Source organism: Morus notabilis, unplaced genomic scaffold (assembly GCF_000414095.1).
Source record: "Morus notabilis unplaced genomic scaffold, ASM41409v2 Scaffold248, whole genome shotgun sequence".
In the NCBI taxonomy this organism is placed as follows: Eukaryota; Viridiplantae; Streptophyta; class Magnoliopsida; order Rosales; family Moraceae; genus Morus; species Morus notabilis.
Window position 1 is genome coordinate 121,986 of NW_010374042.1, and position 70,446 is coordinate 192,431.

At 34.0% G+C, this 70,446-nt stretch overlaps 4 protein-coding genes across 4 annotated transcripts; 3 read left to right on the top strand and 1 right to left on the bottom strand.

The window, feature by feature from the left end:
* The first annotated feature begins 11,391 nt into the window (after positions 1-11,391).
* Positions 11,392-13,622, top strand: LOC21404316 (pentatricopeptide repeat-containing protein At2g46050, mitochondrial). Its single transcript, XM_010114638.2, has one exon. The coding sequence runs from the start codon at positions 11,410-11,412 to the stop codon at positions 13,459-13,461; it is 2,052 nt and encodes a 683-aa protein (XP_010112940.1). The 5' UTR covers positions 11,392-11,409; the 3' UTR covers positions 13,462-13,622.
* A 7,067-nt stretch (positions 13,623-20,689) lies between these two features.
* LOC21404317 (calmodulin-binding receptor-like cytoplasmic kinase 2) lies at positions 20,690-24,241 on the top strand. Its single transcript, XM_010114639.2, has 6 exons — positions 20,690-21,083; positions 21,825-22,069; positions 22,177-22,345; positions 22,454-22,543; positions 22,656-22,957; positions 23,467-24,241. Exons 1-6 carry the CDS (start codon positions 20,840-20,842, stop codon positions 23,728-23,730), a joined length of 1,314 nt encoding a protein of 437 aa, XP_010112941.1. The 5' UTR covers positions 20,690-20,839; the 3' UTR covers positions 23,731-24,241.
* A 6,790-nt stretch (positions 24,242-31,031) lies between these two features.
* On the bottom strand, positions 31,032-38,663 carry LOC21404318. The gene is made up of 14 exons (XM_010114640.2): positions 38,420-38,663; positions 37,690-37,748; positions 37,203-37,317; positions 36,537-36,646; positions 36,257-36,325; positions 35,189-35,794; positions 34,119-34,654; positions 33,383-33,447; positions 33,169-33,248; positions 32,650-32,754; positions 32,292-32,431; positions 32,063-32,194; positions 31,662-31,814; positions 31,032-31,585 (listed from the first exon to the last, which is right to left on the bottom strand). Exons 1-14 carry the CDS (start codon positions 38,604-38,606, stop codon positions 31,447-31,449), a joined length of 2,496 nt encoding a protein of 831 aa, XP_010112942.1. The 5' UTR covers positions 38,607-38,663; the 3' UTR covers positions 31,032-31,446.
* A 16,746-nt stretch (positions 38,664-55,409) lies between these two features.
* On the top strand, positions 55,410-65,660 carry LOC21404319 (syntaxin-71). Its single transcript, XM_024176452.1, has 8 exons — positions 55,410-55,568; positions 56,693-56,818; positions 57,307-57,475; positions 57,684-57,769; positions 65,018-65,086; positions 65,205-65,249; positions 65,384-65,446; positions 65,580-65,660. The coding sequence occupies exons 1-8, from the start codon at positions 55,410-55,412 to the stop codon at positions 65,658-65,660; spliced, it is 798 nt and encodes a 265-aa protein (XP_024032220.1).
* The last annotated feature ends 4,786 nt before the right edge of the window (positions 65,661-70,446 follow it).

A 70,446-nucleotide genomic window follows, 5' to 3' on the forward strand; every position in this document is an offset into this window, starting at 1 on the left:
TCCCACTCAAGAACTTAAAAAAATGCTGTCATTTTTTCTTTTATTTTTTCGCTATATTCACAATTTGACACGCAGATCTTATTAACATGATATATTATTATTTAAATGAAAAATGTGATAATAAAATTTATGTGTCAAATAATAAATTTAGAGAGTAATAAAGAGAATGACAAAAAGAACAATGCTAGTATTTTTTACCTAACAAATCTGCTCTTCCTTTTTCTTTTTTTTTTTCTTTTTTTTTTTTTTCTAACTTAGATGTGAGGTTTCTCTTTTTTTTAGCATAACGAAACCAAAACTTTTCCTTGAAAAAAAAAAAAAAAAAAGCACACTGAAGATCCATAACCATTTTTTCTCGGCCCTGGCAAGCTTAAATCTTAATGATGTTAAGTGAGATTTTTTGCTAATCATGTTAAATGTAAGATTTGAAGCTTAGGATCAAATATCACAAACCAGTAACGGCTCACTATTTTTGGGATTGCATAATAATAAATCCATGAACATAAACAACCTTCTAGTCATGCATTTTTAGTGGCGGCGGAGCTATGTTTGATTCAGAGGGGGCACCTGCCCCCGCCCCCACTTGCTCAACCGGATTTCATGCAAATATACAATTTAAGATTTTATCTTCGTAACAGATTTAATACAATATTCTATGAATCCATTAATATAAAAATTATTCATAATTATTTGGTTAGGATCGATCTAAACCAGCCCATTATGTCTATGATGCAACATGCCAACTATTAAACAACTTATTAGAAACACAAGACAGCCAATCAAAAATGTCACGAAATCCCCCGCTCTTCGATGAAACTGCGCAAAGAGTTAAACAAACTTTACAACGTTACAAAGAACTTCAGGACATTATAGCTATCCTTGGGTTGAACGAATTATCCGAAGAAGATTGCTTAATCGTAGCAAGAGCACGAAAATTGAGCGTTTCCTGTCACAACTTTTTTTTTGTAGCAGAAGTATTTACCGGTTCCCCAGGGAAATATGTTGGTGAATATTTGATTCTTTTTTCAACTTATAATTGATTCACAACAATTCTTTCATTTTTCATGAAAATTAAAAGAAATACGGATTTGTGTTGTCATTAATCATTTGAAGATAGTATTTTAGTACGTATACGTATAGAGTTTTATTCTTCATCCTCCTGCTGGGGGCCCGCTATGCCAAAAGCGAGAGAAATCCCATCCCCCTCTTTCCTTTTTTACGATCCGAGGTGTGAAGTGGGAGAGAGGATTTCATAATTGGGGTTTTGAATAAGGCGACCCTTTCATTTTTTTCTTTTTCATATTCAAAAGGTAATAAGAATGAGAGGTGTTAAGCTTTTTATCATCCTGGCGTCAGAGCTATTTTTCCGCAGGACCTCTATTTCGTCCCTATTGTAAATTTCAATTTGCAATTTTTGTGTCAAAACTTTAGAAAAGTTTCAAATATACTCCAAAATTAGACTTTTGAATTTTCATATATTTATATTTCAAATTTTAAGTACCATATAACCCAAAAATAAAGCACTTATATAGATTCATAATTTTGTGAGCCATAAACTTTAAAAGTGAATTAACTTGGATTAAAATAGTTATATTGTTGTTTTAGTTAAACTTTTGGTTTTATTACGCCCTCTTTAAAAAAAAATTATGACTCTACCACTGATTTTTACTACCACTAATTTCGTCTAAAGTCGTGCAAACTTACTTGCAACCAAGATACCAATATACTGTTGAGATTTGAAAATTTACTCTGATTGCTGTCTAATTATTTGATGATTTGTACATTAGTTGTCAATTAGATATCATTCGGTTGATTGAAGAAATTTAGGAAACTCTTAGCCTAATTAGGGGAAATTATCATTAATTGATACCTTTTATTTTTTAGGAATGATCCCTATTTATAACTGTGTACAATTTTATTGTAAATTATCAGTGAATTGAATGAAAATTATACTCTTGATTCATAAACATAGGTGAATTACCGAATCACGTTAAATTTTGTGTTAGTTTCTTTTATCTTTTGTTTTCTCTTATTTATTATAATTTTTAATTTGATATCAGAGCCGGCAACTATGCTGAAATTCGCTGCCAAACCACCGTGTCTGAAGAGCTGCGCTTCCGAACCCAACCAATAAATCCAACGGTCTTGACGAACTCAGTCAACGAACCCAAATGTTCACAAGAGTAGCGCCGTCTTCTATCCTTTTATTGTTCTTTCGTTTATTTGCTCCTTATTCATACAAAGGAAGCCTAAAATTTCCTTTTATTCTTCTCCACGTGTGTTCATTTAGAGAAAAACAAAAGGAAAAAAAATGCAAAGAAGGAAAAAAAAGATAATAGAAAAGAGAAGAAGGGAACGTGTAGAAGAAGAAAGAAAATAAAAAAAGAAAAAACTAATTGATTGAATAGAAAAAGGAATTGTATTGAGGAGGAAAAAAAAAGAAAAAAACTTTAAAAAAAAAAAAAGATAATTAAAAAAATTGTTGTGAGGTTTGAAATTTATTTTTTAGAAAATTGAAACTTGTGTTGTGAAGCTTATATTAGTGTGAACCTAGTATGTGAAGCTTTTAAAATTGAAATTTGTGCTGTGAAGCTCATGTTGATGTGAGCCTGGCATGTGAAGATCAATATGCTGTGAAACTCATGTAAATTTGAGTTTGATGTGTGAGATTTTCAAAGTTGTTCTTGAAGATTAAAGAAAGTTAAACCTCATTGAAGATCTGCCCAGAGCTTTGTTTCCAAGTTGGTGCTTTGGAATCTGATGATTGTTTCTGAATTTAGAAAAAAATTAGCATCAACTTGAGTTGGTATGTTGGAGTCCGATGATTGTTTCCAAATTTAGAGGATTTGTTTCCTCATTGAAGCTTTATTTCAAAGTTGGTATGCACCAACTTGAAGGAAAATATTGAGATTTGTTAATTATTTTGATTGCTTTATAATTATTTGATGATTTGTACATTAGTTGTTAATTAGATGTCATTAGGTTGATTGAAGAAATTTAGGAAACTTACCCTAATTGGAGGAAATTATCATTAATTGATACCTTTTATTTTTTGGAAATGATTCCTATTTATATATGTGTACAACCTCATTGTAAATTTATCAGTGAATGGAATGAAAATCATACTCATAATCTATGGACGTAGACGAATTGCAGACTCATATTAAATTTTGTGTTCTTTTTTTCTATCTTTTGTTTTCTCTTATTTATTATTATTTTTAAGTTATACTTCTTATAGACAAATGAAAAAGAAAAAAATACCAATATAAATTTTTAGTATTTCGACTGGTTCTTAAGCACTACCATGCCATGCTTATATTTTTTTTTTCAGTGACTGCGCAAGTCGCTTCTTTTCCTAAATTATCTAAATACATGTACTATTCCCATCTCAAAAAAGGGACGAAATGACCCTTCTACCCAAAGTAGTTTTTTTACATTTATTTTTATGCTTTTATGTTTTCTATATCAATGAAAAATGACATTATAAGGATAAAGAGTAATGTTCTCAGAGAATACCGGGGAAGACGATGTATATCACTTGGTGACTCGAGGTCTCGTTCAGTTCATTAATTCGAGTTTTTAGTTTGAGTTGAGATGTGATGTTATGTGAGAGCTTTAAATTGTAACAGAAAAAATTAAATGTGATTTTTTATGAGAATTTTTAACTATAATAAAATTAAAATTGAAAACTTATATCAGTAAAATAAATAAAACGTCACTCACAGAATGATCATATCTGCGTTGATGTGATTGTTTTGAGCACAAGATTTTACATACTACACACTCAGGACGCATTAAAAGATAGAAAGTTAAAGGTGAGAAGGTGAAACAGAAAGCTCAAGGCTTCTTTTCCGTTCTTGACAAAAAATAAATAATAAAAATAAAAAACCTCAATTGTTTTCCCGGCTAAAACTAATAAGTGGTCATATGGTCAACTTAAATTACTCTCTTATAAAAAAAATGATGAATAAGAAAAATTGATATTGATTAGGGAAATTCCAAGTTGTTAAACCTGTTTTTTTTTTTTTCCTAGCAAATATCATAATTTAAAATAGTAAAAGCATGGAGTATATTTTAAAATTTCAATGTGTTGTGTTCTAATTTTATGCTTATCTTCTTGCTCTTTTCAAACTTTATGTTCTTTATTTTTATTAGAACCCCAAATTATATTATTTTCTTCATTCTCCCAAAAAATTATGGATTGAAATGTAAATTTAAGAATAAAAAAATATTTTGGCCCCATTCATTTCATCGATTCGAGTTTAAAATTCGAGTTTTGCTACAATAAAAAGCTCTCAGAAACAGTCATATCTAACTTTTTTTACTACAGTAAAAAGCTCTCACATAAAGTCACATCTCAACTCGAATTAAAAACTCGAATCAGCGAACTAAACGGGTAACTTCTTAACTTTTAAAATATATATTTTGGCCCTTTTATTTTTAAAATTATATTTTAATCCTTTAATTTTTAAAAATTATACTTTGACCTATTAACTTTTTGAAAAATTACATTCTAACTCAATCTTTTAAAAACCTTGCATATATGCTCGTGGTAAGTAATCGATTTATTAGGTAAATCAATCATTTACAAGTTATTCTTGCAATCCTTTAGTTACAAGCCAAGAATTTAGTTTATTTAGTAAATAACAATTTTATTTGGTAAATCATTTTTTACCCATTAAAGCATGGTAATGTACTCGGTAAATCCATTATTTATCAATTAAAAGCACGATAAATAATGAATTTACTCGATAAATACTTATTTACAACCTAAAAAAAGTGATTCTGGTATATAAAAGATTTACTAATTAGGTATGGGTAGATGCTTTATTTTCCAGTCAATAGTTATAGCTTATGTGGTAAATAAAGTAAATTCTTTATTTACCAGCCAATAGGTATATTTTTATAAATTTTTAAAAATATAGATCAAACTGTAATTTTTAAAAAATTAAGGGTCAAATTGTAATTTTCTAAAAATGGGATAGAATTGTAATTTAAAAAACTGAATTATCAAATTGTAACTTTAGAAAAGGGATAATAAAATGGAAAGATTTATGGTAGGGCAAGCCTTTTTTCCTACGGGTAGGGCAAGAGATTAGAGCTCCCAGATTGCAATCCGATGGCAGAAATTGAAGTGTCATACTCGTACATATTATTACCTTGCAGCACACTCCTAGAGGGCAGAAGTAAGGTCTCGTTCATTTCACCAATTTGAGTTTTTAATTTTAGGTTTTTATAATAAAAAGCTCTCAAAAAATATCACATCTAACTTTTTTTGCTGCAATAAAAACCTCTCAACAAATGTCACATCTCAACTCGAATTGTTGTTTGGTTGGGGGATTCGTGTCTCGATTCGAATCATGGTTCATGGTTCGCTATAGTGTTTTCTCTCACAAAAAATACACGTAATTCAAAAATGATTTTAATCTCATGATTCTAATCCATGAACCAAACGTCTCCTTGTTTTTGACATACTGCTCCTCGAACTATATTTTCATTTTTTAAAATGGAAAATTGCTAAACAATATACTTACTTTTGTGTCTTTTTTTAAAAGTTCTTTTGTAGATATGTATATCTTTCTAGACAGCCCAATCCGCCGCCGTGAACATATCAGATTCGATATAGTGGCTGCAAAGGAGTTGTTGCATGTTAACCACCAAAGGGGATGGGATTCGATTTTCTCTGAGGTGCAGCATCAACAAGTTTGAGTCTAAATACACCGTACCAGAAATATGCTCTGGGACTAGGTTTCAGCAATTGGTTTTCTGAACAAAGAAATTGTCACTTGAGTATTCCAGATGAAATATTCTGGAAAATGCTTCATTTTCAATAAACGACGAAAGAGCGCATTGATGATGATGATGATAATAATAATAATGATGATGATAATAATAATAACTTCTTATTCTGTAGCATAATCATTTTAATCATTGTTTATTACAACAGATTACTTGTTATATATATCAGTCTTTATATTTTTGTAAGATTTTCAACTATGATATTCATTTTATATGGGAATATCATGAAATTTTGAGTTTAGTTTATTTTTTAATTTTTTTTTTCATAATTTTAATACAGATTTAACGGTTGATAAATAAAAAACACTGATGCTCTTAAAAAAGAATAAATATCAGAGAAAGTCTTTAAAAACAAAAGCTTGATAAAATTTAGAAAGTGAAACTGATATTAAAAGGACATGAAAAAAAAAAAAACATCTAAAGACTCAAAACAATATCTTTTACCTTTTTAAAAAGAAGAATGATTTTTTTAGTTGAGGTGCGAAACGGTTCGCACGTTTTTCACCCCAGAATGAGCGACGTAATTTTTTTGCAAATGACAAAGTACATATTTCCTAAAGGCTAAACCGATTCTCAATGAACTCTTCTTCTTATATGATTTTTCACCCCAGAACTCTTCGTCTTGAGAGTCTGTCTCCACAGTTCTAACTTACGGTTAACTCCTTCTCTATGTTCCTGAACTAAAACTATATTGTCTGCAAAAAGCATACACCAAGGAACTCTATCTTAGATTTCTCTTGTCAGCTTATCCACCACGATGGTGAAAAGATAAGGACTAAGAGCAGATCCTTGATGAAGGCCGATCTGAATGGGAAACTCTGCCGTGTAGCCTTCAGTAGTTTTCACACTCGTGACCACCCCATTGTACATGTCCTTAATTACCTTGATATAGCTCACATGCACTCCTCTCTTTTCTAGCACCCACCATAAAACTTCTCTCGGCACCCTATCATATGCATTTTCTAAATCTATAAAGACCATATGTAGGTCTGTCTTTACTTCTCTGTACTTTTCCATCTGCATCCTAAGAAGAAAAATGGCTTCTGTGGTTGATCTGCCTGGAATGAAGCTAAATTGGTTACCTGAGATGGTAGTTGTGGCCCTTAATCTCCTTTCGATAACTCTCTCTCAAAGTTTCAGCACATCTCATTTTTTCTTGAAGATGGGGACAAGAATACTTTTCCTCCATGCATCAGGCATATGCTTCTTCCTTAGTATCTCATTAAAAAGCTTAGTAAGCCACACAATTTCAGCATCTCTAAATGCCATCCAAACCTCTATTGGAATTTCATCTGGCTCACATGCCTTCCCCTTTTTCATCTTCTGTAGTGCAGTTTTAACTTCTGAGACTCTGATTCCTCTTGTATACATCACATTAGGTTCTCCTTGTGACCTAAGATTGTCAAACTCTATCGCATGAGCATCATTATAAAGCTTCTCAAAGTAACTCCTCCACTTTTCCCTAATGTCTATCTTTTGTCAGAATCTGATCCGTATCATCCTTTACACACCTCACTTGATTTAGGTCCCGACACTTTCTTTCTCTTATCCTAGCTAGTTTATATATATCATTCTCTCCTTCTCTAGTCCCAAGAGTACTATATTCCTCATCTAAGTAAGTAGAACGAGTCTTACCAACTGCTCACTTAGCTTCTTTCTTCGCTTCTTTATACTTATTAAAAGTTTCAATTGTTGGGAATGGTGTCCTAGAAGCATGAGATGTAATAAGATATTTATTATTTATTTAATAAAATAGTTTATTCATTATTTTATGTGCATATATTTATGAATATTTTGTGAATATCAATGAAAATTCCATGATTATTTATGTAACCTTAAACACTGTATATAAGTGTTATATACGAGAGGATAATGTTTAAGGATAATAATCAAAAAGCAATGTTCATAATGAATTTAATTAAAGTTCAGAATCTTTAATTAAAACATTATTAATACATGTCATTCCCATTTGTTTATCTTAGTCCTTCTGTAGCAAAGCTTAATGCTCACATCTAATATCACTAACCTATGTTGGGTGGCTAGTACTTCTCCAGGAATTACTTTAGAATTCTTACATAGAGAACGTTCTCTATACCTTGTAAGAAAATAAACTATCTGGCTCAATGTGACGACCCTAACTTTTGATTGTCGTCCTATGCTCATACTTAACATTTCTTAATCTTTACCATTTACTAGTTATAACTTCTAAAAATTTCAGGCCATTTTTTTTCCATGTACGTTAAAATGCGGAATGTTATTACACGAGATGGAATCCATTCCTTCTTAAGAAAGAAGTAGATAAATAATTCTCTTGAGGGTTGATTCGGTACTTGGACCAGTAGGAGCTCCGATTCATGAATGTGTTTTATGAATCATTGTCCATTAGAGAATATTTTTTTGCAAATGACAAAGTACATATTTCCTAAAGGCTAAACCGATTCTCAATGAACTCTTCTTCTTATATGATTTTTCACTCCAGAACTCTTCGTCTTGAGAGTCTGTCTCCACAGTTCTAACTTACGGTTAACTCCTTCTCTATGTTCCTGAACTAAAACTATATTGTCTGCAAAAAGCATACACCAAGGAACTCTATCTTAGATTTCTCTTGTCAGCTTATCCACCACGATGGTGAAAAGATAAGGACTAAGAGCAGATCCTTGATGAAGGCCGATCTGAATGGGAAACTCTGCCGTGTAGCCTTCAGTAGTTTTCACACTCGTGACCACCCCATTGTACATGTCCTTAATTACCTTGATATAGCTCACATGCACTCCTCTCTTTTCTAGCACCCACCATAAAACTTCTCTCGGCACCCTATCATATGCATTTTCTAAATCTATAAAGACCATATGTAGGTCTGTCTTTACTTCTCTGTACTTTTCCATCTGCATCCTAAGAAGAAAAATGGCTTCTGTGGTTGATCTGCCTGGAATGAAGCTAAATTGGTTACCTGAGATGGTAGTTGTGGCCCTTAATCTCCTTTCGATAACTCTCTCTCAAAGTTTCAGCACATCTCATTTTTTCTTGAAGATGGGGACAAGAATACTTTTCCTCCATGCATCAGGCATATGCTTCTTCCTTAGTATCTCATTAAAAAGCTTAGTAAGCCACACAATTTCAGCATCTCTAAATGCCATCCAAACCTCTATTGGAATTTCATCTGGCTCACATGCCTTCCCCTTTTTCATCTTCTGTAGTGCAGTTTTAACTTCTGAGACTCTGATTCCTCTTGTATACATCACATTAGGTTCTCCTTGTGACCTAAGATTGTCAAACTCTATCGCATGAGCATCATTATAAAGCTTCTCAAAGTAACTCCTCCACTTTTCCCTAATGTCTATCTTTTGTCAGAATCTGATCCGTATCATCCTTTACACACCTCACTTGATTTAGGTCCCGACACTTCCTTTCTCTTATCCTGGCTAGTTTATATATATCCTTCTCTCCTTCTCTAGTCTCAAGAGTACTATATTCCTCATCTAAGTAAGTAGAACGAGTCTTACCAACTGCTCGCTTAGCTTCTTTCTTCGCTTCTTTATACTTATTAAAAGTTTCAATATCCTTATGTTCTGGTAAATCTCTATATAAATTCCTCTTGGTCCTAATAGCCTTTTGAACTTCCTCACCCCACGACTAGGTTTCTTTCCTAGGTGGGCCTTTACTTCTAGATTCCCCTACTACCTCCTTTGCCACTTTTCTAATGCAGCTGGCCATGGCATCCCACATAGTATTTGCATTACCTATATATGACCAAGTAGCCTCATCTAACAACTTCTCTTTAAAGGCTAATTGCTTTATTCCCTTCAAATGCCACCAACGAGTTTGTGGGAGGTGGTTTATCTTAGTCCTTCTGTAGCAAAGCTTAATGCTCACATCTAATATCACTAACCTATGTTGGGTGGCTAGTACTTCTCCAGGAATTACTTTAGAATTCTTACATAGAGAACGTTCTCTATACCTTGTAAGAAAATAAACTATCTGGCTCAATGTGACGACCCTAACTTTTGATTGTCGTCCTATGCTCATACTTAACATTTCTTAATCTTTACCATTTACTAGTTATAACTTCTAAAAATTTCAGGCCATTTTTTTTCCATGTACGTTAAAATGCTGTAGCATTTAGCTAACATTCTGTTTTCAGCCATTCCTAAAATGCTGTAGCATTTTGACAACATTCTATTACACTAGTCATCAAATACATAAAACACTATTTTATTTTACATATAAAGTTTAGCAGCGTTTCCAAAACACATGATGCGTCCACAACCCACTTGCCCACATTCCGCTGCTACACCCTCTCTGCATGCCCAGCATCAAGTTTTAGGGAGCCGGTGCCTTACCCGTGCTTCCTATAACACGAAAAAACTTAATGAGCTTTTGCTCAGTAAGTATCAATAGGTCATAACAGATGCAATAATTATGCATACCCATAAATGCATTCATATCATATAACCTAGTACAAAATTATGGTTTTCAAGTTAAACCAGATGCTCATGGTTTTCAAGAGTTATGGATGAGACGAGATACCCAGGTGTGAGGCATTTCGTGCAGGTGTGAGAACAATTTTTTTAATAATGATAAAATGAGAACAATTTCATACTACCCAATGAAATAATTCAGAATTTCATCAAAAATAATAATAAAAAAAAGAAGATGAAATAATTTAGACAGAGGAAGGGAGAGAGAGATGGCTCTTGAAACGAGGCTGGGTACGGAAGAAAGATTGAATGGGTTGAAAATCTACAGTACTGGATTTAAGGTGATGTTTGGTAGAGGGATTCGTCCCTGATTCGAATCATGATTCGTGATTTGTTACAGTATTTTCTCTCACAAAAAATACACGTAAATCAAAAATAATTCTAATCCATGAACCTAACGGACTCTAAGGAGACGTTTGGTTCATGGATTAGAATCATGAGATTAAAATCATTTTTGATTTACGTGTATTTTTTGTGAGAGAAAACACTGTAGCAAACCATGAACCGTGATTTGAATCGGGACACGAATCCCCCAACCAAACAACCCCTAAGTTTTAGTGGAAGTGGAGGTGCTATGGACTCGTTTATTTTGTGATTAATTTAAATCGAGAGATAATATTTTTTAAAAAAATTTAATTATAATAAAAAAAATAAATATGACATTTTTTAAATATTTTAAACTGTAAAAACTTAAAATTAAAAACTCAAATAATTAGGTTTTAGTTTTGATGCGGTAGGGTCCGTATTACTCTTTATTGAACTGCAATGCTGACCAATGAAAAGCGTAGTCAATCAACATTTTACTTATCTTATAAGCCTGTTTAATTCACTGATTTGATTTTTTAATTTAAATTGAGATGTTATTTTATATAAGAGCTTTTTACTGTACTAAAATTTAAATTTTAAATTTGAATCGATAAAATAAATAAAATATATAAATATTGCCCAATAAAATTAGTAGAACCCCAAAACTTTTGTTGTTAGTATTTATAAATGTTTGTGCTATTTATTTTATTTTTATGGAAAGTCGAGTTTGTTTCCCTCCAACTCCCTTGACTTAATGCTATTTACTTTATGCGCATTTACGCCAAAATCAAAATGTTGCTCTCTACTGTCGTCTCTCAGCTATTCCATGCTATCTCAACGCCGTTCATCTTCAATCTCCTCCGTCCATTTCAAACGACTGTTAGCTTTCCCGCTTTTCCGTCCATTTTCCACTAAAACAATCACAAATGGCTCAAAAGAAGCCGACCCATCTCATCAATCAGTCACAACTCGTCCTCTGAGTCGTCTTAGAGCCTTAATTCCCGTTCACGAGTCGGCCCACTTCCATAACTCTCACTTGGCTCATTCCCTTTGCTCCAAAGCCCTCAAAATCTCGGCGAAAATGGGTTTTCTCTCTGAAGGAAAACAATTACATGGGCACTTGTTAAAGTTCGGATTGTACATTGATATGTTTTTGCAGAACCAGATTTTGAATTTTTACGTTAGATGCAAGGAACTTAGTGATGGACATAAGGTGCTCGGCGAAATGACTGTTAGAAATGTGGTAGCGTGGAATGCAGTAATATGTGGAGTTGTGGATGACAGAAGTTACTTCAAGTCCAGTTTCTCTCTCGGTTTTTCGTATTTTAAGAGAATGTTGCGAGAGACGGTGCATCCAGATGAGATAACGTTGAATGTTTTGCTCCGCGCGTGCATTGCGTTGAACGATGTGGAGGTTGCTTTACAATTGCACTGTTTTGTTTTGAAGTTGGGCTTTGCTTCCAACTGTTTTGTTTCTGCGGCTGTCGTTGAGCTGTATGAAAAATGTGGTTTAGTTGAAGACGCAAGGTGTGCTTTTGACATTGTTGTGTACAGAGATTTGGTTCTGTGGAATGTGATGGTGTATTGCTATGCTTCAAATTGTTTGGTCTGGGAAGCTATTCGGGTATTTGAATTCATGCGATTGGAAGGCGTTGAGGGGGATGACTTCACATTTTGTAGCCTGCTAAGTTTGTGTGGTAGTTCGGGATCATATGAACTTGGAAAGCAGATTCATGGCATCATTATTAAACATTCATTTGATATAGATGTTATAGTTGCAAGTTCACTCATTGACATGTATTCAAAGAACGAAAACATAGGCGCTGCTCACAAGGTTTTCGATATGATGTCCATTAAGAACGTTGTATCTTGGAACACCATAATTGTGGGGTATGGACAACACGGAGAAGGCAAAGGGGCTATCAAACTGTTTGGAAAAATGCTCCGATGTGGTTTCTCTCCAGATAATTTGACTATGGCTAGCGTTGTGAGCTCATGTGGCAAGGTAGGGTTAAGTAGTGCACTTATGCAAGTTCATGCATGTGCAATCAAATTTGGGTTTAAGTCGTTTCTTTCAACTGTTAATGCACTGATAAATGCATACTCCAAGTGTGGCAGCATTGTTAGTGCTTTTCAGTGTTTTAGTTTGGTAACTGAGCCTGACCTGTTTACATGGACTTCAATTATCTGTGCCTATGCATTCCATGGCCTTGCTGAAGGGGCTATAGAGTATTTCGAGAAAATGTTAACTTGTGGCATAAAGCCTGATAGAATCACCTTTCTTGGTGTCCTTTCTGCCTGTAGCCATAGAGGGCTAATAGATAAAGGTCTTCGGTACTTTGAGATGATGACTAAGAATTATCAAATTTTACCAGAGCCAGAACATTACACCTCTCTCATTGACCTTGTCGGACGAGCTGGTCTTCTCGAGGAGGCTTTCACTATTTTGAGTGCAATTCCAACTGAAGCTGGGCCAAACACATTCGGAGCCTTCCTTGGGGCATGTAAAAGGCATGGGGATTTGCGATTAACAGAATGGGCTGCAGAAAAGCTTTTTACATTAGAACCTAGTGTTGCCGTGAATTATACTATCATGTCTAACGCATATTCACATGAAGGTCGTTGGCTTGATGTGGCAAGAATCCGTAAAATGATGCGGAGCAACTGTAGTCTTAAATCTCCAGGTTGTAGCTGGGTGGAGATTTGTGGTGATGTTCATACATTTGTGTCGAGTGATCAGTCTCACCCAAAAGCTGTAGAGGTGTATGATATGCTAGGATTGTTATTTCGTGATGGTTTTGGAAAATTCACAAATTCTTGTGGAAGAATATACCCTTTAACTTCTCTGCTTGAACTGGAGTTCTTCTCGGTTTTCTAAGTTCTAATTGATAAATCTCTCCTAAGTTGAAGATTGACGTAGTTCTCATATTGGCTTTGTCACTATTGTAAGTTAAATACAAGCCTTTAGGAGACATGGAATTGGATAAGGACTGAAACAAAAACCATCCTACTTCAAACACATACATGATAAAGCCTGTGAATGGCCTGAAAAGGCTTTATTTATTTTCAGGATGTCAACTCTCCTTATTACCATATCTTAAATTTGAGCCCAGTTACTGGGCATTTCATTTGAAATCAGAACCCTCAGAGAACTGAAACTCGGCTCTAGGACTCTTTTCTGATTCAAGTGGGATTGTTCTTATTATTTGAGGCTGCAAACTTCATCAACCAAGTGCGAACCGGATCCGATCATAAGGAATCTGATTCTCAATCTTAATCTGCCTTTACGTGTACTAAGGTGAAATTCTCAATCTAGTGCTGCACAGCATAAAAGGTTCAATATACATGGAAAATTGCTTCATTTCTTTCCTTTTTCACTTGCAGCTTTATTTTTTGTGGACAATTAAGAACTCTATAAAAAAACCAAATTCCCTCTTACTATTCTTAAAATCAGCTAAATTCACTAATGTGTTATTGATCTCTGTTTTTAGCCTGCATGGGATCTATTGTCAATTTTTTATTTTTTTAAGGTAAAGGATTTCCCTTTCTTTGTTGTCAAGTGGAAGTTGACTTGAAGAAATTCCTTAAAACTCCGGCAATATCCAACCAACTTCAGAGCTCTGCCAAAACCTTCACCAAACTGTCGTACGACTAAATCTAATCATTTTGATTTGGATGTTGACAATGTGTTTCCTAACCGCAGGATACAGTTTGATTAACTTGTAATAAAAGAGTCTGCCATGCCATGCTCTTCTTTTGAAAAGAGAGTTTATATTGTTGGTCGTAGGTCTAATCTGAGATATACAACCAACCACTTCAATCTTCATTTCTGCCCATTGAAGTATTTGCCACATTATTTCATCGTAGCTCTGAACATTTCTTTCTTTTTTTTTTGTTTTTGTTTTTGTTTTTTTGTTTTCTCATTAAAGGGTGAAAATGGATCTATTAAAATTTGAGCTGATTTTATCGTGTAGTGTCCAACAACAAAAAATTTGAGTAATACGGTTTTTTTTTTTTATTAGGTTGACTGCCATCGTCCAACATCTGAAAAGGTGTTAACGTAAAGGAGCTTCTTATGATTGATGGCATTTATTAAGAAGCAATATAATTAGACTACGAATTTGATTTACGTTTCATGTTTGATGATTAAATCGCACTTTGATTTAAATTCAAGAATTTTCTTATTAGTTTGTCATGTTTCTTCTTTCTCTTCCCTTTTTTTTTTTTTTTTTAATTTCGTGATTGAGTAGAAAATTAGACTGAGATCTTCGTCCCTGTAGTACCTCAAGGCCAAGGGACTATTCTTATTGAAAATTAGAACATAAGTACTTGCTTCACGTAGATAAAAGACATATTTTGGATTTATGTCAGTATTTATTTGCTTAATCACTAGTGTTGGAGCGATTTTCTGTCCTCAGCCCCAAATCAACTATAACGTATAGACTTTTTACTTTCAAGAATATTTTTCATTATTTTGAGCGGTATTTTTCATTTTTTTTTTCTCTTTTCCTTTTCAAACTTTTCGAAAAAACTGTGTACAAATGGTTACTCTGACGACAGACGGGTCAAGCTGGCCCTATTGGATCAAACAGAGTTTTGGTGTTTGAAAAAGGAACTGAGTCAACCCTTTTATCTTTAGTTTTGCTATTTCTAGGACCGAGGCCTTGATAAGGACTTCTTTCCGAAGGGGCCCGCGTCATTAGATCTATCATTGTTCTTTTGATCCGTTCAATTTAGACCTCGTTCACTTCGCGGATTCGAGTTTTCAATTCGAGTTGAGATGTGATATTTTATGAGAGCTTTTCACTGTAGCAAAAAAAGTTAGATGTGACATTTTTTTAGAACTTTTTAGTGTAAAAACCTAGAATTAAAAACTCAAATCAGTGAAATGAACGAGGCCCTAGTAATTCTGCTTTTTTAATGCTGGTCTTTTGATTCACTTTGAGTCTGACTTAACGTTCTTATAAGATTTTGAGAAAATTACATATACTATTTTATTTAAGTTTATATTTTGTTTTTTAAAAAAATTTGAATTTAAATTTGAATTTAAACTCGAGTTTGAGATTAAATTTGAGTTTAAATTTCTTCTTCAATTTGAGTTCATAAACTCGAATTCAAGTTAATGAACAATATTTTTTTTATTCTTAAAAATGTCATAACTTTTTTGTTTTAATTCTAATTGAGATGATTTTTTTCCTATACATTCACAACGAAAAGACGAATAAAATCCCACTCATATACCCTATTAAAATTTTTCATCACCATTGAGTTTTTATTAAAATACTATCTAAATATAAATTTAAGTTTTGACCCACCTAAACACAAACTTAAATAAATTCTCAATTCAAATCATAAATTAAATATATACATCCAAACACAAACTCAAGTTATAACTTCAACTCGTGTTATAATTCAAACTTATCTCAAGATCATCACTCAAGTCACCCTAACTCAAAAATATAAAAGAACAACCCAGCCATTTCTTCTGATTCTTCTAATTTACTTAAGTAATTAACTTCATAAGATTTCAAAATTTTGTTAAAATTTTATGTTCAAACTTATAAATCAAGCAGGCCATTAAAGATACTTGGTTATCAAATTCAAATTAAATTTAAAAAAAAAATAGAGAAAAGTGAGAAGAAGATTAATTTACCTAAAGAGACTTTCTCTGGTGTTATATTTTTTAGAAACACCGGTGTTTCTTACTTATTAGATTAATTCTAGTCAAAAATCAAATCAGATTGAAAAGTAATATAGATCCGACAATTGATAAGCAGTGAACACCGATATTCTTAAAAAAGAAGAAACACTATAGAAATTCCTTAAATTAAAATGCTGTTACAATATGATATTGATGTTTAACAAATTTTCTGTTTAATCTTTTTAATTACTCACTAATAACAAGGGTGTATTTTGAATTCAGCGAATAAGCTCATTCGACATTGTGATAAGAAAAAGAGATATTCATTTAAAAAAAAATTCAGGGAATTTAGCCGATAAGTTCATTTGACATTATGGTAAGAAAAGGATAATGTAGTCGATTTGTATTTTTAGTCAGGTGGTGTGGTGGAAGAAATTTTTCTCAATGGATGGGAATTAATCTATTCTATTCCAATCCCTGTGGAGAATGTAACCGATAAGTTTATTTGACATTATATATGATAATTAAAGGGGATATGTAAATGTTCATTGAAAACTCCGGTCCTCCTCAGGGCTCCAAAGAGATGGATAATCTATATATAAGAAATCTTATAGTACGTTTGGTTCAAGGATTCGTGTCATGGTTCGAATCATAATTCGTGGCTCACTACAGTATTTTCTCTCACAAAAAATACATGTAAATCGAAAATGATTCTGAATCCGTTAACCAAGCGTCCTCTGTTGAGAACTGTTGCCACACGTTTACAACCAAAACGGTGACGTTTTGGTTGAAAATGCATGAACAATAACAGTGTTTTGTACAATATATATATATATATATATATTTTTTTTTTTTTCTCTTTGTGGTTTTTCTCCTCTGTTTTTTTTTGTTTTTTCCCCATAATTTTATATTTTCCTACCTATGTTTCTTTCTTACGGTACTCTAAAATTTATTTATACATTTATTTTAGTCTTTTTTTACCCATTTTTTTACCTTAAAATTTTATTTTTCTTTTGTTTTTGTTTCTTTTGTCCTGAAACTTATTTATCTATTCATTTTGGTACTTTTTTTTACTCTTTTTTTCTTTTGTTTTTTCCCCATAATTTTATATTTTCCTACCTATGTTTCTTTCTTACGGTACTCTAAAATTTATTTATACATTTATTTTAGTCTTTTTTTACCCATTTTTTTACCTTAAAATTTTATTTTTCTTTTGTTTTTGTTTCTTTTGTCCTGAAACTTATTTATCTATTCATTTTGGTACTTTTTTTTACTCTTTTTTTTATTTTTTTATTTATTTTTTCATTCTAATCCTTTTTTTTATCTTTTTTTTCTACTTGCCGTAAATTTTTTTTTAATTTTTAGTTTCTTTTGAGATTTTATATGAATTTATTATATGCTTTTAATAATAACACAATAATCAAAATTTAATATACGATTACTTCTCACGTGCATCACACGTGTTCTTAAACTAGTACCTCATAGAAGAACTCTCAAACTTAATGTAAAAGGGGAGGCATATGCCCTCCTTCTAACAATAAAATCTTGACTCCGCACACGTGTAGTGACATATGAAGTGTACGTTTGGTTGGTAAATTCATAGAATGATTCGAATCATGGATGATTCTGAGAGATTTATTGTGGGTGTTATGTCTAAACAGGTTAATGGTTCTTTCTCCATCCATTATGTAAAAGTTTTAGCTATAAGAGAAGAACATTATTTTGCCATTGGTGGCTTAGCCCCTTATTTTATTGAAAGTGATTGGTTGAGGGTGGGTTGCCGATGTTATTAATTGTCTTTGATTTTGGTGCTGAGGATCTTATGGTGTCTCATATCATCAGTTCCTCTTTTACCCCCTTTTTGTTGGTGATGATTGTTGTTGCTTTGGTACAAGAGATGGTAACAAAAGCAGTCCATACACAGAATAAGTTTTTATTTATATTTAAGGGCGTTTAGGTTTTTTTTTTTATAGGTTAAAATTAATTGTTGATCAAGAAAAAAAATGAATTTAGCAATTTAAAACCTGAAGGTATAAAAATTAGACAATTCAAAATAATGATTTTTTTGCTAACCTCAAAATGTTAAGCTTAACAATGAAAAGAACCTAAAAAGAAAATGCAAAAAATTTACCTTAAAAAAAACCAAGTCGGTGTTTTCCTTTTTCTTTCTCTCTTTCTTTTTTTTGTTTTTTTTTTTTATCGAAAATAGTAAAAAATAGGTTAATATGAAAAGCTTAAGGAAGTATATAGGTCAACTTTTAGTTATCGAAATTAATAGGCCATAACTTGTCAAGTTATGGTTCATAACCAGATAAGTTATGGACAAACTTGTCAAGTTATGATTCATAGCCAGACAAGTTATGGATAAAAACCGTGATTTATGGACAATAACTTATCAAGTTATGGTTCATAACCAGACAAGTTATGGACGAAAACAGTAATTTAGCCTATTTATTAACTTATGTAAACTATTAATCTATTAATTTTAATTCATCTTAAGTCTTGGCCTATTTTCCTCTTTCTTCCTTTTTTTTTTTTATTTGGTCATATTCACAAAAGCATTATCTAGCTGCCAAATTATTTAGCATTAGATTGGACAGTAAAAAAAAAAAAAAAGATAAATTTTAGAATTTAGAACATTAGGCATGGTAATCATGTGCACCTCGAATTTTGTTTTTGCATCATTTTTTTTTTTTTGGTCATAAACATTGAAATTATAACAACAATACCCCTTCTACTAGATTTTTGGATGGAAAAATGACGTTCAAGCTCTGATAGATAGTGGTAAATTAAAAACGACCGAAATAAAATGACTACTGTTACCTTCAAATAAGTGAAAAATTGAAAGTTGTCTTTTTCTTCCCCTTCTCACCTATCTTTAACAATCTGTTATACGAGTTTAAAGAGTGCTTTAGTGGCAACCAATACTAGAACAATGAGCTTTCTCTAAATCGAAACCAAAGCGAAAGACATATAAAGCATAAATCTCCTAGAGATAAAAATTGTGAAGAGAAAAAATGTAGAAGAAAGCAAAAAAGGCAGAGGCAAGTTAGATGTTGGTTGGTCAGAAGGAGAAGAGGAGCAACAAACTGAGGAGTGATGTGATGCTACTTTTATTTCTCTTAGGACAACCCTCATTTATCTTCCTTTTTTTTTTTTCTTCACCATAATTCTCAGAATAATTAAAATCCTTCCTAAAATGTCTCTACTAAAATACCCTTAAAAAGTCGCTTGAGCCTACGATTGTTTTCCGTTCAAAAACCTAACTGAACGGGCATTATTTGTTACAAAATCAAAATTTGAGGAATGGGATAATGCAAATCAAAATTTAGGGACACATCTTTTAAATTTTTTTTTTTTTTTAAATGTAGTTTGACTTTTCACGTATTTTTAAAAAGTAGAAACCATAATAGTTCGCAATACAAATTCACCGAAAAAAAAAAAAGGGATAAAACAAAATATGACAAATGTATATTGGTGGGCCAATCTTTTTAATAATGCAACAACTAGTTGTTGCTAAAACTTGGAGAACTTCATGATCAGGGAGGGTCCACGGATTAAGAACAGAGAGTGATTAGGTCCTGTTTAATTTGCTGATCGAGTTTTTAATTCAAGTCGAGATGTAATTTTATGCGAGAGTTTTTTATTGTAACAAAAAAATTAAATGTAATTGTTTTTAAGAGTTTTTTTTTTTTTTTTACTTTTTTACTGTAGTAAAATTTGAATTCTAAACTCAAATTGGTAAAATGAAAATAGCCTAATAAAATTGAAAAAATTCTCTCTCTCTCCCCCTCTCTCTACAATGTTTAGGCCATTTGTAAATGAATGGTCAATTTTATGGATATTAATGTGACATTTAGTTTATAAATTTAAAATTTTAATTCATAATTTTAATTTTTAAAATTTAAATTTTTTATAAAAAAATACTGTAATAAAATTAAAAATTATAATTATAATTTAAACCGAATCTTTTAAACAAACGTCAACTCAATATTTGTGCTAATTTCTTTACAATTTCAGAACATCACTACACACAAAATATAAAGTTACGAGTCTTATGGCCTCGTTCATTTTACCGATTCGAGTTTTAGTTTTAAGTTTCTACGTAAAAAGCTTGTAGAAAATGTCACATCTTACTTTTTTTACTACAGTAAAAAGTTCTTATAAAATGTTACATCTAAATTCGAATTGAAAAATTTTAATTTGTGAAGTGAACGATAGCCACCGTCAACGAGCCATATCACCTTTTCGGTTTCTTTTTCTTTTATTTTTTATTTTTTTCTTTTTCTTTTATTTTTTATTTTTTTAATGAGTTTCCTTTTAATTTTCATCACTCAAGTTGGACGAAAACAAGAGAGGCCTTGACAAATAAATATATTTATAAATATATATTTTTCTATTCAAGAGAGGTGTTAACTAGTAGATAATACAAGAATTAAACTCTTTTTCTACGCTTCGCTTTAGACGGCGCACATTAGCTAGAACCAACTTACACGCTCGCTGCATCGCCGACTTTGAAAATCAAAAGTCTTCCACTCTGCCTCTCTCTCTCTCTCTCTCTCTCTCTCTAGTGCCTAACTACCCGCCATTTCTCTCCTCTCTTTCTCTCTCTAACATGACTAGTCCGCACCCGTCGTCGTACGGACGTCGGAACCCTAGCTCCCACTCCCGGTACACGCCGGACCGAATTTCGTACTCGCCGAGCTCGGCGTACTCCGAGGCCTCCGGCGGCCGGAGCCACAACGCTGTTGCCGCCGCGGCCCGTTCCGTCGCCGGAGCCTTCATCGCCTGCTTCACTCCGCCGGAGACCAAGAGCTCCAAGAGCGTCGCCGATTCCGAGGAATTCAAAGCTCATTCTGGTAATAAAGAAAGCAAGATATATATTTAAGCTTTTTCTTAACTGTTTTTCTTGAGTTTTCTCTTTTGAGCTGTTGTTTGAGGCACGGATCTAATGCTGTGATACGGTGAGGTTCTTTTATGCTTTTACCGTTCTGTTTGGTTGATGAGAAAAATTCTGGACAGAGTAAGGAAAATGGCGAATTATTGTGGATTTTGACTCTTTCAAAAGCAAGTGTTGTGTTGGACTTGGCCTTCTTAATTTCTGACGACCTAGATAATGATTCAATGGACATATTTTTCAAAATTTAGTTCTTTATGATTTTGAAATTTGCAATAAATCTGTATTATCATCATAATGGTGTTTGAAAACTAGATATATTTGTTCATGTTGTATCGTCGAATATTTACGTGATGCAACTAAAGAAAAACCGGATGTTCAAATGAACTCCTGATTTGATGTGTCAAGACATGAAACTTTTAGTACGACGGGTTTGTAACTTTAGATGCTATTTAGATTAAGAAGAGTGTGATTTTAGATAATGAAGTTCCAAAAGAAGAAAAGTACAAAATTTAGCGTGGTTGTACATAAGTGTGTAGGGAGAAATGTTTATAATGCTTACAAAACATTTATAAGCATTTATAATGCTTATTTTTTTGGTGTCCTGTTACTTTAAGGTGTGTGAGCACTAACTACATGTTGAAATTGAATAAATATTTTTGTGTGTCGATGAGATAGAATAATAAAAGTTGTTGTTTCTCAGTTAAATCGGAGGGTTCGGCATCTCGTAGCGAGAGAAGACGCAGTTCGAATTACGGTATATACACCAATCAAAATAAATCAACCCATGGAAGAGAACCTCCCAACGAAAAATTCACCATTGACGAAATCTTAAAGGCCACGAGGAACTTTGCCCCACCTTTCAAGATAGGACAAGGTGGTTTCGGGACGGTTTACAAAGGAAGACTCTCAGATGGTACCTTTGTTGCATTAAAGCGTGCCAAAAAGGTTAGACATGACAAGACTCATAAGTAGTAATGCTCCATTTCTTTTACAGAGGTAGGGTAATGCTTTGGATCGAGGTTGACTAACTCATGGTTAAGTTTCTTTTCTAGAGTGCGTACGACAAACAATTGGGGGTGCAGTTTCAGAGTGAGGTCCGAACACTTGCTCAAGTGGAACATTTGAATTTGGTCAAATTTCACGGGTTTTTGGAGCACGAAGATGAAAGAATTGTTATTGTGGAATATGTTCCAAATGGAACGCTAAGAGAACATTTAGATTGTGAGTGCTTCATTCCGCCTCTTTGTGAGCCTGCGCAAATTGCATCTACGTGCATATGTGTAGGTTTATGTGTGAACTTAAGCATCTAAAATACAAGAAACTATGCAGGTTTGCATGGAAACATTCTTGACTTCGCTGCAAGGCTTGACATTGCAATAGACGTGGCTCATGCCATCACCTATCTCCATATGTACACAGGTATCAGTTTTTCTAGCAGAAAAGTTCAGTTTTGATTCCTCAAAAGTGTGTTTTCTTGTGGTTCTTGAAATGGGAATGAAGAGATTTTAATCACTTCTCAAGTTCTCTGCAGATCACCCTATTATTCATAGAGACATAAAGTCTTCCAACATTCTCCTCACAGAGAATTTTCGTGCCAAAGTAGCTGACTTCGGGTTTGCACGACTAGCAGCTGACAGTGATTCAGGTGCCACCCATGTTTCCACCCAAGTCAAAGGAACTGCTGGCTACTTGGACCCAGAATACCTTAGGACCTATCAGCTTACTGAGAAAAGTGATGTCTACTCATTTGGTGTGTTATTGGTGGAACTAGCCACAGGAAGGCGCCCCATTGAAGCAAAACGGGAACTGAAGGAGCGGATCACTGCAAAATGGGTTTGAACCTCATCTTCTTCGCTTCTAATATTCTCAAATTTTGGGCAGATTGCATTTTATCACTCTTACCTATGGTACCTTTGACATTTTTTTTTCCTTATAAAATATTTAGGCTCATTACATGAACTTCGTAATCCTTCCAATGTCCATCAACCTTCAACCTAGGCAAAATATTTGAAATGGAATGGTGACAAGTCACAACCGCATGTATTGTTTGTAAGGATAATCATAGGGAACTTCATAAACAATTACGTGGCTGCCACTTGACCAAATCAGTAAAAAAAAAAAAAAGAAAGAAATTAAGGGTTTGCTGACATTGCGAAGATTTACAAAAATTTACAGGGCATTGAGCAAACGTGCCTAAACTTTTCTTGTCGGGGCAATGTACCCAAGGTGTCATAGTTCCGAGAGCACATCTCTGTCAAAGATGCTCCCACTTAATTAGAGTGCATGGCGGATGCTCATTTAAGCTCTATAGGAACACAATGTGACATGGATTGGTTTTGCAGGCCATGAAGAAGTTTGCTGATGGTGATGCTCTATCAACCTTGGATCCAAGACTGGAACATACTGCAGCAAATAACCTGGCCCTTGAAAAGCTTCTTGAACTAGCCTTACAGTGCTTGGCGCCACGCAGACAGAACCGGCCTAACATGCGAAGGTGTGCGGAGGTCCTTTGGAGTATCCGCAAAGATTACAGGGAACTATCGGGCAATGACTTCCGTTCATTTTCCACACGTTCCCAGAGAAGCACTTCAACAAGAGACGAATGACCTATAGATGAGAGAGCTCAGGCAAGGCAAAGGACTTCTGCCTCATTTAGATACAGGCTTAACGACACAAGGTTCCGTTCAAGATAAAGCACCAAACAGGTTGCGCTTTGTGTTTCAACTGTTGAGTGTTTGTGGTGGGTCACACCGTCATGGTTGAGGAAGCAAATGTTTCACAATGCTTTGCATGTCCAGTCATTTGGAGACTATAAAGGTATTTTATTTTAAGATGGGTCTTCGTCCAGATATTGTGTATTATTCTTAAATTTTTTATGATTGTGTCTATTATTCTTGGGGTGCTATGCATGTAAATAAGAGAATTGTATGTAGCCTACTGAATATTATTTGTTTGTATCCAAATTCTTCTAGTGGATGCTTATTTCACTTTTAAAAGTAGGATTTTGGTCGATTCACAGCCTTGGCATGATGCACGTACAATTATTTGTTGAATTCTTAAAGCTTCTGTTGGCCAACGATTTATATGGCTCAAGTAGCAATAAAAAAGCTCTTTCAAGACTAGTATTTTCCAGTATGGAAAAGAAATAAAATAGCTTGTATCCTGCCCACTTTCTAGCAGTCAGTATACATCTATTTTTACCAGCCAAAAAGTTTACTTGTTTATCATTTTGTTGGTGAACAAATTCATTTCACTTCAACAAAGTTTAATCTATGATTATTTTCATAAATGCTCTGCGAAAAATGTATCTTATTTCAAAATGCCTCTTGAGTTTTTAAAAGAGTTTAAAACACCCCTTCATATTTAAAAAAATGAATCAAAATGCCCCTCTATTAACTTCTGTCTATAATTCAAATAGATTGTTGATGTGGCATAACATTAAATATTAATTAAAGGTATTAAGTTCTAATTGAATGAATGAAAATGATTATCTTATTAAAAAGTAATAAAAACAAAACAAATAGAGAAAAAAGAAAGATCAGAGCTTTAAGGATGTTAATTACTTCATAACAATGCAAATTCAAACACTAATCTAGTGGGAACAAAAATCAAACTAATGAGATGTTTGTTTTAAGGGTTCGTCCCTAGTTTTGAATCATGGTTATTGATTCTCTATAGTATTTTTCTCTCACAAAAAATTTAAATTTTAAAAATTAGAATCATGAATCATGGTTCCGAATCCATGAACACAACGTCATATAACAGATCGGTGAGAAAAAAAAGGAAGAATTCGAATTTGAATTACCAAATTACTTAAGCCCCATTCATTTTACAGATTCGAGTTTTGCTATAATAAAAAACTCTTAGAAACAATCACATCTAACTTTTTTGTTACAGTAAAAAGCCCTCATATAAAGTCACATCAACTCGAATCAACGAACTAAACGTGCCCTTAGTAATATCAATAAGAAAAGCTCCAGATTATCTTCGCCGATCTTCGAGCCGCCTTGACCACGTCGCCGTCGTCTTCTTTGTCGATCTGAAAACCCTCCACACCAAAAACCCACCGGCACTAACAGGTCTCATGACCCCTCCACGGAAGACACCTTGGACGTCCCAGATCCACCCCATCCTACTCATCGTCGGCGACACGAACCCCCCAACCACAGGAGAGTCCCTCAACGCCGACAACCACCGAATGGCAGCCAAATTCGCCCAGCCCATGGCGACAATCCTCCGCCGAGCCAACGGCATCCCCCCTCCGACCTAGACCGACCATCGTAGTGAGCCGAGCGTCCTTCCTCCTTTGCAAACGCTGACAGCTCTTCCCCCCACAAGAATGGGCCTAGATGAGCGACGACGAGCTTCGACCCCGAACCAAACTTCCTCCTATGGCGGCATGACTCCCAACAGCGCAAAGATTGACTGATGGCAACCTCCCAAACGGAGAACGAGGGCCAACAAGCGGGTGACGCGCTAGTCTGCCGCTCGCAAGCCTCTTTCTCTCTCTTATCTCTTTCTCGTGATCTCTCTCTCTCTATTACTATTTTCTCGTGCTTCCTCTCTCTATTAATCATTTTACATATTTAATTAATAACGAATCCACATCAGCAAATTTCATTAAGTTATAGACAAAATTAGATGGAGGGCGCGTTTTGAATGATTTTCTGTATATCGAGGGGTGTTTTGAACTATTTTAAAAAATTAAAGACATTTTGAAACAAGGTACATACTTTGGGTGCATTTATGCAAATTGTCGAGATATTAGGAGGATTTTTAGTTTTTCAGTTTTGAATAACAACCTGATTTAGGTCGGGTCTTGGTTAGTTAGGATATTCCTATTATTGTGGAATCTAGGTTACGTTTATTTGCTCTATAAATAACTTATGTATTCTGCCGATTATCATTATCATCAATAAGAATAGTTTTTTCCTTCTATTCAAAACTACATGGTATCAGAGCCTCGGCTCTTTAAGAGGAAAAAACAATGGTGAAAACGGCGATGACCGGAGCAAGCAGGGGCGCCACCGCATCAGATGCAACATCTGAAAATTCTCGGCCCCAAGAATCGATCAATCCAGGTGAATTCGAGCACATACCAAACTCAAAGTTGATGGTGCACAAATTGGATGGCACGAACTATCTCAAGTGGGCGCAATCGATGAAGCTGGCAATCGATGGAAAACGAAGGATGGGCTACTTTACGGGGGCGGCGAAGAAACCTGCTGCTGATGATCCAAAATTGGCTGACTGGGGTTCAAACAATTCCCATGTTATGTCATGGTTGCTGAACTCAATGGAACCTGCCATAGCGAAACCATATTTATTTCTTCCAACCGCAAAAGATGTCTGGGAAGCAGTGAAAGAATGCTACTCAGACTTGGAGAATTCATCACAAATATTTGAAGTGAAATCTCAATTGTGGCAATCTAAGCAAGGAAACCGAAAAGTGTCTGTCTACTATAATGAGATGTTGACTTTATGGTAGGAGTTAGATCAGTACAATGATGAAGAATGGGAGAGCCCAAACGATTGTGCAAGATTCAAGAAAAAAGAAGAAAACGATCGTGTGTATATGTTATTGGCTGGACTCAATAGAAGCCTGGATGAAGTAAGAGGCAGGATTCTCGGAAACAAACCTCTTCCTTCACTGCGAGAAGCTTTTTCAGAGGTGCGACGTGAGGAGTCCATACAACATACTATGTTGAAGGATGTGGTCCCTGAAACAACAATAGAAGCAGATATATCCGCTTTGGTGACCCGGGGATATGATGAAGGAGACAAGAAGAAAAAGCCATGGTGTCACCACTGCAAGAAACCATGGCACACTAGGGATACCTGCTGGAAGATACATGGGAAGCCTCCAAATTTGAAGAAAAAACAGACCGGAGACGGTCATGCACTTCAAACTGCGAATGAAGATTCTCAAGTGCAGCAAATCAATTCGGAAACAACACCATTCACAAAAGAACAACTAGAGCACCTGTATAAGTTTTTTCAATCTCAAAAAATGTCTATTTCTCCTTCTTGTTCCATAGCCCAGCAAGGTAATCACTCAGTTCTAACATGTGTAACCTCAGTTCCTTAGATTATTGACTCCGGAGCCACTGACCATATGACCAGCAATTCAAAAATTTTTTCTTCGTATAATCCGTCTGCAGGAAACAAGAAAATCCGCGTTGCAGATGGCTCCCTCTCTGCAATTGCCAGAACAAGATCCATTCCTTTAACTCCTAACCTTATCATTCATAATGTCCTTCACGTCCCAAAGCTTTCATGCAATCTCTTGTCCATTAGTAAATTCACTAAAGATCTCAATTGCACAGCTAACTTCTATCCTTCTCATTGTAAATTTCAGGACCTCACCTCGGGGAAGACGATTGGCAGTGTTAGAGAAAGTGGTGGCCTTTATTTCTTTGAAGATGGATCCGGATCTAATAAAGCCGTACAAAGCACATGTTTTAAGTCTTTCTCAGTGTCTAGTGAGAATGAAATAATTATTTGGCATTTTAGGTTACAACATCCAAATTTTCATTATCTCAAACTCTTGTTTCCAAAGTTATTTGTTTATAAAGATCCTTCTTCATTTCAGTGTGAAATTTGTGAGTTAGCAAAATACCATCGAACTGCTTTTTTTGCCTTTGTCATATAAGCCTTCACAACCTTTTGCACTAATTCACAGTGACGTATGGGGTCCCTCACGGATAACTAACGCAGAAAAAAAAATGGTTTGTGACGTTCATAGATGATCACACTAGGACAAGTTGGGTATACCTGCTAAAAGAAAAATCAGAAGTTGAGGGAGTGTTCAAAATGTTTCATAATATGGTGAAAACACAATTCCAAGCTTCCATTCAGGTATTTAGGAGTGATAATGGCAAAGAGTACTTTAATGAGATCCTAGGAAAATACTTTGTCGACAAGGGAATTATTCATCAAAGCTCGTGTAGTGATACCCCCCAACAAAATGGGATTGCAGAGTGGAAAAATAAGCACATTTTAGAGGTAGCACGAGCATTATTGTTCACCAATCATGTTCCAAAATACCTATGGGGAGAAGCTGTTCTCACTGCAATATACCTCATCAATAGAGTGCCTTTGAGGATTTTGAACCGTAGGACCCCACTAGAAGTGCTCAAAACCTGCTTTCCACTTCAAAGAATCTCTACCACCCTACCTCTAAAAATATTTGGCTGCATGGCTTTCGTTCACATTCATGATAGGAATAGAGGGAAATTTGATCCTAGGGCAAGGAAGTGTGTGTTTTTAGGTTATGCTCCAACCCAAAAAGGGTATAAGTGCTTTGATCCGGTCACCAGGAAAATGTTTGTAAGTCTTGATGTCACTTTTTTTGAAAATACACCATATTTTGGAGCTCATCTTCAGGGGAGATTAGACATGAAGATTCGCAAAAGATAGACCAATATGAGGATCTCATTAGGCTTGAAACAGATGAACCTAGAACTTTGAGGCAAGAGGAAAAACCAGAACAACAAAAGCCTGTTGTCCTTCCTATTCCCACTGAAATTACCACAGATTCTGAGAGGAACCCCACTGCCTACAGTCGTGATATTCAAGAAGTGAGCAGAACCGAAGAAAGGCCAAAAACAGGTGCTGAAATACAGGTTTATTTGAGAAGGCAGAAAAAAAAGAGAAATAAAGCTGCTGCCACCAATCTGCACAGCCATGAGTTGGAACTAAGGAAGGTAATGAACTCAGAAAGTGATCCAGGCAATTCTTCAATTGACAAGAGTGCGAGTGATCACATGTCACCTGATTCTGATTCTAGGAATAACCTGGATATGCCTATTGCAATTAGAAAAGGCATTAGAAGTTGCACCCAACATTCTTTATCTAACTTCATCTCCTACAAGCACTTGTCACCATCTTTCTTTGCCTTCACTTCTCATTTGTCTTCTGTGGAGATTCCAAAAACTATACAGGATGCTTTACAGGTTCCATAGTGGAGGGAAGCTGTTTTTGAAGAGATGAGGGCACTAGAGAAGAATCAAATGTGGGAAGAAGTTGCACTACCAAAGGAAAAACTACTGTGGGTTGCAAATGGGTATTCACCACCAAGTACAACTCAGATGGCTCTCTCGAACGATACAAAGCAAGGTTGGTGGCGAAAGGATACACACAAACTTATGGCATAGACTACTTGGAGACGTTTGCACCTGTGGCGAAGTTGAACACAATAAGAGTAGTATTATCCTTAGCTGCTAATCTTGACTAGCCTCTGTAGCAGCTAGATGTAAAAAATGCCTTCTTGAACGGAGATCTAGAGGAGGAGGTCTATATGGAAGCGCCCCCAGGCTTTGAAGGGAAGTTTGGAACCAAAGTCTGCAAGTTGAAGAAATCACTATATGGCCTCAAGCAATCACCAAGGGCCTGGTTTGATAAATTTGCAGGCTCAATAAAGAAGCAGAACTATGTGCAAGGACAGAGTGACCATACAATGTTTGTAAAGCATTCAATGAAGGGTAAGATCACAGTTCTGGTTGTCTATGTAGATGACATAATTCTCACTGGTGATGATGAGGCTGAAATAAGGAGGTTGAAAGAAACCTTAGCAACTGAGTTTGAAATAAAAGATCTTGGAGCACTAAAATACTTCCTTGGAATGGAGGTTGCTCGCTTAAAAAGGGGAATTGTTGTGTCACAAAGGAAGTATGTGCTAGACTTGTTAAGAGAAATAGGGATGAGTGGATGTAAACCGGCAGAAACGCCCATTGATCCTAATCAAAAGCTAAGCGGCATTGAAGATAGAGTACTTGTGGACGTGGCTCAATACCAGAAACTGGTAGGAAAGTTAATTTACTTGTCCCACACACAGCCAAACATAGCCTTCGCTGTAAGCCTTGTAAGTCAGTTTATGCACTCACCATGTGAAGAACATCTAGAGGCTGTTTTCAGGATCATTAGATATCTAAAAGGCAGTCCAGGGAAAGGATTATTCTTCACCAAAACTGGACAACGTATAGTGGAGGCATACACTGATGCTGATTATGCAGGAGTCATCTCTGATCGAAGATCTACCTCATGATACTGTACCTTTGTCTGGGGAAACCTTGTAACCTGGCGTAGCAAAAAACAAAATGTAGTTTCTCACAGTACTGCAGAATCCGAATACAGAGCAATGGCTCATCGTGCGTGTGAGCTACTATGGCTGAAGCGTCTTATGGAGGAATTGAAACAACCGATAGACATGGCAATGAAGCTGTATTGCGACAACAAAGCTGCCATTTCCATCGCCAATAACCCGGTTCAACATGATCGAACCAAGCACATCAAAATTGACAGGCATTTTATCCGAGAGAAACTTGAAGAAGGAATAATCTGCATGCCATTTGTTCCAACAAACCAGCAACTTGCAGATATTCTTACTAAGGGCTTATTCAGACCAGTTTTTGAAGATCTTGTAAGCAAGTTGGGCATGATAAACATATATGCGCCAACTTGAGGGGGAGTGTCGAGATATTAGGAGGATTTTTAGTTTTTCAGTTTTGAATAACAACCTGATTTAGGTCGGGTCTTGGTTAGTTAGGATATTCCTATTATTGTGGAATCTAAGTTACGTTTATTTGCTCTATAAATAACTTATGTATTCTGCCGATTATCATTATCAACAATAAAAATAGTTTTTTCCTTCTATTCAAAACTACACAAATAATCCTTTAATCTATCATTATCTTATCCTAGACATAATAATGCATGTTTACTCTTTGCCGCTAAGCTGATTGGATGCCCCAACAAACAGGATAAGAATTTTCATGATGAAAACACCGCCTTGGCCGAGACAAAATTTGTCTTCTACATAATTGAAGACAAGAAAACTGCATACCTGCTATAATATAATTAATAAAATACCATACACGAAAAAATAAATAAATAAAAGAAGTTAACTATAGCTTTTGCACTCACCCGACTAAGTTAATATTCGTCAATGACATCTGTAACATTTCTAGTTTATGATCCTACTCATGTACAAAGATACTTGCAGAACAATATCTCCTCTCCCAAAACCATTTTCAAAAATTGGGGAGGGAATCTTACTTAAATTGTACAAGGAGGAGAATGTACGAAGATCAAAAGTAATGCTTCGGTTGGCTCAACTAGGGGACTAATTATTTGGTACAAGAAACATCATAGGTGATGCAACCTGATGTATCTTACTACTTTCTTGGCGTAAATTTTCACACTTTCTTTCTTCAATGAATTTCTATTTTTCTCCCCTTCTCTACAGCATTACTTGTGCAACGTTTTCCGTCTCTCTTCTTTTTTGTTTATTTTTTGGTCTTTTTCTATAAACTTTTTTTTCTCTATTCACCTCTTGGGATCGAATCCTGCCGAGCCAACTCATAGTTTCGATCAGGGGGTCCTTCTTCGTCGTTATTTACATTATTTGCTTTCGAGCAGAGGAAGAAGAATGAAGATGTGTATATTGTCACATGCCATATGCTGCGAAGGGAAGAATCAATTAACCGAGAAAGAGAGCAAGGGAGAGGGAGGGAAGAGGGAAGGATCATAGTAGTACCTATGCCAAATCCAGTAACTTTCGCTGGTCTCCAGTTTCCAGCTTATTGCTGCCATGGCCAGTGCGGTAAATCCAGCAAGAACATAGCCCCAGTGAAATCGTTTAAAGATTCTCTTGATAAGATTATGAAGCCAACCTCTAACAGCTTGCCCTCTGCAGTGACAAAAGTTTCGAGGCCTTCTAAGAAGAGAACTGGAATTTACAACAATATTACTATGTCCCAACTTATGTGATGTAAATGGGTTTCAGCTATAGTTTTAACTGATTGCTTACCATCATAGTTTACATACACCAAACATATTCATTTTAAAACTTAACTTAATGCGCTAAATCGGATTTATGGTTGCGGTTTTCTTTCTTCTTCTCAGAAACCTCATGGTTAACTTAGTTTAGAAACCCACCTGTCAAGCATAGTTAAGCAGAATCCAATAGGCGGCAAGGAAAATGATCTGAGCTTAAAAGAGTATTCTATAAGCCATCCAACAAGTAGCCCCAAAGTTCCGATTGCTATAACGAGAATAATGTTGGAAGATCTGCAAACTTCCTATATTTAGATTTAATGCCTGGCATGGTAGCTAAAACAGGATTGCGATTTTAAAAGCATCAGATATATTTGTCAGTTCAAGGTACCTGGTTGCCTTAGTGATCGCCAGAAGAGCAGTAATGATAGCAACAGCTGTGTGTATCGCTCTCTTAAAGGCTTCATCAATCGTAGCTAAGTACACAAAAGTGCTCACCACAGCCATGAAAGAGAGCCAGAAGTCCAGGAACTGAAACATTTTCAAATTTACCAATTGATGTGTCATTCAATTAAGAAATTGCAAGATGTTTATACAGTTTTCCCCTTTTATCTCACTTAAAGAGGTGTTTACAAGATTTCTTCAGTTCATAAAAACAAAATCAATTAGCAAAAATCTTTCGACAATTTAAAAACCAAGGTTCCACCAAAACTACACCCTTAAGTATAGAAGAACAAGTATACTTTTACCTGCAAGACATTAAAGGATAATGCACACCACGTTCCGACATCACATGCATGATATAATCCACTTGAAATTCCACTAGTTGTAAATACTATCCATTCTGCTAATGCCTGCATAGAGAAATTTATAACGCACTTGCAGAACAAATAAATTGAGTTATATCTTATATGAAGGGAATAAAAATCATGTATTTCCCATGTACTTGAAAAAAAACTGAAATTTCTTGGAAAATTGGCCATACAGCGGAGGCAACCCCCGTTATCACTATTGATATCATTGAAGTCCTTCATACTCATGAACATCACGGAACCTATCATTTTGGGCATGTTTAGTATGCTGTATTAACACTCCATATTGTTACAGTGTTTGGCAGTATTCACACATCATATAATTTAATACAATCCTCAAAATTAATACACTATCTTAATATGACAAAGCCAAACACTATAACATACAAAAAAAATTTGTATACAACACAAGTTCTCACCATTGTCAGTTCACTTGAAAAAAAATGTATGGATTACCTTCTGGCGAAGGGCCCAAAAGGCCGGAAATGCAGCTGCAGCATTTGATGCAATAAGAGAAACGGATTGCCATATGTGCCCTAAAAACCGAGTTTTCCAATGTAAACAAAGGTCTTAAATCTCTAACAATTAAGTACGAGTTGAAGAAAATAGATAACGGTACAAAATTTTAAGAATAGGATATTATGAAGACCAATCATTCAAAATAACATACCTTGACGTGATACAATTTCAACACTACAATCAAAGCCTCCATGGTTTCGATCACAGGAGCAGTAGCTGAGAAAAAAGGAGAACAAACACAAATCATATTAACAGATTATCATTAAAGGGTTAATAGCTCTGTTAGTCCCTGGATTTTGAGCATAGTGACATTTTGGTCCCTGAACTTTTAATTGAGGCATATTTTTAGCCCCTAAACTTTCATTTTTTTGACGGTTTAAGTCCATGACAGTAAAGTTGATAAACGATGTCTAAAATTTAACAAAGTTAAACAAGTGCCCATCATGTGATGATTTAAAATTTTAAGAATTACGTTATATGCAAAATTTTCTCTTTGTTACTACTAAAACCTATTAACAACTATAACATTTTGCATATTTGTAACTATTTAAGTAGAATTTTCTCTTATTATGTGATAATGAATTGATTATCTAGGCTAAATTATAGAAATCATTCGTCAATTGTACTATCAGGGACCAGAATGGTCAAAAAATGAAAGTTCAGGGACTAAAGTAAATATGCCTAAATTAAAAGTTCATGGATCAAAATATAACTATGTTCAAAGTTCAGGGACTAACAGAGCTATTAACCCTAAAGTAAAATGTAGTAATGCCACAATGATAGGTAAAAAAACTCAGTTAAGCATTAAAAAAAAAAAAAAAAATTGTTGAGAATGCCTGAAATGTAGCAGACAAGAAAAAGTAGTAGGGTAGGGCTGAATAAATAACCTGTATAACGCTAAACCACTTGCATCCAGGGCAAATTTGCATTCCCCGTGAGAAGAGCACCTTTTGGGGCACCTTTCAAGGGAAATAGACATAGTTGTCTGATCTCTGGAAGCAACGTTGGTGTCATTCCTACGCCTTAATCCAAAACCCCATGTTCCTTCCCTAATAGATAGAATGTAAAAATCAAGCTTTTCTTCGCTTGAATTATATAACTTGAAAAACATGGAGCCATCACTGTTTCTTGTCTTGTTAGCATAATAATAGTTCCAGCTATCAAGAGTTGGATATCCGCCAAATCTAGCATATATTTCAGAAGTAATCTTCGTGTCTGATGTTAGTTGGATGTGGATATTTCCTCCGGCAGCACCTCTAGGAATGTCCAAAACAAAATAAGTCCAAGCCTTATCCGGTTCTTCACCATATGAGGTATTGGTAAGAATGGGTTCGAGAGGAAAATTAGCTCCATTTGAAGTCACTTTTCTGCTGACCGGCAAATAATAGGATTCAAATGGTGCTGAACCTCTCCTGAGAACTGTCTGCAGATAACCATTCTCAGCTTGTCAATAAATTACTCCTGCGAATAATTTTCTTGAAGCATCAAGATGAAGATAAAGTAGTACGTAAAAGAAGCTGTTTTAAGACATGCTTTTAAGCAAGAAACATTATCAGAGACAGAATCAAAAGCTCATTCCATTTTTAGATATGGCAGCAATCAAAATGAAACTTCCAAAGCAAAAGCATCATCCCAACATTTCATCCTGTTAATTTCTAAATGTCATGTGTCAATATATAGATTAATCACTTATTACAAATTCAAGAGTTTTCAAGATTTAGTCACGGCCAACTGGAATCTTCTACAGGTTCACGTGCATTCGTTTTCTTAATGAGCTAACTTGTGTGCAGCTGTCCTACATAACTAACAATCACTATTTATTACTTCTCATCAAAACTCGATCTCTGTTTATGTTCCATATTAGCTAAGATCACCAATGGGCACAAGTAATAGTGGAAATTAAACTTCACAAAAGAAGAAACTTCCTAGAAGAAAACATATTTAAGTGCAATGTCACCTGAAGAATGAATTTCTCCCACGTACAATTTGGTCCAGCCTTCCCCAGTGGACATTGAAGCACTTTTGCCTCCATAGAATAGCAAACCTTAATATCAGTTCCCTGAATTCCACTAAATTCTTTTGATAGATTAACAGGTAAGAGGCTAATATACCATCGACCGATCTTTGGTGAGCGAATCAACAAAGGGGCTTTGCTTATGTCACTGGAATAATCATGCAAAGTCGTTGATGGCATAGCACCATGTCGAACAATACACATTAATTTGAGTTCACTAAAATTGCCAGTGTTATTTGGAGTTACATTAAAACTGATATTCCTAGCTGTAATCTGCAACTCCTCAGCAAGTCCCATTACGTCCAAAGTGTAGACTTTTTGTTCACCATCCCCATGACAAGAAGTTTCGAAATTATTTTTGCAGGATATAATATTCATTGTTTGGTTATACAACATAGCTTCTGAAAAATTTGCTGAAATACTGTAGCTATAGGTAGAACATAAAAGCGAATCAATTGTCTGGTTGCAGTATTGGCCCAACATGGTTGAGGTTGTACATCCTTCCACAGTAATGTTGGCACTGAAGGAGTATGCCGGACCACGACTAATCTGCATTGCAGGCATAAGCTCTAGTTAAAATATCCAAACAATATAGGAATATTTAGAATTAATGCAAGAAGAATGCTTGAAAAAAACAAAGGAAATGAATCTACCAATTCTAGGCTGTGTCATAAGGAAATGTAGACAACAATTCAGTGAAGCCAATAGGGGTAGCTCTGTGGAGCCATCAGATTTTTACAAAATTAGGTAATTATATGTTGAAATTTACTTCTACATTTAAAGATGAAATATGGTAAAGCTTCTATAGCATGTTGCTTCTTTTCTATTCTCCTTTTCAGAATTCAGACCCACAAAACCGTATGGAAAAAATTATAGATGCGTCGCCTCAAACTTCATTTTGATAAAAGGAAAAGAGATGTACATAATAAACCTATAAAACTCAAGTGAATATATATATATATATTATGTAAAAAGGAGATAAAAGAATTTAAAGTAATTTAGAACTATTACCATCTTTGATTGCGTCCTTGTAGGTCCAATGCCATTAAATAGGCCAAAATACCAAACTCCAAAAGATATCTGAAGAACAAGTTGTAAATTAATGTTACTCAAGAACCAAAAGTAAAAGACCAAGAGCGAGAGGAAAAGGAAAGAGTTAAAAAAGAAAAAATGAATAGATGCCACAAAAGCTCTGATGTTTGCATGGCTCATTTATACCACAAACAACTAGATACGAAACGTTATGATATTATATCCAGACAAAATGAATGTCATAAGTAAAGGGTCAGACCTGCTCATTTGTCAAATTAACTGTGAAGTTTTTGTGCATAGGATAGCACTGCTCTCCATTATGAAGAGCCTGTATTCCTTCAAATGAACTATTGAAGGCAGGAACTAAAACTGTCACAGCAGAAAATTTAAACATTAGCCTTGGTATAATCTTGATTAGACTATAATTCAAAAAAAAATATATATATATATATATATTTATATTGATTATACTCTCAAGTCGAAATACCTATACTTGAACAAAACAAGTTGAGCATACAACTAAAACTTTAATTACCAAAAATCTCTGACTAACCATCTTTTCAAATAGTTGAGAAACAACATTGTCATTTAGAACTCAGTAAACACAAAATCTGTGGAGTATTGGTGGTGCCATACTTATCAGGTAAGATACATAACTATTACATAATACTCTATAAGGCTTTTCAACACGTGCATTGTGCAGTTGCAAAATCAAGACTTATGTGGATGAACTTGTATATTCAGTAACAGTTTAACAATTTCAAAAACTATTTGCCCATTTGGTTTATAGGTTTGAATAGAAAGTTTGAACAGAAATTCAAATTTGTTTACATGTTTGTAAGAAAAGCACCGTAGCAAAAAACTGTTTGAACCAAAACTTCTTGGTTCAAACCCGTGAAACAGACAAAGGATATGTTACACCTACCAGAACTGCCCGAATCCTTTGGAGAACCATTGACATCTGGAAGTGGGGGGCTGCCACCCCTAAAGCAAATTATTGGCAGCTTACTTTTAGGAACCTTTTCTATGTTTACATTACCCTGAAACATAGAAACACACATAAGTAACAAACATAGAAACACACATAAGTTTCTGTGCCTTTTAGAGCGCAAGTTTTTTTGTGTCTCTGTTTGGAGACAATACACAGCGGAAAAGCAAAAAGGATGTCAAACCAGAATTAGTATGATACAATCAAGAAGACAGACTTAGAGACTTGAATAATCTATCAGAAGTATGCCCCTACTTAATTCTTTATAGAATAACTTATAGAAAAACAAGGAAACCATGAGAAGAGATAGCTGGAGAAAAGCAAAGCCTACAAAATCAAGTAGCCTGCAAGAATTAAGTACAAACAGGTGGGTGATATACTTGATGAATTCTATTTATTCTTCAAAGATGCTACGAACACTTACAAGGTCAACATCTGAGTGCATTACCAATGACATTGAAGAGAACCATGGTGGCAATTCAACTGGGACAAACCAAAACACCAAAACCACAAATTAAAATAAATTGCACAATTAATCATTATGATATGTCATTGTATTTCAATAAATAAAAGTAGTCCATGTAGATATATTATTTGACAAAGTAAACTCTTTTTTTACTCATTCTAGTTAATAATGACTTAGTTAATTTAAAACATCTCATTACTAATTCTAATTGAGAAGAAAGCCAACCCACATTAGAAAAAAATTTGCCCACATGTTCTAACTAAGGCTTCGGAAACATTCTACGTTAGCATATAAACGTTCGCAAATCAGGACAAGCAATTATTTAACAACCATGAAGTTACAAATATTTATAAATAAATAAAAATTGCAAGTAAAAATTTATGACATCAAAATTACATAGCAAGCAAAAACTCAAATTAACACCAGTAATTAATAATTGGGAATGCACTAAGATTAATCAAGTCATTGACTAAAAAACGATTTTGACTTCGAAAACTGTAATGGTAAGTACGAGATAAAAACGAGAATCGCCTTTTACTCGTGCAAATTACACCAATTCTTCAAAAAGAGACAGAAAAGGAAGAATTTTGTCAAATACCCAATAACGATAACAACCTTAAATTCTTAAGACACCATGTATTCAAACAATAAAATTCTGAAAAGGGTCATCGTTAAATAGCTCACAAACCTCTGATGTAACGCAACTCAAACGCCCGGAGAGTGGTCGGAGGGTAGCTGAAGCTGGAAATGGTAAAGCTGTTTAATGGAATTTGGTCGTCGTAAGAATAAGACTGACCAAATAAATAAAGAAGAAGCAAAAGTACAACACTGAAAATCGGATATGAAGAAGAACATAGAAATGAATTGGGAGCCATTATTTTCCTGTTTTTCTTTGTATTTTTGAAGCAGAGAAGAGGAGATTGAAATGGGTCCTTAAGAAATTAAACTAGGATTTAGTAGTTTGTTTGTTGGTGTTTAAAGAAAAATGTGGGACTGATTTTTCATTTTTTTTTATTTTTTCTCTAAAATTAAATTTTCAGGGGCCTTGATAATAATAAAAATAATAGTAATAATAATAAAGTATAGACAAGTCACAAATGCGAAGCTTGACTTGTGTAGTTCGTCAACCTTGGCTTCTAGTTCTTCTAGAAGAGGAGACGACAAAGAAAGCACGTGCTTCAAAGGGCAGTTAAGTTAGTTCGTTTTTTTTTCGGAAAGTACCGCAGTTAATTTTGGGTTAAAGTTAGGGAGAAAAATAAAAATAGACCGAGACTTGAGATGAATTAAAATTAATAGGTTAATAATTTATATAAGTTAATAAATAGTTTAAATTATTATTTTCGTTCATAACTTGTCTAGTTCTAAACCATAACTTGACAAGTTATTGTCCATAATTCACGATTTTTATCCATAACTTGTCTGATTATGAATCATAACTTGATAAATTTGTCCATAACTTATCTGATTATGAACCATAACTTGACAAGTTATGGTCTATTAATTTTTATAATTAAAAATTGGCCTATATACTTTTTAAGCTTTTTATATTGACATATTTTTTACTATTTTCCATTAAAATATTGTTAATCTGATATTTGAGAGTCTTTTCCGACTCAAAAAGAAAAAAAAAGAAATAATAAAAAAAAGCCGTGGTAATGATTTTTGCAATTTTGGGTAACAAATAAAATTTTGAGTACTAATTTGTTTATTATCTTTTAGACATCAAATAATGTAATAAAAGACAACCCGTTTATTAAAATATAATTGATAAATAATATTTGAATTAAACATGCATATGTTATTTGATTAATATTGATACTCTCACATTGTTTGAAACTTCAATTTAATTTTAAAAAAATAAGTATTTGCAGCAATGAGGTGTGTTTGGCACATCAGATTCGGATTGAGGTTAAGATTATTAAATTATTAATCCTAATTCAATATTTGGTAACAAAAATTTGACCATACAGGCCAAAAAGTAATCCAACATTTTGTGCTGGCTATGAAATAACGTAAAACGCAACACGTTGAGATTTTAAAATTTTTTCCTAAACCCATCTCCTATAGTCATATTATCTATTCGGAAAATAATTTTGAGCCATCAAAGCATTTCTAACCTTTTAATTTTTTTTAATTATTCTCCTTTATTTGAATCAACAATTGTGTGAACGCTGTAGAATTTTCTCCGAATTCTTGAATACCTTCAAGAATGATGATCTCTATTCTCTTTTCAATTTTCAGGCCCCGTTCATTTCGCTGATTCGAGTTTAGAATTCGAGTTTTGCTACAGTAAAAAACTCTCACAAACAATCACATTTAACTTTTTTACTACAGTAAAGAGCTCTCATATAAAATCACATCTCAACTCAAATTAAAAACTCAAATCAGCGAACTAAACGGGCTCTAAAAAAAATGCTAAAGCAAGTGCTCAGAGCTCTTATGCTTATTCAAAAAAAAAAAAAAAAAAAAAAAAAAAAAAAAAAAAAAAAAGAAAGAAGACAAAAGTGCTTATAGCTCTCTGTAAAAAGAGTTATAGAAGAGGTCCTCAATTGTGATTTTTTTTTTAAAGCAAAAGTCTTCAATTGTGAATTTATGACTAGAAAATTTCCTAATTTGATATATTATAAAAAAATCGCCCACACCCACGCTTGCGGTGTGCTCAGATCGTCTAGGGATTTGCCACATGTACGTCATTAATTAGTTCTACAATATAGTTTTCTCTAATCGCAGTTCAACACTTGGACAACCAAAATAGATTTAGGAAAAAGAATTAGTTTATGTTTATTTTTAATCATTAAAATAAGATAAATTCTAGCATTACTTTTTCTATCACTTTTTACATTTATTGTTTGACACGTGAATTCTTATTTTTTATTTAAATAATAATATTTCATATTAATGGAGTCAATGTATCAAATGACGCTAACATTTCTCTTAAAATAAATATATTTTCATACTAATCATATATATAGATATAACACTTTAAATGATTATTTTCACATGCTATGTTTATCTTAATGCTTAAAATTATTAATTTATATATATGTATCACGTTTATTCATAAACAAACGAATAAACTTTATTTCAATTTTCATATAGCGCCAATGATAGAACATAAATATGCTATACAAATTATAAGCTAAATAATTAAGTCATTTACCTTCTAAATATATGATTTTATTATAACTTTTATTAAAATACTTATTTAAATTTAACGTCTCAATTTTATATTCTATAAATTATTATGTAATAAATTAATTATCAATTATTACATTTAAATTAACTCACTTCGACGATACAACGCTAGATTGCATTTTCAGTCATCTAATCCGTCAACTTACAAAACACAGGAATAATTCAAATTAATCCTCTGCAGTCCTATAATTTTATTTAGTCCCGTGCGCCAAACAAGACTAATTTTTGAATAAATCAATAGTATTTTCCACGACTAATTAAGAACTAGCCTTAGAAGAAATACAAAATAGATCAGTATTAATTTCAGCATGATGTGGGGGCACATACGAATCATAAAGTGCTCGATAGACAAAAATTCAACAATTAGTGCCATTAAGCCTTAATTTTTTTTTAGTTTAGATTAAAAAAAAAAAGGCTTCAACAATAAAATTCATTATAAGTTACTTTTGAGAACTACAATTTGTGAGACTTACAACTTACATTAAAACGAATAAACTAGCTAGCCAGCATCCAATTCCATTATGCCACGGGACTTGGCTAGAAGGAGCTTTTGCTAGCCAATATGAATTTGATTTGATGGACCTATATTTGCGGTATAGTATCTCAGGGAAAAAAAATGTGGAGTATTGGTAATTTTTTTTAGGGTTAATTTCAATAATAGCACTCATGAATAAATGATTATTAATTTTAGTATCATTTTTATATATTTTCACAATTAGCATCGTCATATCAATAAAAGTGGGACCATGTTATTTTTACTTGAATTAAAATGACAATTGTGCCCCATTTCAGTTTTAAAGCCTTGAATATATATTATGAAGCATTTTATAATTCAAATATTCAAGTAGTAGAGAGATGAGGAGGAAAACGAACGCACGCGACGAACCCACGACAGCAACCACCCACGCAGTGAGAACCCACGAACTCAGAATCAGGCGACGAGAACCCACGAACCTTCGCCGGAGAAATCAACGCCTAACCCAAAAGCACGAACCGAGGAAACCTCATCCTCCTAACATTCTTCGCCGAAAAAATCAACCACAAAACAGACGATGTCAATGGCGGATTCCGAGACAAAGGCGAAAACTTTATTGGCTTTTCTTGTTTATTTGTTTTTTTTTTCTTAGGTATTTATTGTTTTTTTTCTTTTACCATTTTTTTGTCATCTTAGAAGAAAAGAAAGGCTTTAGAGGAGGAGATAAAAGCAGATAAGGTTAGTTATTTAAAATTTTTTTATTATCATTGTACTCCTTATTTGGTCTGTGACTCTGCCTGATGGCTGGTCATATCATTATGATCGGTTGGTAATTGTATTATGACCGATCATAAGACAGACACATCGTTCGATCATAATACTATGACCGATGGTCATAATTCTATGACCGGCCATCAAGCAGGCAAGCACATAGTGTGACTGCCTGACTGATGAGCCTGTGGTCATAGCATTATGACCGTCGATCATAGTACTATGACCACACTATGTGACTGCCTTATGACCAGCCATCAGTCATAACATTATGAACGAGCCTGCATGATAGGCGGTCATAGAATTATGATCGTCGGTCATAGTACTATGACCGCTCAATGGTCAGACTCTTAGTGTGTCAGTCATAGTACTTTGGTTAACAATTTTGTTTACTTTTCTTGTTTTTTTTTGTATTTATTTATTTTTTTTGTATTTATTATTTATTTTTTGCCATTATTTGTCATCTTAGAAGAAAAGAAAGGCTTTGGAGGAAGAGATGTCGTTGATAGAATGTGACATCATAATCAGAAGGTATCTTCACATGAGCTTCCCCGTCTTCAACAACATATCTTAAGGATAGACTTTTTCCTTGTGGCCGAATCTCAAACACATTTCTCACCAAATCTATAAGACCAATATATGTTATGTTGGTGGGGACCAATATCCCCTTCATTTCACAACAGACGTATCTCAAAGCACGGTCCCAATATCTATTGTACTTGGTGAAGACGTTCAATCTAGCAGACATTCCTAAATAATTTCAATAACAATAACTGTTAATCAACATGCAATTACTTCTAATCGTCATCGAGTCATTAGAAATGGCCAGTCATAACACTATGTAATGGCCGGTCATAAGGTAATCATAGTAAGCGAGTCATAACACTATGGGTCATTTCAGTCATAATATTATGACCGGACGGTCATATCACTATGAATGCCTTATGACCGGTCATAATACTATGACTGGCCATTTTGACTCATATTGTTATAATTTGACTTATAGACAATGACTCATACTGTTATGACTGACTGGTCATAGTATTATGACCGGACATATAACACTATGAGTCATAATACTATGACTCCGAAGGTCAACTATGTCCTTGATGTGTTGGTCGTTACAATCAGTTTACATATCAATTATAAACCATCTAAAATCTCAAATTGACGAAGGATATTTTCAATTCCTATCACATTAAGTTAAACCCAATCATTTTTTTCAAGTTCTATATACTAAGTCTCCCAAAAAATAAATTTAAAAAGACAAAAACAAAACAAAAATAAAAAAATTGTGTACCAACCTCGATTTGTGCACAACCAGAGTATTGGCGATGAGGGAATGCGGGCGTAGCGAAAAGAGAGACCGAGTGGAGAGAGAGGCCAAACTTGAGAGAGAGAGAGAGAGCGCGCCAAAAATGGGGTGTAAAGAGAGAGAGAGAGAGAGAGAGAGAGAGAATGGGCGAGAAAGTTGAGAGTTTCTTTGGGGTACTTTTAAATCATATTTTTGACCTCAGTGGCGTAGAAGTCATTTTACCTCACACTGCTGACATGACAATGTTAGTTGTGAAAATATACAAAAATGGTGTTAAAATTAATAATAATTTATTCAGGAGTGTTATTGTAATACACGATATTTAATTAAGCCTTAAGCCAATAATAAATAAATTTAGTAAATTAAAATCATGCACCACATTTACCATTTATCTCAAAGTTATTTATTGGCATTATATTTTATTATTATAGTTATCATATGATTTTATTAAACTTATAGCTTCGCTAATCGAGTTTTCAGTTTTAATGTGCAGTGCAACTCGCTCGATGTGAAAACTCAATGTGCGAAACTTATGAAGAAAAAATGATATTTATTATGATTATGTGATATGATATTTTACCTCCATTATGATTGATTTAATGATGAATTATTATTTTATATTTTTATTATATGGTTTTATGTAAATATGTTGAGGACTTAGTTGCTATTTTGAGTTTTTGTGAGAGAATGCTATGTTAGCAAATTGAGTGAACTTTAGGCACCTAATTGAAGAAGAAAAATAGAGACTTTAGAGTTGATTTTATGAGGTTAGGACAAATGTTAGAGGCTTAGAAAAACCTAAACACTTGTCCTATTATAAGGTCACTTTACTTTTGTTTGGTCTCTATCATGTTTATACTTCATTTTTGAGTCTATTTCAGCAAAAAAGCCTAGAACTCTAACCATAACATTTTCTTCTCTCTTCTTACTCATTTTCTCACCCAAAACTCAGAATCAAACATAGGTTTTCAAGAGAGAATGAGCTAAAAACTCAACAAGCCCATTTCAACTCGTTTTCAACCTAGAACCAAAAATAACCACCAAGATTTTGAGCTTCTATTCACTTGGGAACACGTTTTTCTTTGAGGTAACTTCTTTCTTATGTTAGAAACTAAGATTTCATAGATTAAGATGTTGAAATCCTACTTGAGATTTGGATTTTTGATGTGCCTTATCATGCATGTTGGTTGTAAACCCTTAAAAATGAGTTTCTTGAGGTTTTGGTTCAAATATTAGTTTATGGGTGAAATTAATGATTTTAGCTTGATATTATTGATGATTATTTAAAAATAAACTCGTATTAGGATGATGATTCATGTATTTGAGAGTGGTCCTTGAAGATTAAGATCTGCATGCTAGGTATTTGATGAAATGTTCAAATATAAGTCCTCTGTATAGCCTATGTAGATTATATTTTCGTGTTATATATAATTATGATTTTGACTGATCTTATATTTTTTTATTAAATTATACATCTCAAGCTTAACGTGAGTTTTTGAATCACTCTAAACGGATTTTTTTACATTTAGTTATGAATTTTATAAGTTCAGCTAAAAAGCTGTCATTTTCCTGACGAGATTATACTTCAATCCGGATTTCGGGCTATTTTTGGTTAGTTTGAAATATCTGAAACATATCATGTAGTAGCTCTAAAAAGAGGAGTTTGAGTCTACTTTTATTTGCCACGGTCTCATAATATTTTGAGTTTTGATGAATTTGTTATGAATATTTTCGTAACAATGCGCAGTTATGTGTTTTGTTAAATGATGATATGAATGTGATTTTTGAAAGCTATAGTTTTTAAAGGTTAATTAGCACATTGAAGGCTCCCTACAACTAGCTAGTTTGTGCTTGCGAAGTGGTGATCGAAATTCACATAAGTAGAGTTAAAGCATTTTTAAAATTGCATCACAAGATCTATTTGATGAAATAAATTATTTAGAATTGTGATTTATGCAAGTTTATTCTCTTATGAAATTCTTATATGATTATGTTCAAAGAGTATTCATGATTAATTATTTTGAAAGAGACTGTGATTTATGCTTATTATGTTTTTATGTTTTAAGAGATTTTATGGTATGGTATATGGATGAGAGGCTGGGGGTGCAAGGGACCGGTGCCCTAAATTAGAGAAACTGTCTCTTTGAGACAACTAGAGAAAAATGCTAATGGGAAGTCTCTTGTTGATCACAAGATAAAGAGATTCTAAAAACCCCGCTTAGTGTTTAAGAGAAGAGAATTGGCCAAAATTAAAGAAGGTTCTGTATAGAGAGGCTTACTTGAAACTGAAGTTCTGTATCATACCTAAATTAAGAATAAGTATGAAAGTTTATGAACAATGTTTAACAGAGAGATTTCAGCCACGAAGATTTTAGATACTTACTTTATTTGAAATCTACTTACTGAGTTTTTGCTCATTAGTTTTATCTTGTGATGCAGATGATGTTGTTGTTATCGAAGAGTAAAAAAAAATTATTTCGAAGGTTGGCTGAGTACTCCAAGTCTTACATCTGACATCTTGCTTATATGTACTTCCAAACAATAGATAGGCTCAAAATATTTTTTTGTTTTGTTACTATGTCACTTTTGAATAACTGTTTAATGTCTAAGATTTGTGGTTGTAATCATTTTGTACACTGACTCATTTTGTTTAAAAACCTTTAGGAAAATTTTGTGATGAAATCAACCACAAGTTTCTGCATTTTAAAAATGCATTGTTATAAGTATAGAAAGTATGTTTTAAGTAGCACCACCTCGCTAAATTCGACATTAGACCGGTTTAGCGTTGGGGACGTTACAGTTGTGGTATCAGAGCCCAGTGTTTAATATTTTTAAAGACAACGAAGTACATATAGACAAGTGGTTGGATAAGAAACTCAGCCAATCAGTAATGTGTATGATTTCCAATATATAGAATAATATCTTTATGTTTTATATTGCGTTTACATGGAACTATATTTATTATTATTGGCTTAAACCTAATGGTTAGAAATGGGTGTTGTAGCAAAATGCCTCCTAAAAGATATGCTAGAGATCCCCTGAAGGTCGACATAGCTCAAATGCTTGCTGGATTAACTGCATTAATTCAACAACAGGCTGATCAACAGAGACAAAAAAATGAGTTTATGAGACAACAAATGCAAATGCAAGCTCAATAGTTTCAGCAACAAACAGAGCAGTTTCATAACATGATGGCACAACGAGGAGCCCAGCATACAAATCAACCTTCACCTCTCCCTCGACAGTAAAGACAAGATAATTTAGAACTTGTTTATTAGCATTTTAGGAACAACGTCCTAATGATTTCCATGGTGGACCTGATCCACTAATTACGGAAGAGTGGATCAATTCTATAGAAAGTATCTTTGACTACATAGTTATGGAAGATGCTCAGCGAGTTTCCTGTGTTATTCAATTGCTAAAGAATAATGCTAGGCATTGGTGGGCATCTATTAAGTTGACTCCAGCTGCTACCAACCTTACTTGGAATGGTTTCAAAGAACTGTTTTGCAACAAGTACTCATTAAGGAAGTAAAGAAAAGTAAAGTGGCTGAGTTTGTGAGATTAGCACAGGGTACTGTGACTGTTGATGACTATGTCACTAAATTTGAAGGACTTTCAAGATTTGTCCCATGAATAGTAGGTAATGACGTGGAAAAGATGAACTTCTTCATTAAGAGTTTGAGAGGAGCTATCCACAAGGATGTGAGCATGTCGAGGCCTCAGTCGTTCAGTGAAGCAATTAAACTGGCTATGATATCTGAGAAGGGTATTAAGAGACAAGAATTGGAGAATAAAGTTACTTATGCCGCTAAGAATGGCCAGTGGAAACTAGGAACAACTGCAACAAAAGGGAAACGGAAGCAAGAGTGGCAACAAAATGCTAACAAGCGGCCTAAGACAGATAATTCAACTGCTAAGGAGCATCCAAAATGTCCTAAATGTGGGAACATGCATGGAGGAGAATGTCGATATGGTACCTTTAATTGCTACACTTGTGGAAAACCTGGTCACATTGTTGCAAATTGTGGAGCTAAGCCTGATGGTCAGAAAAAGACTCAAGGAAGGGTATTTGTAATCACGACAGAAGATGTTGAAGAAAATCCTACTGTTGTGGCAGGTACACTATTCATTTTTGGAATGATAGCTCACGTATTGATAGATTCAGGTTCTACTCATTCATTTACATCTCCTGCATTTGCTAATAAATTGGGTAAAGTACCAAAGATATTGAAAAGTGGGTTTAGTGTAGTTTTACCTTCTAGAGAGGTGTTAAGTTCTAATAAGGTGTTGAGATCTTGTTTGGTTATGATAAATGGGAAAGAGATGTCTGTGAATTTAATCATTTTAGATATGAAAGATTTCGATGTGATTCTTGGTATGGATTGGTTATCTAAGCATAGAGCCACCATAGATTGTCATCAAAAGGCTGTTATTTTTAAACCTTAAGAGGGACATCAATTCTTTTTCAGTGGAAGGTCAGAGAATGTCTCTTTTTCAATCATTTCTGCAATGAAGGCAAAAAAAAAATGATTTGTATAGGCTGTATTGGTTTCTTGGCCTCGATAGTTGATACTTCAGTTCGGGATGAGCTAAAACCTAAAGATGTGCCAGTTGTTAGGGAGTATTTGGAAGTTTTTCCTGAAGATCTTCCTAGTCTTCCTCCGAATCGAGAGATAGAATTTGTCATTGATGTTGTTCCAGGAACAACTCCTATTTCTAAAGCACCTTATCGTATGGCACCATCAGAATTGAAAGAGTTGAAGATTTAACTTCAAGAATTGTTAGACAAAGGTTTTATTCGTCCAAGTTTTTCTCCATGGGGTGCATCAGTTCTTTTTGTGAAAAAGAAGGGTGGTTCGAAGTGGCTTTGTATTGATTATCGAAAATTAAACAAAGTCACAGTAAGGAACACATATCCTTTGCCTCAGATTGATGATTTGTTTGATCAGTTGCAAGGAGCAGCGGTGTTTTCAAAGATTGATTTGAGGTCTAGCTATCATCAGTTAAAGGTGAAGGAATCAGATATACCCAAGACAACTTTCAAAACATGGTATGGACATTATGAGTTTTTGGTTATGCCATTTGGATTAACCAATGCTCCAACAGCTTTCATGGATTTGATGAACTGTGTGCTTAAGGATTTTCTTGATAAGTTTATCATTATTTTTATTGATGACATACTTATTTATTCTCGGACTCATGAAGAGCATTGTGAACACTTGAGAATAGTTTTGTAAATTTTGAAGGAGAAGCAGCTATTTGCAAAATTCAAGAAGTGTGAGTTTTGGTTGGAAAAAGTATCTTTTCTTGGTCATATTATTTCAAAGGATGGAATTTCTGTGGATCCTAACAAAGTCGAAGCTGTTAGTGTTTGGTCTAGATCAAAAAATGTCTCTGAAGTTCGTAGTTTCTTGGGCTTGGCAGGTTACTATAGACGATTTATTGAAGGTTTCTCTATAATTGCTACTCCTCTAACTACTTTGACGAGGAAGAATGTGAAGTTCACTTGGTCTAATGCATGTGAAGAAAGTTTCTAAGAATTAAAGAAGTGATTGATCTCTGCTCCGGTGTTAGCTCTTCCGTTAGGGACTGATGGTTTTACTATCTATAGTGATGCTTCAAAGAATGGTTTGGGTTGCGTGCTTATGCAAAATGGGAAGGTGATTGCTTAAGCTTCACGACAATTGAAAAGCTATGAGAAGAATTATCCTAGTCACGATTTGGAGCTAGCTATTGTTGTGTTTGCTCTCAAGATTTGGCGTCACTATCTTTATGGTGAGCACTGTGAGATATATTCTGACCACAAGAGTTTGAAGTATTTATTCTCACAGAAGGAATTGAATATGAGATAGTGAAGATGGTTATAATTGGTTAAGGATTATGATTGTATTATCAATTAGCATCCAGACAAGGCTAATATGGTGGCGGATGCTCTTAGTAGGAAGTCAGCTGTTGTTGGTTCAAAACAACAATCTTCGCTTGCAGACTTAAGTAGAATGGAAATTGAAGTGGTTTCTCAAGAAACAAAGGCTAAGCTTTCAGCTTTAGTGTTGCAGCCAAGTATCATCGATAAGATTAAGCAAAGTCAAGATTCATATTCTTATCTAGTTCGTATCAAAAAGAAGGTTCAAGCTGGAAAAAAGAATGACTTTCAAGTATCTGATGAGGGTGTGATCTTTTGTGGTAATAGGCTGCGTGTGCCCAAAATTAAGGATTTGAAGAAGGAGATTTTAGATGAGGCTCATTCATCTCCTTACTCAGTTCATCCAGAGAGCACTAAAATGTATAAAGATTTGAGACTCCATTTTTGGTGGCCAAAGATGAAGTACAAAGTAGCAAAGTATGTTCAGAAATGTCTCACTTGCCGGCAAGTCAAGATAAAACATCAAAGGCCTTCAGGAAAGTTGAAACCACTTTTTATCCCAGAATGGAAATGGGAGCATGTTACCATGAGTTTTGTCATAGGATTGCCGAGGACACATAAGAAGTTTAATGCTATTTGGGTTATTGTAGATCGACTTACAAAGTCTGCTCATTTTCTTCCAATACGGAATACTTTCAGTATGGATCAGTATGCACAACTTTATATCGAAGAGATTATCAGGCTTCATGGTTCACCTGTATCCATTATTTCTGATCGTGACCCAAAATTCACTTCAACATTTTAGAAAAGTTTGCATTTAGCTTTAGGAACGCGCTTGTCTTTTAGCACGGCTTATCATCCTCAAACCGATGGGCAATCATAGAGAACTATCTAGACTCTAGAGGACATGCGTAGAGCTTGTGTTCTTGATTTTTAGACTTAATGGGATAAAAAGCTACCTTTAGTTGAGTTATCGTACAATAATAGTTATCATTTGACTATTGGTATGGCTCCATATAAGGCGTTATATGGTAGGAAGTGCAGATCTCTAATTCATTAGAATGAGGTTAGAGAAAGAAAAGTCTTGGGTCCAAAATTGGTTCAGAAAACAGTTGATGGATGAATTGGAGAAAGAAAAGTCTTGGGTCCAAAATTGGTTCAGAAAATAGTTGATGCTATTGACAAGATTCGAAAAAGGATGAAAGCAGCTCAAAGTCGACAGAAGAGTTATGCCGATAAGCGTAGAAAAGATCTTGAATTTGAAGTTGGCGACAAGGTCTTTCTTAAAGTTGCTCCAATGAAGGGAGTTATGAGATTTGGACAAAAAGGAAAGCTCAGTCCTAGGTATATAGGGCCTTTTGAGATTTTGAAAAGAGTATAAAAACTTACTTATGAGTTAGCTCTTCCACCATCATTGTTTGGTATTCATGGTACATTTCATATTTTTATGCCCCACAAGTATATAGCTGATCCATCTCATGTTTTGAAGTATGAAGCTTTGGAGTTGAAACTAAATTTGTCATACGAAGAAAAACCAGTTCAGATTCTTGATAGAAGACTTAAGGAATTAAGAAACAAGAGCATTCCTTTGGTCAAGGTTCTTTGGAGAAATCAGTTAGTAGAGGAAGCTACTTGGGAAAAAGAGGATGAGATGAAGATCAAGTATCCATAATTTTTTGGTAAGCTAAATTTCGAGGATGAAATTTGTTAAGGAGGGGATAATTGTAATACCTGAGATTTAATTAAGCCTTAAGCCAATAATAAATAAATTTAGTAAATTAAAATCATGCACCACATTTACCATTTATCTCAAAATTATTTGTTGGCATTATATTTTATTATTATAGCTATCATATGATTTTATTAAACTTATAGCTTTGCTGATTGAGTTTTCAATTTTAATGTGTAGTGCAACTAGCTCGATGTGGAACTCAATATGCTAAACTTATGAAGAAAAAATGATATTTATTATGATTATTTGATATAATATTTTACCTCTATTATGATTGATTTAATGATGAATTATTATTTTATATTTTTATTATATGGTTTTATGTAAATGTGTTGAGGACTTAGTTGCTATTTTGAGTTTTTGTGAGAGAAGGCTATGTTAGCAAATTGAGTGAACTTTAGGCACCTAATTGAAGAAGAAAAATAGAGACTTTAGAGTTGATTTTATGAGGTTAGGACAAATGTTAGAGGCTTAGAAAAACCTAGACACTTGTCCTACTATAAGGTCACTTTACTTTTGTTTGGTCTCTCTCATGTTTAGACTTCATTTTTGGGTCTATTTTAGCAAAAAAGCCTAGAACTCCGACCATAACATTTTCTTCTCTCTTCTCACTCCTTTTCTCACCCAAAACTCAGAATTAAACCTAGGTTTTCAAGAGATAATGAGCTAAAAACTCAACCAGCTCATTTCAACTCGTTTTCAACCTAGAACCAAAAATAACCACCAAGGTTTTGAGCTTCTATTCACTTGGGAATACATTTTTCTTTGAGGTAACTTCTTTCTTATGTTAGAAACTAAGATATCAGAGATTAAATGTCGAAATCCTACTTGAGATTCAGATTTTTGATGTGGCTTATCATGCATGTTGATTGTAGACCCTTAAAAATGAGTTTCTTGAGGTTTTGGTTCAAATATTGGTTTCTGGGTGAAATTAATGATTTTAGCTTGATATTATTGATGATTATTTGAAGATAAACTTTTATTAGGATGATGATTCAAGTATTTGAGAATGGTCCTTGAAGATTAAGATCTGCATGCTAGGTATTTGATGAAATGTTCAAAAATAAGTCCTCTGTACAGCCCACGTAGATTCTGTTTTCGTGCTATATATACTTATGAGTTTGACTGATCTTATATTTTCCTATTAAATTATACATATCAAGCTTTACGTGAGTTTTTGAATCACTCTAAACGGATTTTTCTACATTTAGTTATGAATTTTATAAGTTCAGCTAAAAAGCTGAATTTTCCGAACAAGATTATACTTCAATCCGGATTTCGGGCTGTTTTTAGTTAGTTTGAAAAATCTGAAACCTATCATGTAATAGCTCTAAAAAGAGGGTTTTGAGTCTACTTTTATTTTCCACGGCTTCATAATATTTTGATGAATTTGTTATGACAACTAGAGAAAAATGATAGTGGGAAGTGTCTTGTTGATCACAAGAGAAAGAGATCCGCTTAGTGTTTAAGAGAAGAGAATTGGCCAAAATTAGAGAATGTCCTGTATAGAGAGGCTTACTTAGAACCGAAGTTCTGTATCATACCTAAACTAAGAATAAGTATGAAAGTTTATGAACAATGTTTAACAAAGAGATTTTAGCTACGAAGATTTTAGATACTACTTTATTTGAAATTTACTTACTGAGTTTTTGCTCATTAATTTTACCTTGTGATGCAGATGATGTTGTTGTTACCGAAGAGTAAAAAAAAATGATTTCGAAGATTGGCTGAGTACTCCAAGTCCTACATCTGGCGTCTTACTTATATGTACTTCCAAGCAATAGATTGGCTCAAAATATTTTTTTTTGTTACTATGTCGCTTTTGAATAACTATTTAATGTCTAGGATTGTGGTTGTAATCATTTTGCACACTGACTCATTTTTTTAAAAAACTTTTACGAAAATTTTGTGATGAAATCAACCACAAATTTCTGCATCTTAAAAATGCCATTATTTTAAGTATAGAAAGTATGTTTTAAATATCATCATCTTGCTAAATTCTTGGGAGCGTTACAGTTATTATTGAAATTAAATAAAAGTACATGGGAGAGAGGAGTAAATTCTCTACTCAAATTTATTAAAAAGAAAAGGTAATAAGACAGGACCTTACTAAAAAAAATAGAAAAAGAAAACAACTAAAATGTAAGATGAAATCATAAATATAAATTAGTGGAATGTAAAACAAGTTTTTCCCTTGAGGCACACCTTGAATAAGTATTCCTTTCTACCTCGAACCACCTGTAGACTCATACAAAAAAAAAAAAAAATACAAAAACAAAAATGTTTTATGTCAGCTAGCATTTACCTTTGGTTTGGGAAACTGCGATAAATCGGTATTGTCTTGTATTTTGTCATTTGTTTTTTTTTATGACATCTAATGGTATCAATAAAGACTCGTTTAAAAAATATATTCAAATTCAAATAATAATTTTACTATAATATTTTTTTATCTCATAAAGAATTTAAATTTTAAAATTCATTCTCTCACAAGATTCTCGGCAATGAACACAAATCATGAAAAATAACTAATCATCAAACTTCTTTAATTGGGCATGAGAGACTCACTAGTCAGCGTTCACCATCTACTAATTAGCATCTCTTGATGCTCCTTAAATTTCACGTTTCAATCAATATGTATCGACTATTAAATGCTCACAAAGATAGTTTGATCAGCCAAAAAAGATGACAATTATATGGTCCATATCCAATACTTACATTGATACTATCATGTTTTTATGTGTGTGGATGTTTTGTGTGATTGATAACTTCTTCGATTCCACTATTCACTAATCAAGTGAGACAAAATGTATTTTTGTCCTTGAAAGGACAATGGCCCGTATCAAAAAACAAAGGACAATGACGAAAAAAAATTATATTTTAAAGGAAGATATATTCGATGATTCATGCGATACTTCAATAGATAGAAAGAGGGAATGAATAACATAGTTGGCAATTTTGAGTTCATTTTAATTAATTGATGGTTATGAAATATCTCATGGATTATAATTTTCTTTAGCACTACTAAGAAATTATTTGAAAGGTAATATTGGTTCTTATTTTTTTTACTGTTCAGTAATTATTGTAATTACCAGTAGTTATGATAATGCAATATTAGTCTACTGAATAATTACTAATAGTCTACTGATTATTGTAAGTACCAATAGTCGACTGAATAATTTTTCTATTCTTATAGTTGTTTTGTGATAATTAGTCACAAGACAATAATAATCACAATCAGTACTATTTAAATACTTTTTATTAGTGGTATTAAAAATTTTACCATGTATCACTTATTCCTACATGCTTTTTTATTTTTTATTTTATTTTCTTGGCGTGAAAAGTTTAGAACAGCACGCGTTCTTAAAATCCTTGAAAAAAGAACATTTAAAAAAATCCTTAAAAATAATAAAGATTTAAAACTCAAACGACATGTCGCTTAATTACAACTTTCAAGCATTCAACGGTATTTTGACCAAATTCTCAAACGTGACGTGACAACGGAATCGTTCCCTCTCGTACATCCCCAATGAAAACGACAAACAAGGAAGCATGAAGAAGAAATGCTCTCTGCGAGTGTGTGTTTGGAACTCATTTTAAAATAATTTTATTTTTTATATAAAAATAAGAATAAAAATATTTTTATAAATATTTTTAATTTTAGATAAAAATTAATTTTAAAAATGTATTTAGTAGTTTTATCAAGAGATTATTTTCAGTATAAGAAGAAACCGTTTTAAAAAATGAAAGTCATTTTTTATTTTTATTTTATTTTATATTAAATTAAAAATTTATTTTTATTTATTTTATCTTTAATTATACCAAATGTTGTTTTAAAATTATTTTTTATTTTTTCTTTCTTAAAAATCGTAAAAAATAAAAACGAAAACAACTTTAAACAAGGTAAATAGTAATAACAACTAAAAAAATAAATATTATATGACCGGGCCATATAGAGAAGGAACACGCGCAACAACTTCTTTGGATTGGATTTGCCGACTTTGATCCAAACTTGTCTTTTGAGGTGTTGGTTGTGCATGGCAAAGCAGTGTACGCAAAATCATTAATTAAACAATACTGCATATATATATATATATATAGATGTATACACATTTCATATGTAACATTATTAACCATATAGACAAACACGTATGTACATAAAAGTCTCCGCTAATATTGATATGTGTATGTGTCATTACAATCAGAAATATTCTTTTAATCGGTTTTGTGTCTCTCTGTGATCGACTGATCAGAAGAAACCCAGAAATCAAAACCCACAGAAAATCTAGAGAGAGAGAGAGAAAGAGAGAGAAAGAAGAAGAGGAAGATGAGTTTAAGAGATTTGGTGACGAGGGTTGACGCGATATGCAAGAAATACGACAAGTACGACGTGGTGAAGCACAACGAAGCTCAGAATGTCGTTGGCGTCGATGCTTTTGCCCGTCTATACGGCGTCGTCGAGGCCGAGCTTGATTCTCTTCTTCAGGTAGTTTCTCTCTAATTTTTCTCATCTTGCTGTTAATTTCTTGCAGTTTAGTTTTGAAGTGGGGGTATGGTTTTTTTTTTTTAGGAAATTTCTCCGATGTTCCGTTTTTTTAAGAACATTAGTATTTTTTATTTTTTTAATTGTTAAATTTAATTAAAATCGTATTAAATTAAAAAAATATACAGAATAGATTCTCATATAAATTTAATAGTTAAAAAGTAATAAACACCGATGTTCCTAAACAAGAACACCAGAGAGAATACCGGAGAAAGTTTTTTTTTTTAATGCTTTCATCGAGTGTCTGCATTTAGTTTCTCTCTAAAAGTATTTTATGTTGATGAGATTATGGTGGATTTTCATTTTTTTAATATAGGAAAATTTTATAGTGTTTTCTGTACTTTCAGAAACACTGGATTTCTTACTTAACAACGGTTGGATATGTATAATTTTTTTAATCTAATTTGACTTTTTGTCAGATTTAATACATATTTGACAACTAATAAATAAGAAAAATCAATGTTCTTAAAAAATAAGAACACCAGAGAAAGTCCCTTTAATATAAATTATATTATCCTTTTGATTCGATTCAGTTTGTTTCGTGAGAAAACTAGATTAGAAACAATTGTAAAAAGAAAGATATTGAGACATATGTTTGATAATCTTTTTACAGTATGGCCTTCTACTAGTAGTGTGCATTTTTATTATTAGATCTGATCGAAATCACATAAAAATTAAAAAAATTGCAAAACAGTCTATGATATATGTGAGGTTAAAAAATAAAAAACTATTGGTAGTTCAGGTCCTACCATAAAAATCTTCCAGTTTCATATTTGAAATTATTTAGCCAAACCTAAAGCCAACGCCACACCGAAAAGAAAACATAAGTTGCAAGGTGTTCAAATCATATACTTGAAATCAGTGTGATGTCTCTACTTACAAGGAGTTCTAGTCATATCTATAGCTTTCATGCATTGCTAACTTACAAGTAAAATTTTCGAACTGTTTGTGTTTGCTTTAATACTGCTCGCACTTTGTTTGACCGCTAAAGAGATTAGAATTTGTATGAATGTCTCAGTGACATTTTGTCATGTATATTGTCAATTGCTTTTTAACGCTTTTGCAAGAAATCGGAGGCTGCGGCGACGGAGAAGAACAGGGCAAGAGCTGTTGCTATGAATGCGGAAATTCGACGAACCAAGGCTCGTTTGCTTGAGGAACTCCCAAAATTGCAGAGGCTTGCTTTCAAAAAGGCATTTTTACCTTCTCTATACTTGCGTATTTGCTTCTTTGTTTATGCAGTACTAGTAGTTACTCCTATCTCTATTCTTCTTATGATGCTTATAAAAATGGATTTATTAGTAATTCTTGCCTATGGCGGAGCCCACTTAAGGACGAGTGGGGATGCTGAGTTTTTTTATTTTTAATTTTTTAAAAATAACCTTTAAAATTTTGTGATTCTCTAATTTTTCCTTATTAAGGTATGGTTTTTTACATGTTCGTCCCACTGAACTTTACATATTCTTATTTTTGCTTTGCTTGTATGCTTCAAGAAAAAAAATTAGTGTCTGCCTCCAGTGAAGTAGAAGTCTGGACTGCTTTTCCCATATATGTAGAGATATATGTATAGTTATATACACACACACACACACACAAAAAGATAAGACTCCAAATTGCAATTGCATTTGTTTGTGACTCATTTGATGGATGCACTTACTTAAAAATGAAGATTCATGTATAGGTCAAAGGGCTCTCAAAAGAAGAGGTCGAGGCAAGAAATCATGACTTAGTATCCACAATTAAAGAGAGGATTGAAGCAATACCAGATGGAACTTCAAATGGAGTCAAACCAACTGAAGTTTGGACAGCTTCAACCTCTTATACAGGAATCAAGATTGATTCAACTTCAGGCAAGATTGTTGGCTTATATAAACCGAAATCTCTGTAGACAAGAGATCTATATTCAATGTTTAGCATATCCTATGATAGTAACTTTGTTTGAACCGTTAAATTATTAATTATTCTAATGTATGATTAGTTTATTTTTTGCAATATAAAAGCTTCCAGATAAGATAACTACATTTGTTCCTAACTTCTTCAATTTGAACTTAAACTCAGATGGGAGATTTGGCGGTGAGTACTTTCATCAAACAGAGGAGACCGATCGGTTTAGGCACGAATACGAAATGCGAAGAATGAAACAGGCAAGTTTTGGAACCTTTCATTTTTTAGCAGAACAGCCGTTCTCATTTTTAAGTATTGTTCGTTTTTTTCTTTTTCTTTTTTCTTTTCTGATATTGCATATGTTTTCAAAGAAAAGAAAAGACCCCATTTTCGTAATTCGCTGGGAATCGTATTTGGTAAAAACAACAATGCTCTTTGGTATTTACAAAGAGGAAAGGAGCAGAATAATTTTTAAAGTGCATGAGTCTAAATTTTTATCTCTTACTATTAATTTAATAAATATCTTTTGTGAAATAACTAGATTTGTCATAAGGGTATGAATAAGAGGTAAAATCAAGATCCATTTGTTGTTTTTTTTTTTTTTGTTTGTTAAAAGCTTAGGAGCACTTGTGCTTCCAGTCTTTCAGCACTGACCCTCTTCTTCTCTTATCTCGTTGGTAAAGTGATGGACTAGTAGTAACATACTTGCTGGAAAGTTTTACTTTGGCTACCTTTTTGCTACCGTTTTGTGCTCTTTCTTTTTCCCAAAGTCAAGTTTTGTTTCACTGTTCTCTTTGTTTTTTCCCCCACCAATTGCTTCCCTTCTCAAAAGCATATTTTCATGCTGTTTAATTGATGGCTGAAAGTTTTCAAGGTACTATTGTAAAAATGGTCATTCTCAATTCTTAATCTTGAGCCGATAGGCTTGGTAGGAAAATAACTTGAGGCAGAATTAACTGTTTGTAACTCTCTTGTAATTTCAGCATACATGATATGTCACATATGTCCCGAGCGAAAGGATTATGATACTATGCGATATTACAAGTACTTCTATTTGTTCCTATAGGCTTTTAACCTCGTTCTTATGTGTCAATTTTTGATAGGCTAAAACACTATTTTTAGTTTGAAAGTGATTTTTTTTTTATTTTTTTTTTAACATGGGTTCCATTAGACAGTAGATACAAGGCAAATTAAGGTGAGTATTTTTTTTAGTAGGAATGGGTTAAGATTCTAAACAACGTATGGTTAGATTTCTTTATTATTAAATAGACACACACAGATATACAATTTTTTTAATTCATTAAAGGCAAATATAAAATCGTTCAAAATTTTGCATTCAATAAAAAATTGAAATCTCAATGAGAGCATGTACCCCAAGATCTATTATGGCTCTCATTTAAGGGTAAAGCTGCCTTGGGTCCGCCACCCCCGTCACCCCTATTACTGAAAATTTTAATTGTCACATGTACATAATTATTTAAAAAAAAAAAATCAATTAGACCTAAAGTTTTGACTTTTAAGTAAGTTTTTATTTGAAACTTAAAGTCTCAAGTAAATAAAAATCCACCATGATAGCGAGTTCTGTGAGAGCCCTATCGTGAGCTTGTCTCAACTCCACCTTCTTCGGGGTGGCAGTTTACTTGTTCTCAGCTTTTGGAGAACTAAGTGCTGAATCAATGGAGGATATCTATGATAAGTGGAATTTTCTCTCTATAACAGCGGATGAGGAAAATGTTGTGGGGATCGACAACTCCCTGCTTGATATGGGCAAAGAAGCAACGAAACATACTGATAAGACCTTCAATAAAAGGGTCTTCAAATCAACTATGGCGCATGTTTGGAATATTCCAAGATCAAAGAGGTGGAAGACAACTTGTTTATCTTCTACATCGATCATGAAGATGATAAAAGCAAGGTTCTAGATGGAGAGCCATGGCTCTTTGACAAATCTCTTCTGGTCCTCAAGGACATAGCAGAAATGGACTCAATGCAAGGAGAATGCTTGACTCACACAAAGTTCTGGGTCCAATTCCGTCAGAGATTTCTCCTTTACTGGGTATAATTCTTGGTGAGGAGATTGGTACAAGCTTAAAGGTGGACTAAGACCGGAAGGGTAGGTGTGCTGGAAGTTTTCTGAGGGTTCGGATCCTAGTGGACATTACGAAACCCCTGCGGACGCTCGTGAAGACTCGACTCGGCAATTCGAGGCTGATCATTTGGCTCGAGTTCAAGTACGAGAAGCTACCAGACTTTTGCTTCCACTGTGGGCGTATTGGGCATACTTGGAAGCAATGTACTGCAAAGGATGCACCGTCGGAACCACCGGAGGCTGGATTTGGTTATGAAAATAGCTTGAGAGGTAATACTCCGAACAGATTTACTGGAACCTTCAGAGTACCGGGAAGATCGCTGGCGGCACAAAATCACCGGATGGGAAAACAATCAGGCAGGACGCAGGAGCATTGGGATGGGAAGGAACGACGTTTCGCCTCACAAGGCTCGTATTGGACATCCCGCCCACGAGGGGGAGAATTCCGAGGGTCGTGGATGGCTGCACAATAGAGAGGGGACACGTGGAGCTGCTTTGTCAGGAGTTTTGGCGGCTAATTCCTCATGTCAATATGAGGAGGTAATCGAATCGACTAGAGGAAAAGCACATCTTGAAGGAAACGACAACACCAATTTGTCGTTTGGTAATGTGACTGAGCACATGACAAGGAGGTGCCAAACCTCACATTGGGCCTAAATGTGAAGGAAAAAGCACTGGTCATATTGGAGGAGACAGACCAACCCAAGTCCACTCACGACCACTCTAAACGAACCATCCCCCGTCATTTTAGAGAACAACAAGACAGAAGACATTAGTTGCATAAATCCCTTTTATTTTTGCCGCAGTTGAGCAAAATTAAGATGGGAAACATGGGCGATTGACGGGAGCAAAATCAACAAAGGGCAATAAATCTAGCAACATTGCTCTTAGGAGTTAGAAACGGAGAGCAATGAAAGATGACAATTTGGGAGAATCACCTCTCCCTATTGACGATGCAGAAGATGGTACGATAAAGAGGAAAAGAATTACTAAAGATTCAGAGGACAGGGGAGGTAAGACTAGAAAGGTCCCTATGGGTCCTGTTGATGATATACCAGCGGTGGGCACTGCTTTGCAGGCCCACCGACAACAATGAATCTCTTAATTTGGAACGTTTGGGAGTTGGGGAAGCCTCGGGCGTTCAAATGCTTGTGGAGGCTGCTCCGTAAGCACAAACCCGGACTGGTCTTTCTCTCGGAAACTTGACTGTGGGGGAGAAAGGCGTGCAATTTAAAATTTTGACTAAATTTTTGTTAAAGTATTAAATTATTGTTGATTCACTTCATAATTTAAAAATATTTTTAAGAGAGATTAATAAATTCCGAAGGTCGTCGATGGCTGCACAATAGAGATAGAGAGGGGACACGTGGAGCTGCTTTGTCAGGAGTTTTAATATTGGCTCACCTCATAATTTAAATTTTTAAGAGAGATAAATAAACTAACGTACAGAGCGAAAAGTTTTGAGTTTAAATTTTTATAATTATATTTTTTATTTTCATTTAAATTGTTATTATATGTTGAATTTTTAATATATCTCATATTTAAATATTTACGTGTTAAATTTTTTAATTAATTTACTCACATAATTATTCATTATCTAGTTACATGTGAGGAGAGCGTTAAAATATTAAATTATTATTAGTCCACCTTTTAAAAGTTTTAAGTTGTTGACATTGATAAACTAACAGTTTTCTAAACGGTTTAGTGTTGATAGTATTGGTAGAAATGGGGGCTTAGTAGTTTTGTGGAACGGTGAGGTTTTCGTTGATTCCATGTTGACATGCTGGTGTCTATCGCTAATGGCCCTTGGTGGAGATTCATTGGGTTCTACGGTAATCCGGGGAGGTCGACGAGACACATCTCGTGGGAACACTTGAGACGAATTCGGGACAATTTTTCGCTTCCTTGGTTGTATGGGGGAGATTTTCATGAGGTCCTATTTCCTTCTGAACATGTTGGTGGTAATGATCGAAGTGAGTGCAATATGAGGGCCTTTAGAGAAGTTATGGAGGATTGTGAATTGCATGATTTGGGGTTTCGTGGGGAAAACTTTGACGTGGGATAATCGGCGAGGAGAAAGGAATAACGTCCAAGCCCGATTGGATAGATGTTTTGCGACTTCGGGGTGGCGAAGCTTTTTCCAACTGCTTGTGTTTCGCATTTGGATTTTTGGGGTTCGGATCACCGGTTTCTGTCTGTGGAGCTTCTGGCAGCGGCCCTGACAGGGCCGGGGTTGTCGGCGGGCACTCGAAATGGGCGTTTGACCCACTTTATATGTTGAATGAGGATTGTAGGGGAATTATTGAAGAAGCTTGGATGCTCACTATGGAAATTGGGGACGGAGGTAATATTACTGGGAAACTTTCTCACTGTCAAGATGCATTAACTTCATGGAGCTCTGCCACCTTGGGATGTATTCCGAAAAGAATATCAAAGATCCAAAATGAGCTGCGATCTCTGTATAGAATGAGTAGGTCGGAGGATAATCTGACCCGTATTTGATGCAAGGAGAAGGAACTTGACCGTTTACTGGAACTAGAAGACTACTATTGGTGCCAACGTGTGCGGGCGGGCTGATTGGCTTAAGGGGAAACAGAAACACTAGTTTTTTTTTCACGAACGGGCGTCTCGAAGGAAGGCTAGGAATGAAATCAAAGGAATTGAAGATGAATGCGGTAATTGGCTCACTAATGGGGATGAGATTCTCGGTGTGTTGTGCATGTACTTCGCTCATAGTTTCTCCATAACCAATCCCTCAACCTCGGTCATTGCAACTGTTACAGAGGTACTGGACCACTCTCTTCCTCCACAAATAAAAGTAGAGACAGATGAGCTTTTCAAAGGAAGTGATGTCAAGAGAGCTCTCTTTGACATGGGTCCCACAAAAGCACAAGGCCCAATGGTTTCCATGCTATCTTTTACCAAAAAATTCTAGGGGATTGTCGGGCCAGATGTTTCAAAAGTTTGCTTGGAGGTGCTCAATGGTAAGAAGTCAGCGGCTCCCCTTAATAGAACGAATTTGGTGCTCATCCTAAAAACCAAGAATCCAAGGAAAGTGTCTGACTATCGCCCCATTAGTCATTGCAATGTTGTCTTAAAGATTATTACTAAGTCCATTGCTAATAAGATCAATGATATTCTCCCCCTCATCATTTCAAAGTGCCAAAGCGCCTTCATTCCAGGAAGACTTATATCGGATATGTCATTACCGCCTTTGAGATCTTGCATTCTATCCGGAGGAAGGTATTGGGGAAAAAAGGTGCTATGGCTCTAAAGCTTGATATGAGCAAGGCGTGAGACCGAGTTGAGTGGTCTTTCTTAGAGGCTATGCTTAAACGCCTTGGTTTCAGGGACCGATTGGTAGGAGTAATCATGGACTGCATCTCTACACCAGTTTATTCTTTTGTCATTAATGGCTTCCAATGTGGGGAGGTGCGCTCAAGTAGGGGTCTTAGACAGGGGTGCCCCCTCTCACCATACCTTGTCCTCATTTGTGCTGAAGGATTCTCAGCTTTGATTCGTCAACATGAGTGACTTGGATTACTGGAAGGCTTTGCGTGTGCCAGGGGAGCTCCTAGAGTGAGCCACTTATTCTTTGCAGATGATAGTGTCATCTTCTGTCGTGCAAGTTTAGATAATTGTGGAGCTATCAAGTATGTTCTCTCTGCTTATGAGGAGGCTTCGGGGCAGGCTGTGAATTTGGATAAGTCAATTTGTTTTTCTCCTAATTTAGATGAAGATTTGATTGAGCATATTAAGGGAGTGCTCTGCCTTGATAGCAATCAGAAGTTGGACACGTATTTGGGCCTTCCTTCTTTCATTGGCAGAAACAAAAGAAAGGCATTTCAAACTATCAAGGAGCGGGTGGGGAAAAAGTTGCAGTTGTGGAAAACGAGATTCTTCTCATCGGCGGGTAGAGAAGTTCTCATTAAGGCAGTTGTGCAGGCGGTTCCCACATATACTATGAGCGTTTTCCGCCTTCCATCCTCACTCATTCATGATCTCTAATCGTTGACGTCAAATTTTTGGTGGGGAGGATTGGGCTCGAAGCGGAAGTGGGACTCTTTGATCAAGTTAAAGGGTAATGGTGGATTGGGGTTTCGTGACTTGGAGTGCTTTAATCAAGCACTCGTTGCTCTTCAAGCTTGGCGTATTATCTATAATCCGGATTGCCTTATGTGGAGAGTGCTTAGAGCAAAATACTTTTTCTTCACCGACTTTCTTAATGTCGAGCCGAAGAATAATGGGCCCTTTATGTGGAATAGTATTTTGTGGGGTAGAGACCTTATACGCCGGGGAGTGAGATGGCAGGTAGGCATAGGTAGATTTAACGCCTTTGACACTCCTTGGATTCCAAGGCCTTATACTTTCAAACCAATCACGTGCACTCCGGACGATGAAAGAGGCCTTCTCGTTGCAGCTCTCTTGGTCAATAGGAGGTGGGACGTTAACAGAATTATCGAGTTATTTTTACCTTTGAATAGGGATGCTATTCTTGGTATTCCTATTAGTTCGGCTACACCTACAGATTTGTTAGTGTGGCACTATGAGGAGAAAAGGCTTTACACAGTCCGCTTAGGATACTGGCTTACTGTGAATTTTAAGACGGAGATCAATGGCGAGAAGAACTGGTGGAACCTCCGGAACCTAAAGATTCCTGGTAAGATTAAGCATTCCATTTGGAGGGCATTCTATGATGTTCTTCCAACTTTTGGAAGTCTTTGTAGGAGAGGAATCAAACGTCTCCCTTTCCACTGATGCAAGTAAAGTTGTCTTTTTTGTTCAGTCCAAGTGCTTTACTGGTCTACACGGTGCTTTGATCAGAGATATTTGCTCCCTCCTTTCTGAGGTTGATTGTACTTGTGTTTTAATCCCCGCTCAACAAATGGGGTTGCTCATAGTCTTGCCAATTTTGGCCTTAGATCAGGATCCTCTTTTTCTTAGTTGGATTCCCTTCTCCGTTGGCTTTCTAATGTAATTTGTATGGACTTCCATGATTAATGTTATCTCAGTTTCATTTAAAAAAAAAAAAAAAAAGTAAATAAAAATCCACTATACTATTATACAACTTCGCAAGTTGAGTCCAAGCTTTAAACATTAAGCTAACTTTAATCCCAAACTTAGTTCACTTTGAATAATAATAATTAAAAAAAAAAAGATACATACTTCGAATGAAGGCAAAATTGTTGCATTGTAATTTTATTTAAAAAATTTTGTTTTCACACTCAAAATTCTTGCCCATTGCTTCCACTGGCACCCATGACATTGTTACTATTATTATTATTATTATTATTATTATTATTATTACCCATTGCTACTATTATTTTAACATGAATGCTTTCTAGGCCATTTGTTAACATTGGTGATATTGTTTATGGAAAAAAGTCCTTGCTTGTGAATAGTTTTGGGTTTGATACAGGATGAAGATTTAGATGTTATAACAGAAGGATTGCACACATTAAAAGACATGGCCCATGACATGAATGAGGTTTGTTTCGAACCATTTTCAGATCATATCTCTCATACGAAAAATTTGATAATGGAACACGAGAATAAAGTTTTTGTCAGTTTATGCTATTGTTATTAATACACATAATGTTGTACAGGAATTAGATAGGCAAGTGCCCTTGATGGATGAGATAGATGATAAGGTAAACAAATAAAAACCTTAGGTCTTTGTTTTTTTTTTTTCGTACCCTTTATTTTGGTGAACTTTTTCCATTGTTTACATATTATATGGTTTCAATATCTCAATTTTATTTCCCTTCTGTTTGCTTCCTTCTAGGTTGACAGGGCAAATGCTGACCTTAAGAATACTAATGTGAGACTCAAGGAGACAATAGTTAAGGTACATAAAAAGCATTCTATTACATAACTGGAATTATAATTATTTTTTGTTTTTTTTTACTTTTTCTTATGGAATTTCTTATTATGATTTTTTTTTTCTTTCCCGTGGAATCCTTGTTATAATTTTGTTTCAGCTGAGGTCTAGCCGAAATTTCTGCATTGACGTCATCCTCTTAAGTATAGTTTTGGGAATTGCTGCCTATTTATACAAGTAAGTTTGGTAGCTTAAATTATACTATAGCATTAAAGCATAGAATAACTTCTGTTGTTATAGTCTTTCACAAGTGAAAATTTAGTCGGGACCCTTTTTTAACCTTGCAGTAGAAAACGGAGAAATTAAACTCTTGTCAGTGAATTGAAAGTTCTAGAGTTTATTGGGGAAAAAAAAAAAAAACAGAGGAGCTATTTAGATGTTTATAGTGTGTCACCTCAACTCATATATAAGATACTAAATTGTAGATTCAACATGACTAACCTCCTTTATCATTTTTGAAAAAGAAAAAAATCATTGGTCTTAAAATTAGATCTACTAAACATTAGACAAGGCTTGTTATTTTACTCTTGTTCCATAATTTGTTTAGATTAATTTCCTTTTCAAAGCATATTTTTAAATGACTACTTATGAGAACTCTTTCACACTTCTTAGATTTCTTTATGATCAGAACGCTTTAATCTTTTAGAAAATAAATATGTTAAAAACAAATGACGTGAATATTTACTAAGTTATTGAATTCCATGTCCTTTTGTTTTGGGTAGAATATTGAATTCTATCTTCTCTTGCTCTTTTGTGTCTTGACCTCATTTAAGACCTATGGGACAGGCTTATGGCTGTCCTCTTTTGCATGAAACGTTTGTTTGTTTGCTTTTTTTTTTTTTTGTGGGCTAAAATGTTTGTTGGTTGTGGGGCAACTACTGCAATGAGGATTTTGTTTATATATATATATATATATATATATATAAACCTATATACATGTATCACAAAAGACAGAAAAAAAAAAAATCTCTCCCTTCATACATATATATATATATATATATATATATATATATATATATATAATTGCGACGAGGATTCTTCCACTATTGTCGTGCTTCCCTTTTTGTTTGATAAAGACATGAGTTATCTTTTCCTCTACATACGGACTATATGATTTATTAGGCGTTTTGTATGGTCCATATTAAGCCCTACAATTCAATGAAAATCTTGTCCACGGAATTGATGTAACACAGATTACATTGTAAATCAGATTATACAAAAAGTTACGGAGTTTCTTTAATAATGCAATTACGTTTATCAAGTTAATCACATTTTTTCTTTTTCTAATTGTGTTGTAACCGTTCAATTAACATGTCGTTATGAACCTTATATGACTTAAAAAAAATTAAGTCCATAAATTAATGGAGTTAGCAGGGAAGGGCCCACTTAATTTAAGTCCAGTAGTTACTATTTAATTTAATTAATTCTTACCTAATTTAAATACAAGTATTAAACTAATTTGACTTATTCAACTATAAAATCAAAGTTGAACTCCTAAATTATGAGAACATTATAATGAAGCTTTGAATAATAATTTCAAGCTTGTCTATCGATATAAACTAATTTTTATGTATTAACCATCCACAATAGATATCTTGTTAATCTCTTTAATTACTTATTTGTCCTTTGTGATCTAATCATAAATAGTTTGGTTTATTAATATCAACATTTCAAATAAGTTTTAGGTCTTATTTACCCAAGTCTTGAATTAATACTAACACAAATTTTATTTCTCTTCACAATGGAATTGTAGATTCCATGTCTATGATTAGTGCTCCAGCTATCAATGTTATCATGTCTCTAAAATGTCTTGATTTTAATCATTAATTAATATAATAAATGGATGTGAGATCATTAGAGTTGAAAATTTAGATCGAACTAACTCAACTCAGCAACCCGAATGGTGAAATTGGATTGGGCTGGCCCATTCTAAGTGGGACGAAGGTTGGCCTAGTCCCGCCCGCCCAAAGCCCGTGACCTGAGATGGGTGGGGTCAAACCAAACCTTTATAAGGCATAAAAAAAGAAAAAAAAAGAGATAAATATCACTCAAAAGTATATGAGTTAAGATCTTTACCTCTTATTTTTAATTAATAATTTTTTTAATCAATAGCTATACTAGCAAAATGGTATTAATTAAGAATGATGGGTAAAAAGTTCTCTTAAGGGTGGATTCTGCAATTTTATCTTAAAAAAAAAACTTAAGAAAGTATTTCGAAAAAGAATTAAAGTTATATATGAATCTTTTATTAAAACAAAAACTTAAGTAGTGAGACATTTGAAAGGAATTATTTAAATTAAAACAGAGCGAGGAAAGTAAAGTATTTTAAAGAAAGATAGTGTAAAAAAATGAATGGTTAAAGAATATTAGAGAAAAAAATAAGTGAAAAGAAGAAAAAAAATAAAATAAAGTTAAAAAAAAAGAAAAAAGAAGAAAAAAGAAGATAAGAGGAATAATTTAAAAAAATAAAGCTATATAGTTTTTGACAAAAGCAGGCACATATTTGAAATGAATTATTTAAAAAAAGTAAGAAAATGATTGTATTTTAAAGAAAGATATTGTAAAGAAAATGAACTGTTAAAGAATATTAGAGGTAAAAACTAAAGAGACAATAGGCAAACAAAAAAAACCAGAGAGAAAAAGTTAAAAAAAGAGAAAAAAAAGAAGAAGAAAAAAAGGAGCCAACACGTGACTTAGCCTACTTAGGAGTCGATAGTCGTTAAAAGATTAAACTATAAAAGAGCATTAGTAAAATAAAAAAAATAGAAAAGAGCAAAACATACATAAAAAATAAAATTAAAGATGGAAAATTTTTTTTAAAAAAAGGTGGGACTACCTTGTGGCGGCCTTGAGAAGTGTTCTATGTGAGCACTGTAGAAAAAGTATGTGTAAAGATAAATTTTGATATAACATAAATTAAATGAAAAACAATTAAGTAGGGACGTACAAGTCAAGCTCTTTTCATTCGACCACAAGAGTCGGTTATGGAATAGTCTTTTAGAAATCTAAAAAAAAATTATTTCAACCATTTACAAAAAATAAATAGAAATGCATGAAAAAATCAATTTTAAAAGACTAAAATGAGGAAAAAAATATATTTTAAAAAACACACGTACAAAATTAAATTGTTAAAAAATTCACACAATAAAAAAAAAGATTTTAAAAAAAGAAAGGAAGACAAAAAAAAGTGAAAAAGGGGGAAAAACCAAAGAGAGAGAAGAGAGAAGGCTTGCCATTTGGTGGTTTAAGAAAAAGAAGACTTGATTCTTTTATGTATTGTTAGATATATGAGTACTTTACGTACATAATTAAAGAATTTTCATAGTATTATATTTCCTCAACAAATATAATAATGGGCAATCATTAAATTTGTTATTAATAAAATATTGCATTAATTTTATTTCTCATAAAATTTATGATTACAGAAATGCTTTTTTTTTGGAAGGGTTACTGAAATGCTTTTGAAACATCTATTCTAACAATATGTCTCTGTACAATCTAGTAAATTCCCAATTTTATAGTCGAAAGAAGTTCTTTAGAAAGGAGAATCTCTTTGATGATGACAAACTCCCGGTTTCCTTAAACTTAAAATTTATGAGCTTCGACAATTCAATACTAACATTGCGAAATCATGAGCGCCTACTTGGTTTTGAAGCTTTCCTAGATTCACCGATGCACCAAAAGGATTTGAGAAATGTTAACGTCAATTATTTTGTCACTTTTTTTTTATCACTTTCTACATTTAATATTTGACATGTACATTCTACTAACATGATATATTATCATTTAAATAGAAAATGAGATAGTGAAATTCATGTGTCAAATAATAAATGCAGAAATTAATAAAAAGAATGACAGAAAAAATGACGCTAATATTTTTCAAATAATTCTCTTGGTTGCCACCAAATGACGCACAAGGTTTCAAGTATCTTTACTACACAAAATGAATTGAGTCCTAATATTCTTAGCCTAAATGACCTTAAATTTGAGGGTTTAAAGGCTCTTCTTTTCCGCCTTATTTTCCAACAATACAGGTGATGACTCAAGAATCATCCAAATTGTAGCATCCAGGAGCAACATCCTACAGCCGATAGAATTGCTCTATCCAATCAAGGCTTGTTTCTCAACAAACTCCCTTGTGGCAGATGGAAATCCTTAGGCCCCAAGATCAATTAGCCCCGTCGATTAGAAACGATAATAAACATTTCAGAAATTTGCTCAGTTTTTTGTGTCCCTTTTTTTATTATTATTATTTTTTATCTGTCACCTTATTAAATGACGTGATTTTTTTAACTAACATGACATAATATTTAAATTGACACAATATTTTAGCTAACGTGTCTAATATTATTGAAGTGACATTAAAGGATGCATAAATAAAAAAATACGGAGTCGAACCATCGTAGAAGGCTTCTCAAGAAATCCTTTCTCTCACTCACTATAGGTGACTCATGGATGGTGGAAACACTCTAGGTTTAATTTGGAGGATAAAAAAATAAAAATAAAAACACAAATAATTAATGCTTTTGTCAACAAGCAGGGCTCAGCTTCAACATTCTATTTCCAAGCTAGGTACAATTAAAAACCTACCCGGCTCAATAATTTTAGGGTGTGTTTGGTTAGGTAGAAATGAAATGAATAGAATATAATGGAATCTAAATATTATGTTTTGTTGGATTTATATAAAAAGAATGATTATTCAGAAATAATGGTCATTCACCTATTTTGGATAAATCATCATTCCTTCCTCATATGAGAGGAATAACCATTCCATGCTCTTTTCTTCTTTTTTTTCATAATTATCCTTGAATATTATAATATAACTACAACATATTATATAGTAGCTATATCTTATAATATGTAATATAATATATTATATACTAAAAATATTATGATATAATATAATATAATATATTTATAAATTATAATATATTTATTTAATATTCTATAATAATATGTTATATATT

What these genes read in the sequence shown, in the direction of transcription:
- LOC21404318 (XM_010114640.2), bottom strand. Translation starts at nt 38,606, where the DNA reads ATGGCTCCCAATTCATTTCTATGTTCTTCTTCATATCCGATTTTCAGT. An exon ending in TGAGTTGCGTTACATCAGAG is followed by an intron (nt 37,749 to 38,419) that starts GTTTGTGAGCTA and finishes GGTTTGTCCCAG; the next exon opens with TTGAATTGCCACCATGGTTC. An exon ending in AAAGGATTCGGGCAGTTCTG is followed by an intron (nt 36,647 to 37,202) that starts GTAGGTGTAACA and finishes CTGCTGTGACAG; the next exon opens with TTTTAGTTCCTGCCTTCAAT.
- LOC21404317 (XM_010114639.2), top strand. Translation starts at nt 20,840, where the DNA reads ATGACTAGTCCGCACCCGTCGTCGTACGGACGTCGGAACCCTAGCTCC. An exon ending in GGAATTCAAAGCTCATTCTG is followed by an intron (nt 21,084 to 21,824) that starts GTAATAAAGAAA and finishes GTTGTTTCTCAG; the next exon opens with TTAAATCGGAGGGTTCGGCA. An exon ending in GCTAAGAGAACATTTAGATT is followed by an intron (nt 22,346 to 22,453) that starts GTGAGTGCTTCA and finishes GAAACTATGCAG; the next exon opens with GTTTGCATGGAAACATTCTT.
- LOC21404319 (XM_024176452.1), top strand. Translation starts at nt 55,410, where the DNA reads ATGAGTTTAAGAGATTTGGTGACGAGGGTTGACGCGATATGCAAGAAA. An exon ending in TGGCCCATGACATGAATGAG is followed by an intron (nt 65,087 to 65,204) that starts GTTTGTTTCGAA and finishes AATGTTGTACAG; the next exon opens with GAATTAGATAGGCAAGTGCC. An exon ending in TGGATGAGATAGATGATAAG is followed by an intron (nt 65,250 to 65,383) that starts GTAAACAAATAA and finishes GCTTCCTTCTAG; the next exon opens with GTTGACAGGGCAAATGCTGA.
- LOC21404316 (XM_010114638.2), top strand. Translation starts at nt 11,410, where the DNA reads ATGCTATCTCAACGCCGTTCATCTTCAATCTCCTCCGTCCATTTCAAA.